Genomic DNA, 64,432 nt, shown 5'->3' with positions numbered 1-64,432 from the left:
CAGCAGTTTGAATGCAGTACTGCAGGCTAATTCTGCTAACTGTCAATTGACAGCAGTTTGGCAGTTTGATTCTTACTGGCTCAAGGTTGTCTCAGCCTTCCATCCTTCCAAGGTTGGTAAAATGATGACCCAGATTGTTGGGGGCAATATGCTGACTCTGTAAACCGCTTAGAGAGGGCTGTAAAGCACTGTGAAGTGGTATATAAGTCTAAGTGCTTATTGCTATTGCTAACAATCCCAATAAATCAATTTGTAGTCTTTACAAATATCCTGATCCTAAATATTACTGATTTGTAGAAAGAGTCATTTCTTCATAGCTCTTCTCCAGTTAATACTTGCTGGAGATACCTGGAACTGCATTATTGGTTTCAGAATCACCAGAAATAGGTGTATATTTAGAAATAAGTAAATATTTGATTATTAGGGGATGGAAAGCCCCTAGTGTCGGAATTTTGAAAAGTTAAAACTGAACAGTGTTTGCAAAGTTCAACTTTCTTATGGCTTAGAACAGTGGTGGCGAACCTATGGTACGGGTGCCAGAGGCGGCACTCAGAGCCCTCCCTGTGGGCACCCGCACCATGTCTCGGAGGTGGCAACTCTTCAACCAGCTGCCCCCCACGGGTGTCCCTCTCCATGAGTGATACTGAGGTGACCACACCCACCTTGGCCACACCCACCCAATCTTCCATGACTGCCAAAGCCACTCCCACCCAGTAGGCCATGCCCACCTGGCACCCAGCGATAAATAAGTTGGTTTTGGGTTGCAGCTTGGGCACTCAGTCTCTAAAAGGTTTGCCATCACTGGCTTAGAACCTTTTGGTCAAATAAAGTCAATAGTCTTCTGTGCCTACATGTAGAATGGCTGATTTTTTAAAAAAAAAACCCTCATGCTTTCATATTTAATGTATACAGTATACTGCAAATGCTTAGGACCATATTCCAATTCAGCAATATCACTGCTTTTGCTTCTATTCTTAGCACTGTATGATACTTTTCCAGGTCTTGAAGTTTTAGGTTTTGGTTTCTGCTTAAATAGACATCTTGGAGCCAACCCATGTGATTACAGGATTTCAATAGTAATCAACAGTGAGACAGGCTTTTTTCTGTCCTTGCTGCCACGTCTGTTCTCAGGTGGTCAAGCCCATTTAGCAATTGTCTCTCTTGTTTCTTTTCATATCCTTCTCTTCTTCTTTTAAAAGAATTTATATTGTTCTCTTCTTTTAAAAAAGGTAATTTTAGTTCAAGTGTTTAGATTTCCAACATATCAAATCAAATCTTGATGATCATAAACCAGCATAACATTAACATAATGATATCATTTCTACCCCACTGAAGTACCTCTTTCTTTTGAGAAAGGAGATGGTCAAAACAAGAAAGGATATTTGTAAGAGTGGGTGGAACCAAAGTGCAGCTATATTTGCCAGGCCTGGAGCAAACCTGAGAGAAAATAAATTGTGCCTAGTGGCAAGTCCTGTGTGTACATTTTATGAAGGAACTCTCATGTTATTGCTCCATTTTACATCGGTGCTGTTGTCTGATCATAACCACTCACTTCCACTGTTAGATACGTATTGTTCCAGTATCATCCACTGAGACAGAAGTATAGATTTTATCTCTCTCAGGGGCATGATAAGCCCCGCCAAATCTCCTATAAAGCTGTAATTTTATTTCATTTCAAATACTTACAGAACTCTTCCATACTGTTAGTTTCCACTCCTGAATTCCTCACAAGTTTGAAGCCAAGTCACCATAATCTTTGCTATCCCTGACCTCAAAGCAATCTTCTTTCCAGCTGACTAACAGAAGCCATAATTCAACTGATATGTTGTCCCTCCCCACTCTGTTTTGCAGTAGTTGATACTGGGGAATAATCTGAAATCAGTCAATCAATCAGAATACATGTAGCTACTACAAGGAGTTGCAAAATCCCTTGACGACCTTTTAAACATCTATGAAACAATAACGCCTTGGCATCGTGCTATGATGTCTGAACTGCTACTAGAAGAGGCTGGCTAAAGCTCAGGAACTGGGGAGAGGTGTAAAGAAGTGATTCTGCCAACAAGCACATAGTCAATTCACATGAAAAGATTCCCTTTAGTATGTTTTCCACAGCTGAGCCAGAAGTAAGTGGCAAAGAGACATGATGACAACACATGATATTAATCTAGTTGAGGGCTGATTTTTGAAGCAGCACAGTAACCATGTAGAAATACCCACAGATTTTCCAGGTTCTCAAGAGCAAGACATGAACAATAGTTGCAGCTATTTCCCATGCAGAATCTCTTTTTTTAAATAATTAAATTCAACAGTCTTAGTTGAATACACTAATACACAGTAATGGATGGACTGCCCATGTCTCTGTATTTTTGATCAGGAAAAACAACTTTGATAGTGGCTTAGTCTATTAAGCCAGGAAATGCAAAATCTTTGCTATCGTATATTTTAGGGCAAAAGAATACTACAACATTAAAAGTTTAGGCAAAGTTTGTTTTCATTCATCTTTATATAGTAGTTGTTCCAAGAAAAATGGGAAAACTTGCTGCCAAACATGTGATTTTTCACTGACTTTTGGGGTGTAATTATATTAAGTTTCTAAAAGACTTATGCTGCCTATTATGGTTTTGATTTTAAAAATATATTCCTTCATTCTTATCACATACTCTGCCATTATCTACTAACCTGTGGCTGCCTCCAAAAGAAAACAAAGAAAAAATATTACAGAATTTTGAAAACCCAAGTATATAATGAATGTCAACAGAGTCACTTCCATGTCTTGTGACACTCACAAAATATTCTATAATATTAAGATAGCGTTTTGTCTTTGTAAGAACTCATGCTGATGTTGCTTCAGTAAGGCTGAAGGAACCTTTACATGTTCAATTTCACTCACAAATGTTTTCTGGATAGAGGAGGGTCCTTGAACTATGGAGAAGTAAAGCACATTAATAATAATAATAATATAAAGTTGGAAGGGACCTTGGAGGTCATCTAGTCCAACCCCCTGCTCAGGCAGGAAACCCTATACCATTTCAGGCAAATGGCTGTCCAGTCCCTTCTTAAAAACCTCCAGTGTTGGAGCATTCACCACCTCTGGAGGCAGGTTGTTCCACTGGTTAATTGTTCTAACTGTCAGGAAGTTTCTCCTTAGTTCTAGGTTGCTTGTCTCCTTGACTAGTTTCCATCCGTTGCTTCTTGTCCTGCTTTCAGGTGCTTTGGAGAATAGCTTGACTCCCTCTTCTTTGTGGTAGCCCCTGAGATATTGGAACACTGCTATCATGTCACCCCTCACCCTTCTCTTCATTAAACTACACATACCCAATTCCAGCAACCGTTCCCTATATGTTTTAGCCTCCAGCCCCCTAATCATCTTGGTTGCTCTTCTCTGTACCCTTTCTAGAGTCTCGACATCTTTTTTACATCGTGGTGACCAAAACTGGATGCAGTATTCCAGGTGTGGCCTTACCAAAGCATTGTAAAGTGGTATTAGTACTTCACTTGATCTTGATTCTATCCCTCTGTTAATGCAGCCTAGCACTGTGTTGGCTTTTTTGGCAGCTGCAGCACACTGCTGGCTCATATTGAAGTGATTGTCTACTAAGACTCCGAGATCCCTCTCACAGTTACTACTATTGAGCAAGGTACCACCTATACTATACCTATGCATTTGATTTTTCCTGCCTAAATGTAGAACCTTACTTTTTTCACCATTGAATTTCATTTTGTTAGATAGTGCCCAGTGTTCGAGCCTGTCCAGATCCTTCTGTATCTTAAGCCTATCTTCTGGAGTATTGGCTATTCCTGCCAGCTTGGTGTCGTCTGCAAATTTGATGAGTTTCCCATCTATCCCCTCATCCAAATCATTAATGAAGATATTGAAGAGCACTGGGCCCAGAACAGAGCCCTGGGGCACCCCACTACACACTTCCTTCCATGTAGATGCGGTTCCATTGAGGACCACACGCTGAGTACGGCCTGTCAGCCAGCTACGAATCCATCTGGTGGTAATGCTATCTAACCCACATTTTTCTATCTTATCAAGTAGTAGGTTGTGATCTACTTTATCAAATGCCTTACTGAAGTCCAAGTAAATTATATCTACAGCGTTCCTCTGGTCCACTAATTTTGTCACTTGGTCAAAGAATGTAATAAGATTTGTCTGGCATGATCTGTTTTTGACAAACCCATGTTGACTTTTAGTGATGACTTTGTTTGCATCAAGGTGTTCGCTGATTTGTTGTTTGATTATCTTTTCCAGAATCTTCCCAGGTATTGAGGTCAGGCTGATAGGTCTGTAGTTTCCTGGATCTATTTTTTCCCCTTTTTTGAAGATGAGAACTACATCAGCTCTCTTCCAGTCCTCTGGTAGTTCCCCAGTGCTCCAGGATCTTTGAAAAATATAGTTCAGTGGTTCTGAGATCACGTCTGCCAGTTCCTTGAGAACCTTGGGGTGTAATCCATCTGGTCCTGGTGATTTGAACTCGTCTAGGCTGGACAGGTGCTCACTTACCATTTTCTTGCCTATCTTAACTTGCGTTTCTATTCTGTTTTTTATGGCACTGGTTTGGGTAGGTTGGACTGTTTTTTCCCTTTGTGTAAAGACAGATGCAAAAAACGAATTAAATAGTTCTGCTTTCTCCCTATTGCTTGTCACCTTCTTGCCACTTTTCCCCACTAATGGACCAATCATTTCCTTAACTTTTTTCTTGTTTTTTATATGTTGAAAGAAGCTTTTTTTGTTATTTTTGACTTTGGTCGCAAGCCTTAGTTCATTTTGAGCCTTAGCTTTCCTCACTTCATCTTTGCAGGCACGGGCTATTTGCTGATATTCTGACTTAGTTATGTGCCCCTCTTTCCAATTCTTATACTTGTCCTTTTTATCTTTCAATTTATCAGAGAGTTCTTTATGCAGCCATGCTGGTTTCTTCACATTGCTAGTGAAGGTTGAAGAAAGCAACACCATCAAAGCGGCTTTGTACAATAATGTAGCCCCCTTACTTCTGAGGCAGAAGGGGCAGCATTGGCTCATTGCACCTGCTCCAATGCCAACTCTGCAAAGAGTTATCTACAAAGGTACTGGGCTGTCCATGCTATGAGACCTCTTCAGCTCAGATATGGGAAGCTCAACTACAAACCCAACAACCCTTGATCGGAGAATACTGTGCAATCAAGAGGCTTTGGTGAAGAAAATTAAGAAGCCTGATCATCTCTCCCTAACCTCCTGGCTGGTATGCTATCTGTTGTTCCATGTGGACTAACACTGAATATTGCAAGACCAGATATTTAAACAAAAACAGGAAGAAGATGGACAGACGGACAGATGGACAGACCATCTAAATGTGCTTTCTCATTAAAGATTTCATTTAGCAACAATTCGCAGATACAATTGTAATGAAAAAGTAACTTTGCAACCCATCTTTGCATTTACAATTTTTTCATGTTTGTAAAGCCAAATTAAGATTCTAAGCTCAATTATGGTTTCACTTAGTGACTGCTGCACTTAGTAATCAAGTTGCCGGTTCCGATTGTGGTCACTAAATAAGGAGTAACAAACAGTAGTCTTTTTTCTTAAAAAAAAGTTGCTACTCACCATCATGTTTAAAATACAATGTTAGTAGGAAAAGTACACTTACGGTAGTTCTTATATTAGAATTGTCATTTTGTCAAGGTGGCAGTGAGATTTTAAAATTTCTCCCCCTAACAAACATAGAGAAGTGTTAGACAAATATCATCTGTCTCTTTGTCTCTGAATCAGAGTGGATGTATACAAGAAAACAGAAATGGAAGGCTAATCTCTCTCCCTTCATGCCCTAGGCCAGGGGTAGGCAACCTTGGCTCTTTTATGACTCATGGACTTCAACTCCCAGAATTCCTGAGTCAAAATTCTGGGAGTTGAAGTCCATGAGTCATAAAAGAGCCAAGGTTGCCTACCCCTGGCCTAGGCCTAGGCTCATTTCTGAGTCAGTACAATAACTATCAATACATTTATTTTCTATGAAAACTCAATGAAGTTTTACCCTTCCATGTGATATTCTTTTGCAGGTGATAATATCCTGCACTGCAGCCTTATTTTTCTCCCCAGTGATATTTCCTTTGAGAAGGCCAAATTCTGCTGAGTCAGAAAGAAAGCTGAGCACTCCTCCCTCACCCCGTAAACTATAAAAATTGTCATCAGCCTGGCCTTTGCAAAGCTGCAATATGAAGATAAGGTTGCAAGCTCCAGAGATCAACATTATTCTAAAATCCTTCAAGGGCACTCTTTTTCTATACAGAATCACAGTTTACAATGTATAATTTTGTTTTATCACTTATTTGTGAATCTGACATGAGCATGCGTACACATCTGAGAAATAAATACATCACAGTTAGCATACAGTTACCCTTTGAAATCAGTTACTATAGAAATGCATTTATGATACAAGGCAAACTGAACAGTTTAAATAAGGATTCTGGATTCAATCCACTTTATAAAGTGAAAAGACAATATTCACACCTTGAAAAAGTATATGGATTATCCTTCAGGCTAGGTCTTTTATCACATTTCTTCAACATGTACGTACAAATGTAAGTTTTATAATCTAAATATGAAATTTGTTGTTTTTTCATTTGCAGAAAAATGAAATAAAATGAATTGACATTCAGACCTTGATTGATCTATCTCAGAAAACACAACTGGGAATCATATGCATATAAATTTACATACTTAAGAAGTGCTTGAACTTGCAGTTGACATTTTAAAACTATTACATTTCAGACATGTTTGCTCAATGTCATCTTACACTAATTCTCAACAATTTCAAACTTCAACCAGCATCTAAGTCTTGGAGAGTTTTTGAGGAAACTGATATATTTCTATGTCTGGTCAAAGCATGCAATTGTGTAATACATTATGTCTGTATATATTATTAGAAAGTGTCACGTATCAGATAATAACATGTTGGTTAGAGAAGCTTTAATAGTAATTGCATTGTTTTGGAAGACTGGAAAACAGAAGTTGCTTCTTTTTTTAAAAAAAATGAATCCACAGTACAGATAGTCCTTGACTTACAACCACAATTAAGCCCACATTTTTGTTGCTAAGTCAAGACATTTGTTAAGTGAATTTTGCCCCATTTTATGACTTTTCTTGCCATGATCATGGGGATGCTGCAATTATTATTAAATATGAAAAATGGTCATAAGTGAGGTTTTTCAGCTGTTGTAATTTTGAACAGTCACTAAACAGTTTTAAGTCAAGGACTACCTGTATAAATTTATTTCCACCAAGGTACCCTAACGGTTGATCTTGTTGCGATCATACAATGCAGATGCCGGGGCCAGCAGTCTGTACAACGGCAGCCCATTCAGAAGAATATGGAGATTTAGAATTTTTAGAATACAGCTGGAAGGGATGTTAGAGGTCTTCTAGTCCACCCCGCCCCCAGGCAGGAGAACCTATACCATTTCAGACAAGTGACTCTTCTTTAAAATCTCCAGTGATGGAGCACCCACAATTTATGAAGGCAAGTTTTCCACTGGTTAATTGTCCTCACTGTTAGAAACTTTCTCCTTAATTCCAAGTTGCTTCTCTCTTTGTTCAGTTAACAACCACTGTTTCTTGACCTGCCCTCTAGTGCTTTGGAGAATAATTTGACCCCCTCCTTTGTGGCAGCCCCTCAACTACTGGAGTATTGCTATCATATCACCCCTATTTCTTCTTTAGACTAGCACAGGGGTAGGCAACCTCGGCTCTTTTATGACTCATGGACTTCAACTCCCAGAATTCCTGTAGCTGACTCAGGAATTCTGGGAGTTGAAGTCCATGAGTCATAAAAGACCCGAGGTTGCCTACCCCTGGACTAGCCTAACTCAAGTCCTGCAGCCATTCTTCATGTTTTAGTCTCCAGGCCTTTGATCATCTTAGTTGCTCTTCTCTGATTTTTTTCCAAGGTCTCAACATCTTTTTTGTAGCATGGTGACCAAAATTGGCTGAAGTATTCCAGGTGTGGTCTTACTAGGGTTTTATAAAGTGGTACTAATACTTCGCATGATCTTGATTCTCTGCCTCTGTTTATACAACCCAGGATTGTATTAGCTTTTTTGGTTGCTGTTGCACACTGCTGGCTCATAGTCAAGTGATCGTCCACTAGGACTCCAAGGTCCCTCTCACAGTTACTGTTTTTAAGCCAGGTCTCTCCCAATCTGTATTTGTACCTTTGACTTTTCCTGCCTAAATGTAAAACTTTGTGTTTTTTCCACATTAAAACTCATTTTGTTGGATAGTTCAAGTTTGTCAATATCTTTTTTGGATTCTGAGCTTGTCTTCTGGGGTGTTGGCTATTCCTGCCACTTTGGTGTCATCTGCCAATTTTTATGAGTTCCCCTTCTATTTCTTCATCTAAGTCATTAATGAAGATATTGAAAAGTATTGGGCATAAGACGGAGCCTTGTGGTACCTCACTGTTCAAACGTTATAACCCAGAATTCAACTATTTTTCAAGATTTGCTTTGACACTGATTTGATGGGCTGTTTATTATTCACGCTCGTGGTTTCAGTATGAGACTCATCTTCCTTTGGCGGCCACGAGCGAGTTCCACCAACCCTGATCACACTGGGGGGGAAAAGTCTGCCTTTTAGTCTCTTTTATATAATCCTGGTAAAGACCGCCGCTGCTTTCAACGGTTAAAGAACCATAAAAGCGAAACTCGGTTTTCTGCCACCTTCTCCCACAAAAAAAATATATATATCTGCACCGGGGGCCATTTGAATCAAGGTGCGCCAGAAAAGGCATCTGCGCCTGCGCAACGGGCGGCAGTCCGCATGTGATCCCGGCCGCGTGGCGCCTCTGAAAAAGTTGGTCTTCTACCGTAGTCTAGTCAACTCGCGCCACGCTAACGCCGTTGCTTACCTCGCGAGCCGCAGCTGCTTCCGAGCCCTTAAGCCGTCCAGCCAGGCGGGTGGGCGGAGTCACACGCTTCTATGTAACTCGGCCGTCGGCCGCCGCGCGGCATTTCCTGGGCGCTTTAAACGCGGGCCAGCCATGTGTTCTCCGCTGCTCAGCCCGGGCGGCTCCATTACCTTTCGCGTCTCCTTCGTCGAAGTCCGCCCTAAGGTGCCGCTGGTGAGGCTCTGGGGGTCGCCCGGCGAACGCAGAGAGGAATACGTGCGGCTGATGAAGGACATCCAGATCAAAGTGGGACCCCGCTTGGCCAGCGCTCCTGGGGATCCCGGGGGCCAGGGCGACGGCGACGGCCAAGCCCTGGCTCTGGGTGACCTGTGTCTGGTGGAGCTGGGCGGGCGCTGGCACCGCTGCCGTATCGTGAGCTGCCGGGCCAAGCCGGGGCAAAACTACCGCGTCTTTTTACTGGACGAAGGCCGCACGGTGAGCGCCACTTCCTACTATTTGGCGCGGGGCCGCAGCGAACTCTTCCACTTGCCGTCTGAAGCCGTGGGATGCGTCGTTGCAGACTTGCTCCCTCCGGGCGAGATGGGGGCATCCTTAGCCGCCACTGTTAGGGCCCCAAAGAGCTTCACCCCGCTAGGATCCCAGATGCTGAACTTACGATGGCCGGCCGAGGCAGTCGACTTTTTGGATTTCCTACATGGCAAAGAGGTGTCTGGCGTCATTCGAAAAGTGCTGAGCTCGCAATGCCTGGTGGTGCTAGAAGTGCCCTGGCTGCTGACACAGATGCGCCATCTTGGGCTTGCCAGTCTTACCTCTACGGCTTTTGGCACTCTACTGAGTGCCACCTTGGAAGTTCCTGAGATTGCTTCTGTCCCCTTGGAGCCAACTTCCCCTTTGTCCCAGGCTCCAGTCCTTACTTCTTCTGCCCCGTCCAAGCAGGGTCAAGTCACAATGGATTTCTTCTATCCTCAATTGGAGTTGAATGTGACTGCGTCTGTGGTGGTGACTCATATCTCTGATCCACATAGGATATATTGCCAGCTGCGTAGTCTTTCTAAAGAAATCCAACTACTTTCAGATGCTATGTACCAAGCTTTTGGGTTATCAAAGGGAAAATTTGTAGAAGAGGCTTTACCCACCCCAGGTTTTCCTTGTGCGGCCCAGGGCATAGATGGATCCTGGTATCGAGCTTTGTTATTAGAAATGTACCCGGCAGATGATCAAGAGGATCAACCAGAGGCAGTGGCTCAAGTGATTTGTGTGGATTATGGCAGGAAAGAGTTTGTGACAAAGAGACATCTGCGCAACTTACCTGCTGAATATTTACGCATGCCAGTAGTAACCTACCCTTGCTCACTGCAAGGTATTACCGATGGAGGTTGTGGCTGGACCCATTCACAAATTAATCAGCTTAAAACATTGCTCTTGGGCAAGGTAATTCAAGCCCACATCGAAGCTTACTGTCCCTTTGAGCATATCTATTACATTACCTTATATGGGGAAGATGGTCTCAACCTTAACTGCCTATATGGGGTGCAGGCACATTGCCTGGCTCAAAATCTCCTGCAGAGTAATCAAGAATCCACCTCTGGTTTAATTACTGAATCAGAAAGCTTGGGTGTCTTCGTCCAAAAGGAATTTGCTTCTTTGTCAGATTCATTGCCTGCTATTGCTGCTACCCCATTTTTTGTTGTGCGTCTGAAGGCAGGCGAGTACCATAATGTTCAGATGTCATTTCTTCAGGGCCCTTCAGAATTCTGGGTGCAGTTGCAGGAACTTAAACAGCCACTTTGTCACCTAAGGCGGAATTTAAGGGACTTTTATTCTCGGAGTAAGAAACTAGAGGGTATTCTACCTGAGCCCAAGGTAGGATCCCTCTGCTGTGTCATGTTGAAGGAAAACTCTTATCATCGTGCCCTTGTTACTAAAGTTCAAGGAAAAGGAATTGTGGTGTATTTGGTGGATTGGGGAAACACTGAAGTAGTTGACTTGTATAAGGTGAAGAAGTTGCTTCCCCAATTCAAAGAACTTCCTGCTGTGGCAGTCCGGTGTGCACTGGATAATCCTTTCCCAGGTCAGTCATGGAACCCAGAAGCTGTTGATTATTTTAGGAGATCTGTGCTAAACAAGGAATTGATGATCAAAGTTCTAGGCATGCAAGGAGATGTTTACATAGTTGAACTTTTTGATAATTCTCTAGTGGGAGAAAAAAATTTGGGTAAAATCATGTCCCAGAGAAAGTACACAAAGCATCATGAAGTACTAGAAACTCTCCAGAGAATATCAGACAAGGTATTGCCAGGGGACCCTGAAAGTAAACCAGTGAGGCTAAGACCTGTGAAAAAAATAACGACAGATGAAGTAGAACATCCACAACTTGATTCTTCAGTTTCTTCTACAGCCGAAATTTTGATAAATGAACACCCCTCCAGTGAGGGAGCTTTTTATTCTTCATCAGCTCTGAGTGGCAATGATAATTCATCGTGCGAGATGCAGAACTACTCAGAAATAAAGGCAGGTGGAAAACAGCTTGAATTTGGAAGTACAGTTGATGTGATTGTAACACACGTAGAAAATCCTAGTCATTTTTGGTGTCGATTATTTAAGAATTCCCATGAACTGAATATACTTATGGCTAAAATCCAGGATTATTGTATACATGCAGCAGAGCTTCATGAATGGCCAAATTCTGTATGTTTGGCTAAGTGTTCTGAGGATAACAAATGGTACAGAGCTGTTATCATTAATAAGGTTCGTTACACAGAAGAGGTTGAAGTCGCTTATGTTGATTATGGAAATAAAAAGCATGTTTCACTGAAAAATATTCGTGAAACTAAAGCAGAGTTTCTGAAGCTCAAAGCTCAAGCTTTTAGATGTAGCCTTTACAATTTAATTCAGCCAAAAAACACAAATCCTTTTGTTTGGGATAAAAAAGGCATTGAAACTTTTCTTGAATTTGTGAATTCAGGATCTAAAGTGGCATTGAAGTGTACTATATTTGCTTTAGCAGCATTAAATGGTACAGAACTTTTTAATATTGTTGACCTAATTACTCCTTTTGAAAGTGCTTGCAATTTTTTAATGAGAAAAGGTCTAGCCACATTTGTACAGAGAGGGAAACCCTTGGTATCATCTGTTCAACTTCTATCATACTATTACTCAACCCACAATATCAAAAGAGGAAATGAAGAGATTGTTTATGTCACACATGTTAATAGTCCATGTTTCTTTTTCTGCCAACTTGCTAGGAATGCAGATGCTCTTGAAAAGTTAACTAGTAATATTAGTAAAGTAAGCAAAACGTACAATTTGCAAACTTCACCCACCTCTAGAAATTTGTATCTTGCAAAGTATACTGATGACTGCTGGTATAGAGCAGTAGTAACTTCAGAAAATGATACCAAAGAAGTTTTTTTTGTAGATTTTGGGAATACACAACTGTTGAAAAATGAAGAGCTGATTGCAGTACCAAACAATGCTTACGAGTTAATGTTTTTGCCTATGCAGGCTATAAAATGTTCTCTATCTGATATTGTTGACCCACCAAAAGATGCTATTGAGTGGTTTGAAAAGGCAGTGTTAGATAAGCCCTTAAAAGCTTTGATTGTAGCAAAAGATCCTGATGGAACATTGATAATTGAACTGTATGATGGTAAAATACAGATCAATGCAAGATTGAAACAAAGCTTAGGTTTGCAGGCCAGCAAAGAGATTACCAAAAAGAAAGAGATTACTGAAAACACAGCAAACAGCACTTTGTCTTCCAAATACTTACTTAACAGGGAAGAAAACAGTGAAAGGGGGCTAACTTTGGTAGACTTTGTCAAACCTGTTCTTGAGGGCAATACTAAATCTAGTGCTGTTTTTGAAGAAACATGCCAATTGCAGCAGAAAACTAAAACAGAGGTAGCAAGAAAATCCCTAGGATTCACAGAAGGCTCTAGCAAAGGCAATTATATGGCAGATTGGAAGGACATGAAATGTGCAGCCCTTCATAAGGAAGGGGAGAGAGGTGATATTAAAAATAAATCCAAATCTGTAACATATTCTTCACTTGAAAATATACATGAACTACCTCAAAAAAACATAAATCCTGGTCTTAAATCTTTAGTGTATGTTTCTCACATAAATAATCTTTCTGATTTTTATGTACAGTTAGTAGAAGATGAGCCTATCCTTGATAGTATTTCAGAGAAAATAAACAACTCTAAAACAGTTTCAAGCTTAGTGGGGCAACAGCTTAATGTAGGAGATTTAATATGTGCAATTTATTCAGAAGACGGCTTATGGTATCGAGCTGTAATTATTAAAGAATCCACTAGTGAATTGGTAGAGGTACAATATATTGATTATGGCAATACTGCAGTAGTTAGCATTCATAAAACATGCAAACTTGCTGAAGACTGTTTATCTTTCCCTGTGATGAGCATCCATTGTAGCCTGGGTAGTATTAAGATGTCAGTGATTCCAGAATGGACACATAAAGCAGTGCTGTATTTCTCCCAAAAGACAAGTGAGGTTAAGATGAATAGTCAATTTGTTGAGAAAGTAAATGGGAAATGGGAAATAATACTCAGTGATGAAAAAGGTGATATAATGGTTGATATGATTAATAGTTGCCTTGAATATAAAAAACATGACCTAATAGAGACATCTGACCAAGAATTTGACAAGACTAGCAAAGTAAGCTTATGTGAAGATATTCTTTCTGATAAGCAGAGTAGAGTTTCAGTTAGCAAATCATTTCTCTGGAAGATACCTAAAATAGGTGAAACTATAAAAGCCTTTTCATTTATTCCAAAGAATCCAGGATATTTCTGGTGTCAGTTCACTGAAAATGATATTAGTTCAATTGAAATAAAACTTCAGGAAGCTGGAGAACTTGCAAAAATCCACGTTAATGAGCTTAAAAATGGCAGTCCTTGTCTAGCAAAGTCTAGTGAAAATAATATATTTCACCGAGCAGTTGTTACTCATATAGAAGGAAGTTCCTTGACAGTAATCAATGTTGATTATGGAACTGAGAAACTTGTCAGTATAGAAGTGATCAGACAAATTCCTGATGGACTGTTGTTAATTCCGCCACAAGCATTTTTGTGTTGTCTCTTTGGCTTTAATTCTGAAAAAGGTTCATGGGCTGAAGGAATAAGTGAAATTTTCCATGATATGATAGCTGATCTTCCATTAGAAATTACAGTTATGGACAAACTGAACCATGGTTCTTTTGAAATTCCCTTGTTTGTAGTTAAATTGGAATGTCAAAAGATAAGCATCAATGAACAAATGAAACACTTTTGGAAGCCTCGTGCTGAAAGCGGTGATTCCAGTATAGCAAATAATTACAACACTGAAGAGCAGATTAGAAATCCAGAAGAAGAGAACTCAAAATCTGTGCCATTTGAAACTGAAACTTCTGTTTGTACAACCCCCCCCACAAATAATAGTTTGAAAGATGTATTCTGTTGTCCAAATCTATTACAGTCAGTAAATAAGTGTTTTGATGTTGAAGATGGGATTTTATCAGAAACGTCTGCCCAGCCACTCAAAACTCAAATCAACTTTATCACACATGAAATATTTTATACAGGAAACCAACAGACCACATTTGATGTATTTAATAATGAAACAAACTATTCTGCATCTGGAAACAGAAAAAACATAATAGATTCTACAGGTCTTTCTGAAATACAGCTTTCTACTTGTAAAATTGAATATGATGCACTTGAATCTCAGGGAGGAGCAGAAGACAAAGAAATATTAATGCTAGATTCTCCTGAAATTCAGTTGCCTTTGGATGATACAAAGAGGCTGCCGGACTTTGTGCCTTTACAAGTCCTTCCCCAATTAAATAATGCAAAAAACATGCCAGAAATTGAGAAGTTGGAAGACGTGCTACAACCAGAGACAATAGAAATAAAAGCTTACTGCGATGAGCCACAAAAAAAGTCAGAATTACATTTACTTGAACCACAACATGTGGAAGGACAGTCAGCATGCAAAGTAGAAGAGAATACTTCACTAATGAATGAAAATGAAAATTTAATATTAGAAGTGTTGGCACCTGAAGTATTTCCTTTATTGACTGAGAAAGCCAGCAATAATACACTATATTTGCAATACCCTGCTTTGTCTGTTCCAGCAGATAATAAAATCAAGTCATTTTCAGAAATTAAAGTTAAGCCACAAGATTTCTGTTCTGTTGAAGGCCTTGTTGAAGAGTGTAAAGTGGAAAAAAGTGATAAAAATCCCAATTTTACTGAAGGGCAAACTGCATTAAGAAAGAACTATGGAGAAATGGAGATGAGCATTCATGGAATTAAAGACAATATTTGTGTTGAAAAGGATTATTTAACAAATATACAGCTAAGTGAAGTGGATGAAGCCTTAATACATGATGCAGGTAAGGCATTAATGTAGAACCTTAAGTGACAAAGTTGATTTGAGATTTGTGTCTTGTTCAGTTGGCAAATTCAGATAGGCAAAGTAAGTGGAAAAAAATATGGCAACTTAATTTCTTGCAGAGGGTTTTACAATTATTTTTCAAGATTTAGTATAGACCATATAATCTTCCCAATATAAAGCGTAGATCTCATTTGAGAATGTGTAGTTTCCAGATCCAGCTGGAAAATGATTAACTAGATCCATTTCATCTGGGAGATACGTGACTGAATTTACTTTGCCTTTGTGAATGAAATGGCTGGGAGTGTGGCCCTAATAATTCCCTTACATGTTTCAGTGACTTCAGTACCACCAGTCATGGTATCTTTGTAGGCTCCCTATTTTCCCGTCTCCTATCTGAGTCCAAAAAGGAGAAAGGCTTGTCACAATGAGTTCCATCATGTGGCATAGATTCTAGAAGAGATCCTGTATGTTTTCACAATTACGTCTAGGGTGAAAACTATACCCATTCCTAAACTAGTAAGACCTGGAAATGAGACCAATTGTTAAATCAGACAGTTGCACAGTTAAAGCAGACAATTGCAGCATATATTTTATATATATATATATATATATCGTATTGGGATTCTACATTTAAAAAACTGCAATGATTGCTGCTTGCTTTTTCAATAATTTAAAATTTTAAACAGAAATCCTAAATTTATGTTATGACATAGCCATTTCTATTTCGCTATAAGCCTATCCAGTCATTAAGATAGGCAAGAGAACTTTTAAAAATACATATTCAGAGGTCTGTCAATCATGAAGGAAGAACTTATATTGGTCCCAAGTTACAGACTGCTGTTGTTGTTAGGTTCCCAGACATTCATTTTAGGACTGAATGTATTTCATCCAAGAGGCATTGATGATAATATTTAGGATTTTTTTTTAAAAAAAACTATTGTTAAATTATATTGTATGTTCTATTTTTAACTCTGTTATGTGACTTGGGCAGAAAGATAGTGTACAGATTTTGAAAAAAAATACTGTAGCATAATAGTAACTAGATGGCTGTTGGAAAGCAGAGAGCTCTGCTTTTTAGATGTTATTATGGTCGAATCCCGAGTGCCGCGTAACAGAGTGAGCGCCTGTTACTCGTCCCAGCTTCTGCCAACCTAGCAGTTCGAAAGCACATAAAAATGCAAGTAGAAAAATAGGGACCACTACGGTGGGAAGGTAACAGCGTTCCGTGCGCCTTTGGCGTCTAGTCATGCCGGCCACATGACCACGGAGACGTCCTTGGACAAACGCTGGCTCTTTGGCTTTGAAACGGAGATGAGCACCGGCCCCTAGAGTTGGAAACGACTAGCATGCATGTGCGGGGGAACCTTTACCTTTACCTTTATGGTAAAGATGATCTATATATTTCTGCATATTACCACTTATAAAAGTGGAATTCATAACAAAATCACTCCATTTGAAGAACTGAATTTTAGCCATTGATACTAGCTCCCAATTTGTTTCGCAGCTCAAAATAGTGTAAATTTTCTTGAAATTTGAGTCTGGAACCAAAATGGCTAATACTACAATTGAATTTAAAAGATATTGTATTATCAGCTGTTTGATTTTTGTGGAATACTGTATTCTAACTGAAAATTATAGGTATTTTTCAAACATGTAATAAAATGGCTAAAAGCATGTGGCTTTTCTTAGTGTCATCACAAATAACATACCAGATTAAATAAAATCAATTGGGACCCAAATTTCTGTTGCTAAGCAAGGCAATTGTTAAGTGAGTTGCACCTGATTTTATAATCTTTTTTTGCCATTGTTGTTAAGCAAATCACTGCAGTTAAGTAAATCTCACAATTGTTAAGCAAATCTGGTTTCTCCCATTGACTTTGTTGGAAGGCAACTGGGAACTTGATGGGGATCACATGACTCTGGGATGCTGCAATTGTCATAACTATATGCCAGTTGCCACATGCCCGATTTTTCATCAAGTGACTGTGTGGATGCTACAACAGTTGTAACTCACTTTTTTCAGTGCCATTGTAACTTGGAACAGTTGCTAAATGAATGGTTGTAAGTCAAGGACTACTTGTATTAATTGAGATTGCGAATCTAAAGAGCTGCAAATTCTTTTACCCCATCTATAATGTATAGAATGAATAATAATATAAATAAACAATGTATTATTTCTTGCAGAAAAAAAAGAAAACATTTGCAATTTAATGGGATTTGATATTGGTTCCCAATGTGTGGTACAGTCAGGTACTCAGTGGTACAAGGCTGAGATTTTAGACATATCTGCTGAAGGTACAAAGGTAAGGAGTTCTAAAAATATTAATTGTGCTAGTTCATGTTACTTTAATTGTGCTTCTATTAAATGAATCGATGTCTTCTAATTTTCTGTAGGTATTAATACCTAACTCTTATGTTATTTATAAATTAAGGTTTTGAATCTTTCAAATGGAAATGAAGAGATAGTCAATCCTATACATGTTTGGAATGGGATTCCTGAATTGGATTCAGATTTTACTCAGGTATATTTTCCAAAATAGTAAAAAAGCAATTGTGTTATGGACATTTGCTGACTATTTTTCTCTGACTTGTTGTGAATAATTTTTCTTCCACTTAGTGAATTAGTGAGGAACAGGTTTCATACAGGATTTAAAGTTAGTAGGTAATTCAGTACCACTTAAATAAACAAAGTTAGTGGCAAGAAATATAAACAAAATTCACCAAAATTGGTATAAATTAATGAATGCCAACAATGTTTTTGCTAACCATTGTTAGGAAGCTTTGGAGCTGTTTGTGAATCTTTGGGGGCTGCCATTCAATTATAGTTTTCACTTTGGCTGAGTCCATTTCGATGCCCTTGTCAGAAATTCTATAGCCGAGATAATCTAATTGGATTTGGTGAAATTCACATTGCGACAATTTGACATAAAGTTTGGCATTCAATAGTTTCTTTAACACTTCTCTGACCAGTCTTATGTGATCAGTCATATTCGTACTATATATCAGAACGTCATCAAGATACACCAGAACCCCTTTGTATAAATGTTCATGTAGGACCTCATTAATCAACTGCATAAAGACGGCTGGGGCCCCCTGCAGTCCAAATGGCATGAATTGGTAGCTTCCCAAGGGGCAGTTGAAGGCCGTTTTCCACTCATCCCCCTCCTTTATTCTTACCCGGTAATATGTTTTTCTCAGGTCTAACTTGGTGAAGATGCTCCCCTTCACCAGGTGGGTGGGTTAGTCTTTCAGGAGGGGGAGAGGGTATTTATTTTCTACACTCACCGCGTTCAGACCTTTATAGTCAATGCAGAGATGAAGAGACCCATCTTTTTTCTCTTTGAACAACACGGGGGCTCCCAGAGTAGACTTGGGCCCATTCAATGAATCCCCTCGCTAGGTTTGTATCCACATACCGATGCATCTCCTCCATTTCAAGGGGGGACATAGCGTACATTCTTGGTCGGGGGAGTTTGGCCCCTGGTAACAGTTTGATGGAACAATCATTGGGACGGTGAGGAGGCAAGGTATCGCATTCTTTTTCACTGAACGCCTCTGCTAGATCCTGGTACTCGCTGGGGATGAGCGGCTTGCCAGGTGGTCGTAAGGCAGCCATGTGCCCTTGCTCATTGGATGGGCTAAAATCTCCTGTAACATCTGTTGAATCAATGGAGGGATCGGGCCCTATGGGTAATCTCACAGTTCTCATTCCTTTTTCCCACCAGATAAATGGCTTCCATTTGTCTAGCCAGGCTAGTCCTAGGATCACAGTCTCAGACATCTTTGGAGCTACCAGGAAGCAAACTCTCAGTGTTCGCCTATTTCCAGGTGTAAGGGCTCCGTTAATTGCGTGACTAAAGTCCCTCCCATTAGGGAGTCATTGTCTTGCTTGAACCTCACAGGTTTGGAGAGCGGCTTGGCCTGTATGCCCAGTCTCAAGGCACATGACAGGCTAATGATGCATCGGGAGTAGCCAGTATCGACTAGCTCAGGTCTACTTGTGCTCCTGACTTAGGGATTATGAGCTTAGCAGGCAATAAAAAGGGTCGTTCTCCCCTTTGTCGTTGCTGTCGAAAGAGGGTAGAACTGGGGTGGATCCAGTCTGAGTTCTGACGTCCTCCTGTGTGTGGGATGTGACCTGGACAACAGGTTCATGTGTCATCCAGTTGGATTTCTCTCCCTTTAGCCGCTGTGCAGGTTTCTTTCTCACTGCTGGTCCTGGTCTGTTCTTCTGTTGGGGGAAGGGGACTAGGCTTTTCACTACTCAATGTCCCTTCTGTCTGCATTGGAAACACTTAATTGCCGGGTCTACAGGTGACTTGGGTCTTTCAGCCCTCACAGTAGTTGGAGATCTTTGTGGGGGTGAGTGCCATTCAGGTTGTTCTGACCTTGGCTCGGGTTCAGGTAGGAGAGGCTTCTTATAGCGGGCGAGCTGAACATCTAATTTCACTGCTGCCTGGTACCATTCATGCAGTTGGTCAGGCACAGCTCGGTAGATACATGCCAGCAAAAGGTAGTCATCTAACCCTTCTCTAAAAAGATGAATTATGGATTGCTCAGGCCATCTGTCTATCCGACTGGCCAGCTTTCAAAACTCCACGTACTTCAGCGCAGGCCAGCCAGCTTGTTTTATCTTGTGAATTTGCTCTTCCACTTTAAGGGCGATGGATGGGTCCTCAAATCTTTCCCTCAGCCCTAGGAGGAAAAGGAGGGGGTCCTCCAACTCAGGGGCTTGCTCATTATATAAATTGTTCAACCATTCAGATGCTTCTCCCTCTAGGCTGGACGCAGTCACATCGACCATAGCACCTGGGCCTAGCTATTCAAATAAGAGCATACATGATTGAGGAAGAAAATCAGTTTCTCTGGGTCCCCATTGAAGGTTGCTCTGAAGGGTGGGTTCATCATTGGTTGCTGGGGTCCCCATTGCTGCTGGCCCCACCCTGGTTGTTGGTTAAATGGTTGCTGGGGCCCCCATTGCTGTTGTTGTGTCTCCAGTCACTGCTGGCCCCACTCTGGTTGCTGATTTAATGGCTGCCAGGGCCCCCACTGCTGCTGGCCCCAGTGGTCCTGCTGTACGTTCAGGGGTTGCATGTTTGGGTCCTGCTGCTGCCACCCTTGCTGTTGTCCTCCCACCAGCTCCTAATCTGCAGGCTTCTGCACCACCCCCAGCTGTTGCAAGGCTTCTATTAGCTGGGGCAAGCTCAGAGGTTGTTGGCCTTTCACTTGTGGGGGCTTCCCAACCTCCCATTGCTGCAGAGGCCCCAGGCTGGGGTCCTCTGTCTCTATGGGTCTGGAAGGCTTGGCAGGGGACTTCTGGGTCTGGCAGGCAGTCTGATCTGCAGACAGGATTTCCCACTTTCCCAGATTCTCAATGGCTGATGATTTGACATCTCCTCTCCATTCTGCTTCTGGAGCCTCTTGCTGCACAATCTGGCCTCTGTATTTTCTACTGGAGTGGTTCCAGCTTGACAACGAGTTAAGCTCAGTTATCTGCTGAAGTTTGAAGATCGGTCCAAATTCACCTTCCCACAGAAAACTATTTATTAATTTCTCTTCAGAAGTTTCACCAGCAACCAGGCTTTCATTTTCCATCTTGAGGATTCTTAACTGAATCTTTGCCAGCTTATCTCTCTTACTGGAGACAGCGGTGGGGGTTCAGGACCCCCCTTTGAAAGAAAAGAGATTCTGGCATGATGTCATGGTTCCGATGAATGAAACAAATCAAACAAATTGCAGGCATATTATTTATCTAAAATGTCTTAGTAACAAAATGAAACATCAGCACTCATGGAGGGATGCCAGAATCTGAAATCTCCTCCTCACAAACCCATCGTAACATACACACAATCCCCACCTTTATCTACATGTCATAAATCACATTATCCAATTAGTTTTACATATGAGGTTTCATTTCCCATTCTGTACACAGGTTTTTGCAATCTTATCACAACTTCCAGGTGATTCTTCCCTCCCAAATGAAGCAATTAAAATAACAGGCTGTCTATATTGTCAGTGCAAAATCATGTCAATGTTTGCAGCATTGACAAAATCTCAACAGTCAGCATAGCAAACTATTGTTGATATTTTGAAATCATAGAGGTCTCTCCCTGGAGATAAAACTGATTTCTATCCTATGGTCAGTGTGCAACTACTCCTAGTGTATTGGCTGAAAGATATACAAGTAACACTTAGCCCATTTGTTGCCCATTATTTAAGAATTGTGATATGTGTATGACTAAGCCAAAGAAATTCTTAGACATGTCTCAGTTGAGCCCTGAGCTAAAAATATCCTTTCCTGTTGTTAAATATGTATATGTGTAATACAGGTGATAAGATAATGATAAATAATGATAGATACAGTAGATAGGATAGACAGACAGACAGATAGATTCCTCTTATTGGCCATGAAAATTGTTTTTAAAACTTTCCATGCAAAGTGTTTTTAAGAATAAGCTTAATTAGCAGAACAAAAAATTACAATGGCTCCTATAAAGAAATTTTAAAAAAATGAGCGAATCCTATGCAGAAGTTACCTTAATTTATGTAAGAACACGTCCTTGTACTTATGCTTGCTCTGCTTCATCAATTCACCACCCTCATATTTTTTAAGTAATAAAGTCTGACACAGATTCTGATATTGGTAGCCAGGCTACCAAGTGTATTTTTAAAAGTAAAGCTTCCTTAATCAAACGTATTGTGTTTCTAACAAGAATTCTGGTAGGTCCTGATAGTTTCTTTCCACCAAAAAAGTGGTTTCATCAAGGCTTTTATTGTTATGTCTTTAAGCAGTGCATGCACAGACAAGTATATAGCTTAACATTGTGACCGTGTTATGCAGGGAAATAAAACCTACTGTAAATTTCTCTCAACTGCATTCCTGATGAAGCAAAGAATTAAACGGTTCCATTTTTTGTGGTGCATTCCAGTCCTGGTAAAGTAAATGTAAAGGTTTTGCTGTCTAGCCGTATCTGACTCTAATGGGCAGTGCTCATCTCCGCTTTTTACCAAGGGACCCAGCATTGTCCAAAAACACTTCCATGGTCATGTGGTCAGCATCACTATATGCCAACTATATGTCAAGGCACACGGAACATTGTATCTTCCCACCAAAGTGATACCTATTTATCTACTTGCATTTGCATGTTTTGACCAGTTAGGTTGGCAAGAGCTGGGGGCAGGAACGGGAGCTCACCCCGTCACATGGTACTTGAGTCTCAAATTGTGGGCTTTCAGTTGACAGCCCAGCATTTTAATCACTAGGCCACCACATCCTCCCAGTCCTGATACTCTTGAAATAAAATTAATGATTAAAAAAAATATTTATTTTGTAATTATTCCTCCCCATGCCATTTTCTATTAAGAAATGCTAAGAAATATTTCAGTTCTGGAGCAGAAGCCTAACAAGATAAAATTCTGAGTGTTTTGGACATATTACATACAGAGAAAGTAAAAGTAACACAGTTTAAAAGCAGTGAATCTTAGTGTGCTACCCAACAATAAACATAGGGTATTCATTGAGTATTGTTCTCTTTTGTAAGCTATACTTCTAGAAATTATTTTTCTTTTTCTTTTTAACCTCTTAGATAACGTCCAAGAATAAAACAGATATCTTGCATTCTGTGCCAGCAACTATCTTGGCAATGGAAGGTAGGTTAAAAATTTAGATGAATGTGAATTTGTGCTATACATTTTAAATATGTACTACTCTGCCTTTTTCCATGTGTACTACTTCATTCAATCTATAGCTCATTATTCTTTTTCAAGTGTATTTTTCTTACTCAACCACAAGTAAATCATTTCTAATTTTCCAGAATTTATGAGAGCAGAAATAAGATGTGTTTATACTCTACATCATTTTTAAGTTGTAGCAGTTCTGAGCTGAGTAGAAATATTACCAATTTCCTAAAGAAGAATGTTCAGCCCCACATCTCTCTCTATAATATTGCAAATAGATCTGGTTTTCCTCCAAAAAAACTACCACAGCTATTCTGTATATTTGAAATTGCCTCCCCAAAGCGGCATACAATTTATTATTAAAATTCTTCCTTTTCAAAATATTTCTCCTTTTTCCTAGCAGTTGGCAGCCAGTGATGCATGCTGACAGGACACATGCTGTTCTAAAGCATTCCTTTTGCTATCCTAGAATAGTTGGACCCCAAAATTTCCAGAGAATTGATGGTGATTTAAGGGCTATAGCCGGTACCAACCCTTAGTGTTTATGTCCTTTCAACCTAAATTAGACTGTTTCCCATTTAGGGGAGATTAATATATCTTCTCTTGAAAAGAAAGAAATCCAATCTGTGGTTACAAGAAAATGCCTTTCCTACTCTAGCATGATCCCTAGGGCAATGTTTGCAGGATGGCCTTTCTAGCTATGAAACAGCTACTGCACAATCTTACAAAAGCTTCTTGGCAATCTCAAGAGGTTTTGTGCTGATTGCAAAATGACAAGCAGAAATCAGCTGTTTTCCTATAACTATGAGAAATTGGAAGCACAAATTGTGAAAATTGTCACAATGAGGAGAGGGAGAAACATAAAATCAACTATGACAACTCAAAATTTGCATTTGAACCTTGTACTCAAATTTCAGTGCTTTTTCTGTTTTGTGATTGCCTGTTCCCCAGCCATTTTGTGGTACTTCCAAGGGTATTTTTCTAGTATCAAAGTTGAGAGTACCTGAAATTATTTAATAGGTAATTGAACTTATGCGTGTGTAATTTAAAAGTTGTGCATTGCTTGCATTAGTTTCCATTTCCTCTCCTGCTTCCCCATGTTTGAATTTTCAATCCTCAGGACAGGGATCTGTATTATATAAAGGGCTGTATGCATATTGATGGAATGTAATTATGATTAAATTTGTAAAGATGCCAATTTATGCTGTTGCAATGTACATTAAAATGGTTATGATGCAGCAGTGATCAAGAAATTGAATGGCTATAGATTTCAAGAGACTGTTAATTAAGGATTTTTGACAGATATTTAGATGTCAGTTCTCTCCATCCCAGCCAAAGGACTGTGGAGATTACAGTTTTAAAACATCTGGGGGATAATGATTGTTTACTCTGACAAAGGAGACGCTATTATTCATGGTAGTTATATGAATTCTCTAGGCTCACTGATAGTATCCTTAGTATCAGTTTGTGTAATAAAAGTGGAGGCGGTCCAGGTCTGGATGGGGAGGAACAGGCTTCGACTCAACCCTGACAAGACTGAGTGGCTGTTCGTGCCGGCATCCCGGGAAATTCCGATTATTCCATCATTGGCCATGGGGGGTGAGCTATTACCCCCCGTAGATAGGGCCCGCAACTTGGGGGTCCTTCTAGACTCACAGCTCTCTTTGGAAGAGCATATTGGAGCTGTGACTAGGGGGGCCTTTGCCCAGGTTCGGCTGGTGCGCCAGTTGTGGCCCTATCTAGACCGGGATGCCTTGCGCACAGTCACTCATGCGCTCGTGACCTCTCGTCTAGACTACTGTAATGCTCTCTACATGGGGCTGCCCTTGAGGTCCACCCAGAGACTCCAGCTGGTGCAGAATGCAGCCGCGTGAGTCGTCTTGGGAGTTTCCCGATACTCCCATGTTACACCTTTGCTCCGCGAGCTGCATTGGCTACCGGTTGCTCTCCGGGTGAGGTTCAAGGTGTTAGTTATGACTTACAAAGCCCTTCATGGCATGGGTCCGGATTACCTACGGCAACACCTGTGGCCGGCGTCAACTTCCCTCCGTCCAGTGCGCTCCCACAGAGAGGGCCTCCTCAGGGTGCCTCCGATCAAAGAATGCCAATTGGTGGCCCCCAGGGGGAGAGCGTTCTCTGTGGGCGCGCCAGACCTCTGGAACCGCTTACCGGTTGAGCTCCGGACGGCCCCCGACCTTCGCTCCTTCCGGCGCGATCTCAAAACATTCTTTTTCGAACAAGCTGGCCTGGTCTGACAGGATGGGGTTGGGTTTTTAAAACTAGTTTTAACTTTAATATGTATTGATTTTATGGGCATGATGTTTAATGGTTTTTTAATTTTTGTATTCGATTTTTATTGTGTATTGCCCTGTTCACCGCCCTGAGTCCTTCGGGAGAAGGGCGGTATAGAAATCAAATTATTAAATTAAATTATTAAAAAGTAGCCTGCTCTTTTACCAGCAACTGAATCTCAAAGAAGCAAGGGTAAGAAAAGGCTGAGAACTAAAAGGGAACTCTGTTTATTACCAGTCCTGCTATTCCTGGTATCCTATATTAATTGAATATCCTCGAAATTATTTTTGATGACTTCTCTGGTTCCTTAAAAGCTTATTGGATTTCCTTCTAGGTGAATAAGTTTTCCAACCAGTAATGGTAAATGGGTTTGCCAAAAATACCGGTGTGACTGATCTCGTATTTTGAAATGTAGTTGCAAAGAAGTATATGGGTAGTCCTCAATTTGCAACCAGTTGCTTAGCAACCATTTGAAGTTACAACAGACCCCCCCCCCAAACACACACAAAGTTACTTATGACTCGTTTCTGAAGTTCTGATGGGTGCCTCTCCCCCCCCGGCCCCATGGTCATGTAACCACATTTTTGGCATCAGCCTGCTTTTATGTCTCTTTGCAGTTCCCCTGTGGTGTTTAATAACCACTACGAAAAAGGTCATTTGGGGGTTGGTCACATGATGACCAACTTTACATCGTTTATGACCATAATTGCTAGACTCAAATACAGTTGTAAATTGTGGAGTATTAAAGTTTGCAGTCTTTGTTGACTGGTTCTCTAGATGTTACCATTCAACTCAGTTTCCTGAGTGGATTCCAGATACAACCTCTTGCTATTTGAAGAACTAAACCATTCAGTATAGGTAATCCTTGACAGGCCTGGTTGTTTAATGATTTGGGTGCTTAGCAACTGGTTCACATTTATGACTGCTTGCAATGTTGTGGAATCGGTTTCTGGCAAAAAAAAAGGCCATTCAGGAGAATAGATTCAGACTTACTATTGTGTGATTTGCTTAATGACTGCTGTAAAACAATAGTAACATATGGTCTAGTCACATGGATGTCTTGATTTACAGCCATGAAATTCTGGCCCCAATTGTAATTGTAAGTCAAAGACTATCCTGTATCTATTTTGGGTGAAATAATATCAATAAATGAATGGAACTTATGACCAATCCTCAAAGCTCTGGCTGTTGCAGTATGCCTGCAGTCATGTGATCAAAATTTGATTGCTTGGCACTCTGCCCACATTTATAAATAATGCAGCATATTCTCCTGCCCTAGATGAATTGCCAGTGCTTAAGCTCCCCTCCAACTGTCTCGCCCATCTCTCCCTTTTGACTATGCTACACACCATTGCCTATTCCCCTGTACTACCATCGCCCTCCCAGCTATCCTTTGGTGTCTTCTTCCTCCCACTGCTGGCCCAGGATCCTGGTGCTAGCGAGGGTAGAGCCCTTGAATACACACGGCAGGGTGGCAGAGCCTTCTCTGTGGAGTGTTGAACAGGCCTGGCCAGGGAAGAGGCAGCAGGACGGAGGTAGCAGAAGAAGCAAGGTGGCATGGTTGATGGAGCCCTGTCTTTCACTGCCATCTCACTAACTGAAGGACGCAGCAGGACCAACTGACAAGATGTGGCACCCTCATCTTGTTAGCCAACAGAGTGGTGAGAGCATCCTGGAGGAGTAGGACATGCTCGGCAGCTCATGTTGGAATCTGCACACCCCTTCCAAGGCTTTGTAGAAGGAAGGTTGGGCCAAGCAAGGAGAGGGCCTGTAGGTAGGCTCTGTCAGTGTTGGACTTGCCTCCACCCATTGCTGAAAACCACAGGTCGGTTCTCCAGGAGTGCTTTCAACATGAGCTGCAGTGTGTGCCTGCTTTGCTCAACAACCACAACCCCAGCTCTCCCAGTTGAGGTCATTAATAGACCATAAAGGAGAGGGCCTAACACCCTCTCCTCACTCCACCAAGGGGAAAGATCACAAAACCGCTGGTGTTTGCCCTACATTTGAGGTCTGTTTCTCTAACTTGCCGAAGGATTTTCTGTCACTGAACAGTGGGGAGGGGAGATCCCTCGGTGTGCTTGGGAAACAAACCTCAAATCCAACATTTCCTACACCTGCAACCTGGGAAGCCAGCTAAAAACATTGCCAATGGCAATTAACATGATTTGCTGGGCACTTGGCAGCTGGTTGTAAATGTTAACAGGTTGCCAAGTGCTTGAAATGCATTCATGTGATTCAGGGAGGCCTTGGCACAAGAGTTTACCATGGCCGGAAGTGCTTTATGAGCTGTAAAGAACCCACTCCAGGGTCATCATGATTGAATTAAATCCTTTTAGAATTTTGAGCAAGAAGTGAGGAAAGAATATGGCTTCTGTATGTTTCATTAGCATGACCCCAAAGTGAGGAAATTTAGTTAGAATTTTAATTTAACCCATAGGCAAACAGTTGTGGTTGTTTTAAATAAACTTATTTTAGTTTAAAATAAACTATTTTATTTCTTATAGTGGAAGAAATGACTCAAGATTCAGATGACAGTACACACGATTGAGTCGTGACAGCACTGAGAATGCAGCTGAGCAATGCTAAATCATTTTACATTCAAATTTTCTCTAACTGAAGCCAACAGTTTTATCAAGCGTGTCCTGTCCAAACTAGTAGAGCTCCTAGGAGGGTTTGTTTTTCTCATATCCTTCAAGAATGTTTGCCATTGTTTTGTATGATGCTCCTTGTTAAGGGTCAGGAACAAGCTTTTAGACTTGTACTACTGTTCATTATCTAAGAATATTTAAAATTTGGGGCTAGTTTGTGGTGGTGGGGAAACATATATTCTTTCATATGTTGAGTGGCACTATGGAAAGGTTGTGCATGTTGACTTCCTTTTTGTTAATGAAAGAAATAAAACACACCTGAGCTATTCATTCTCTTGTTTCATACTCTTGCATTTGGAAAATTTGTGATCATAGTGATGTAGCTGACCATATGCAGATTCTTTTTCATCATTGTCCTATGTTTTTAGATATAATTTTATCTATGCTTTATACAATTTTAAATATAGTAGTAGAGAGCTATCGTTTCAGGGAACCTATGTTAAGAATTAAAGAAATACAACTTAAAAGTTCCCTTTTAGCTCCCCAGCATAAGATAGCATAGAAAGTTTATTCCAAATGGTTAATCAACACAGTAGGAGTGTTCTTGGGGTAGAACTGAGAAATAGATGTCTTTCAGTCACGGTAAAACTCTCAGAATCTCAAACCCAGATATGATGTATCACCAAAGCGGTGTTAACAAGAGCTCAGAAAGATAGCTGATTGGGAGTACAGGTTGTGTTAAAGTAAAAGCATATCTGGTTGCCAGCTTTAAACATATTTTTTTCAATTGCACTTGTAGCCTACCTTTCTGTTACTGTTCAAGACATGGTCATAATAAAAATACATTAAGAAATCAGTAAAATCATTCAAAGCCTTTCACTTGAATGGCACTCCAAAGGATAACTCTCGTCTTCAAAACTCTATTTTTATTGAAGTTGTTTTTTCACATTTCTGAACCACCCATCTCCCTGAGAGATCAACTGATTTTCAAAACTAGCTTTTACTTAAATTCTAGCCTTTCAAAAAGGGGAAAACCAAATGTAGCAATTGCACTCACATGACATGCTGGGTATGCTAACTGTTAACCACGATGGGGAATTAACTGTCAGCTTTTAAAAATCCATGTAATGGTAGGAATATCATGTCTGAAGCACCTCTACCCATAAAAGAAATTTTAATAACTGATGTTCACTTGGTTCCTTTCTTTGTTCTTTCTTTAACATTAGAAACCAACTCAGTACAGGCAGTCCTTGCTTAGTGACATTAATTGGGACTGGAATTTACACCATAATCAATGTTGTCATAAAGTGCAACATTGTGTGATCATGCTGCTTAGCAATGTCATCCCGGCTGTCCCCAATTACTGTCATTAAGCGAGGATTTCACATATTTGGAACTTCTGACTTCTGGTTTCTCTCTTGGCTTTGTTTGTGGTAAGCCAGCAGGACAGGGCACAAATTATGATCACACAGCTGTGGGATGCTGTGATGGATTGAAATCTGTGCCGGTTGTCAAGTGCCCAGGTCACAATCGTGACTGTGGTGGTGCTGTGATACCTGAAACTTCAAGGATCAGTTGTAACTCCTGTTCAGCAGCATTTGAATGGTCACTGAATGAGTGTTGTTAAATGAGAACCACCTTTAACATCTTCAAATGTTCTAAAACATAGTCTTTCCAATGGAGCTATCGTAAAAGAAGCAACATTTAGTCAGAAATGTTTAAGGACAATCTTTATTTTCACTGAGATGCTCCTGGAGTTAAGTCAACATTGGTATCTGGAATGACATTAGGTCCTTCACCATTTAAAAGAGGGTCCCATTGGTTAAAATATTTAGAGAGATCTAGAGAAGATAAATTCAAATCAGATGGCACATACATGAAAATATTAAATTGTATTAACAAATTATATTTCTAAGTCACAATATATTAAAATTAAGCTTGCTTTGATGTTCTAAAACTGACATGCTGGAAACAGAAAAGTCATAGTGATTGGATAGCTGACTTCATCTAAACAGCATAGTCTAAGTCTCTAATTTATAAGGTCTGGAAAGATTCCCTTTTAAACTGAGTTGTAGGGTCATTATACTTTAAAATGTTTGCTTGAAAAGTATATTCCACTTTTCAATAAAACTTCCAAAGGATGTAGAAACATGTACAATATAAAAATACATATTAAAAAAATAGGAGAATCAGCTAAATAAATGCCTGGCACTAAAAAGTTAATCACTGGCAATGTTCATGTCTTCAAGGAAGAAATTCTACAGGTAAGGTTCTGTTGACAAGGTCATCTGTAATAAAGGGATTTCTTGGAGGAAAGCCTCCAAATAATTTCAGTACATAACATATTGATATAAATACATGTTCATTCAGGTATCAGGGTCCCAAGCCAACTGGTAGACCATCTACTTGCTTTTTCATATGTCTCAATAGCTTATATTAAGTTTATTCTCTAGTCAGTAATACTGATATGTAACCTAAGTCTTTTTATATATTAAAAATGCTCATGATAAACAAGTGTATTATATGACTGGTTCTTTAGTTCAGCTTTAAAAGAAACACTGTTTTTATTGTGTAGTATTTAAAAGTCTCAGATGCTTGGGAGATGAATCTGAATGGTATAGACCAGTAATGGCGAACCTATGACACACATGTCAAAAAGGTGACATGCCACAACATTTGGATGACACACCACCATTCACGGACACCCAACAGTATTCTCGAAATCACATCCCATTATCATGTGATTTTCAAAGGTAGTTGAGACTATGCAAGAATTGGGGTGTGCGCAACCTTCAGTCTCTCTGAAAATGGCATGTGAGAGGCTCTTGCATGGCCTCTGGAGTCTCTGAAAATCACATGAGAACAGGTCGTGCTTTTGCAGGCTGCAGAAGAGCATTCTCTAAGGCAGACATGTCAAACACAAGGCCCGGGGGCCAGATCCAGCCCACGAAGTGGTTTCATGTGGCCCGTGAAGCCATCCTGGAAACAGTAAGGGAACGGCCCCCACTGCCTTGGCCCTGGCCCAGAGACCCTCCTTCTGCCAGAGACCCTCAGATCTGTCCCACTCCTGCCCAGGCCCCCATAGGCACCCTTGATGCCAACGATGTAGAGCTGGCCACGCCCACCCTGGCCATACCCAACCAGCCCCCTGAGGGCAACCGCAATGCTGATGCGGCCCTCAATGAAATTGAGTTTGACACCCTTGCTCTAAGGCCACTTAAAGGCCTTGTGTGAGCCAAGCTGCCTTGGGTAGGCTGCAGGGGCCTATCAACAGAGAACAGAGCCTAAAGATAAGTGGCACAAAGCAAGGTCCTAGGGATCACACGAACCATCGGACTACATTCTTTAAAATGAATAAATAGGTAAAGAATTGTTTCTCTTTTGTTCGTGTGTGTGTGTGTGGGGGGGGCACATCCATAGTCAAGTTAGGCATTTTCTGGGGGTTTTTTTACATGCCAAGCCCAAAAGATTTGCCATCCCTATATAAACAGTTTACCTTCCCTTATACTCTCAGAGCAGAGATACAGATGCTGTGTTACATGACTTCCACGCCCCATACTCCTCTTCTTGAAGTATGGCATTTTCACTTACACTGACCACCAGGAGGCCCATGTAACCAGTTGGAACTCATGCAAAACCACATACTTGGGAGTTTGACAATTTAGCATCTGCAGTTCTCTGCTCTGAGAGCTTAAGGGAAGATGGACAGTATTTACTATTCTTACAATCTCTAAATATCATTTGTTGCAACCACTGAGTATCAGGATCTGCATAGCTCCTAAAGTTAGTGCACTGTATATAGTAGTCATCTAAAGTGCAAGGGTCTATAAGCTCAATTTCCAGGAGAGGGTTCCAACCCCATAGAATAACATCTGGCTACCTGTGTCTCGGGAGTTCCAATAAGGATGAAACTAGTCATCCAATGTTTTCAGGTGGTCAATGTAATTAGAGGATACATCACACTTTTGGGGTCCTTTGAGTCAGGTTTTGATTCCTGGTGACTGGGCAAGTAAGTCCCTGCAGCTTTCTTGCCAAGATTTCAGAAATAGTTTGCCATTGCCCATTTCCCAGGACTGAGAGGTGACTGTCTCAAGATCACCCAGCTGGCTTTGTGCTTAAAAAGTAGGACTCCTGGTTTTTAGCTTTAACCACTATCTCAAACTGTCTGTCTGTTTCTCTCTCTCTTTCTCTCCGACATGTGACATGTTCAATTTGATATGCACATATGCATTATATTTTCAGGTAGCTTTAGTGATCAAACACTAAAGTTGAATCAAATATTGTGAAAGATACTGTCTGTAACACATCACCTTATCAACATGTAGTAATACTGGGTGTTAAAAATTAAATATAAAAGCAATGCAGCAACTTACTCAAATGTTTCTGTAAGAAGGCCAGTGAAGCTTTGTTGCTAATATCAATAGCTGTTTGGGGATCTATATGTCCTTTCAGTTTAAAAATCTTCCCAATTATGTTTCCGGTAAGGAACGTAAAGTCGGAAAAACTCTGATGTACTGATCCTCTGAAAACAGCAAAAGTGCAAAGGATAAGCCTAATAAGTAATCAAAGAAGTCTGACTAGAAGAGTGAATCTTTACAAACACTGCTGAAACATGTGGAACCTAATTAAATGTTTTTGGTTCTGAAGATTCTTGTTTACATTTTATCTCTACATGTTTGTCCCAAGGGTTTTGATGGTTGTGGTAATGTTCTGTGTCCTTTATTCATTTTCCCCCCCAGAATAAGTTAGAATTGTTTATTATCATTATAATAAAAGTACATGCAATAACCTTTCATTTGGAGATCAAAGGAACAACTACAATTACTACTTTGAGGTAAAATTCAGTCCTTGTTCAACAATTAGTATTCATGTTTGATTTTTTTCAATTAGATCACAGAGATTATTTTAATCATGTATATACGTAGCAAGCTTACGATATTTAAGAGCTATCCTACGCAATACAGGTGAAACTCGAAAAATTAGAATATTGTGCAAAAGTTCGTTTATTTCAGTAATGCAACTTAAAAGGGGAAACTAATATATGAGATAGACTCGTTACATGCAAAGCAAGATAGTTCAAGCCGTGATTTGTCATAATTGTGATGATTATGGCATACAGCTCATGAAAACCCCAAATCCACAATCTCAGTAAATTAGAATATTGTGAAAAGGTGCAATATTCTAGGCTCAAAGTGTCCCACTCTAATCAGCTAATTAAGCCATAACACCTGCAAAGGGTTCCTGAGCCTTTAAATGGTCTCTCAGTCTGGTTCAGTAGGAATCACAATCATGGGGAAGACTGCTGACCTGACAGTTGTGCAGAAAACCATCATTGACACCCTCCATAAGGAGGGAAAGCCTCAAAAGGTAATTGCAAAAGAAGTTGGATGTTCCCAAAGTGCTGTATCAAAGCACATTAATAGAAAGTTATGTGGAAGGGAAAAGTGGAAGAAAAAGGTGCACAAGCAGCAGGGATGACCGCAGCCTGGAGAGGATTGTCAGGAAAAGGCCATTCAAAAGTGTTGGGGACTTTCACAAGGAGTGGACTGAGGCTGGAGTCAGTGCATCAAGAGCCACCACACACAGACGGATCCTGGACATGGGCTTCAAATGTCATATTCCTCTTGTCAAGCCGCTCCTGAACAACAAATGTCAGAAGCATCTTACCTGGGCTAAAGAAAAACAGACCTGGTCTGTTGCTCAGTGATCCAAAGTCCTCTTTTCTGATGAGAGCAACTTTTGCATCTCATTTGGAAACCAAGGACCCAGACTCTGGAGGAAGAATGGAGGCACACACTGCAAGATGCTTGAAGACCAGTGTGAAGTTTCCACAGTCTGTGTTGATTTGGGGAGCCATGTCATCTGCTGGTGTTGGTCCACTGTGCTTCATTAAGTCCAGGGTCAACGCAGCCATCTACCAGGAGATTTTGGAGCACTTCATGCTTCCTTCTGCAGACGAGCTTTATGGGGATGCTGACTTCATTTTCCAGCAGGACTTGGCACCTGCCCACACTGCCAAAAGCACCAAAACCTGGTTCAATGACCGTGGGATTACTGTGCTTGATTGGCCAGCAAACCCACCTGACCTGAACCCCATAGAGAATCTATGGGGCATTGCCAAGAGAAAGATGAGATACATGAGACCGAACAATGCAGAAGAGCTGAAGGCCGCTATTGAAGCATCCTGATCTTCCATAACACCTCAGCAGTAACACAGGCTGATAGCTTCCATGCCACGCCGCATTGAGGCAGTAATTGCTGCAAAAGGGGCCCAAACCAAGTACTGAGTACATATGCATGCTTATACTTTTCAGAGGTCCGATATTGTTCTATGTACACTCCTTGTTTTATTGATTGCATGTAATATTCTAATTTTCTGAGATTGTGGATTTGGGGTTTTCATGAGCTGTACGCCATAATCATCACAATTATGACAAATCACGGCTTGAACAATCTTGCTTTGCATGTAATCAGTCTATCTCATACATTAGTTTCCCCTTTTAAGTTGCATTACTGAAATAAATGAACTTTTGCACGATATTCTAATTTTTAGAGTTTCACCTGTATATGTATTCTGCTAACTACCTGCTGATCACTATCAGTAATATCATAAATGAACCCAGGGAGAGGGAGGGAGGGAGGGAGATGTCTACTTTTAAAGCAGTGCACAAGGAAAATTTGATCTCATTCAGAAAGGATCCTTTGTATAGGAGCTGATTATGAGGATCTCAGTAGCATGTAGAAATATACTGATTTACAATTTGACCTAATTTAAGATCCCTTAAGGAGAAGACATCAACTGACCTGTGTTAAAACATCAAGAAGAAAAAGAGAAACATCACTGAACTTCAATATTTCCTGTTGGTGGACCAGGGGATTAGGACTGCCAACTTGTTGGCTTAAGCTTGAGAGAAATGACAAACTGTTTTGATTTATGTTTACTTAATAGTCTTATTGCAACTTATTGTGCTCAGGAGCATACCTTTTGAAGTAAAAGATATTAAATGGTAAGTGAGCACCTGTCCATGGTAAGTGAGCACCTGTCCAGCCTAGACGAGTTCAAATCACCAGGACCAGATGGACTACACCCCAAGGTTCTCAAGGAACTGGCAGACGTGATCTCAGAACCACTGAACTATATTTTTCAAAGATCCTGGAGCACTGGGGAACTACCAGAGGACTGGAAGAGAGCTGAAGTTGTTCCCATCTTCAAAAAAGGGGAAAAAATAGATCCAGGAAACTACAGACCTATCAGCCTGACCTCAATACCTGGGAAGATTCTAGAAAAGATAATCAAACAACAAATCAGCGAACACCTTGATGCAAACAAAGTCATCACTAAAAGTCAACATGGGTTTGTCAAAAACAGATCATGCCAGACAAATCTTATTGCATTCTTTGACCAAGTGACAAATTAGTGGACCAGAGGAATGCTGTAGATATAATTTACTTGGACTTCAGTAAGGCATTTGATAAAGTAGATCACAATCTACTACTTGATAAGATAGAAAAATGTGGGTTAGATAGCATCACCACCAGATGGATTCGTAGCTGGCTGACAGGCCGTACTCAGCGTGTGGTCCTCAATGGAACTGCATCTACATGGAAGGAAGTGTGTAGTGGGGTGCCCCAGGGCTCTGTTCTGGGCCCAGTGCTCTTCAACATCTTCATCAAGGATTTGGATGAGGGGATAGATGGGGAACTCATCAAATTTGCAGACGACACCAAGCTGGCAGGAATAGCCAATACTCCAGAAGATAGGCTTAAAATACAGGAGGATCTGGACAGACTCGAACATTGGGCGCTATCTAACAAAATGAAATTCAATTGTGAAAAAGTAAGGTTCTACATTTAGGCAGGAAAAATAAAATGCACAGGTATAGTATAGGTGGTACCTTGCTCAATAGTAGTAACTGTGAGGGGGGTCTCAGAGTCCTAGTAGACAATCACTTCAATATGAGCCAGCAGTGTGCTGCAGCTGCCAAAAAAGCCAACACAGTGCTAGGCTGCATTAACACAGGAATAGAATCAAGATCACGTGAAGTACTAATACCACTTTACAATGCCTTGGTAAGGCCACACCTGGAATACTGCATCCAGTTTTGGTCACCACGATGTAAAAAAGATGTTGAGACTCTAGAAAGGGTACAGAGAAGAGCAACAAAGATGATTAGAGGACTGGAGGCTAAAACATATAGGGAACAGTTGCTGGAATTGGGTATGTGTAGTTTAACGAACAGAAGTGTGAGGGGTGACATGATAGCAGTGTTCCAATATCTCAGGGGCTGCCACAAAGAAGAGGGAGTCAAGCTATTCTCCAAAGCACCTGAAAGCAGGACAAGAAGCAACGGATGGAAACTAGTCAAGGAGAGAAGCAACCTAGAACTAAGGAGAAACTTCCTGACAGTTAGAACAATTAACCAGTGGAACAACCTGCCTCCAGAAGTGGTGAATGCTCCAACACTGGAAGTTTTTAAGAAGAGACTGGACAGCCATTTGTCTGAAATGGTATAGGGTTTCCTTCCTGAGCATGGGGTTGGACTAGATGACCTCCAAGGTCCCTTCCAACACCCAGCCAATTGGCCACGCCCAGCCAATTGGCCACACCCACCTGGCACCCGACATACATAAGTGGGTTTTGCGTTGCAGTTTAGGCACTCGATCTCTAAAAGGTTCGCCATCCCTGACCTATATCATGTTCCTAATCAATAAGAACACAGAAAGAATATTGAGACCTTGAAAGAGGAGCACTATAACAATATTTTCAGGATGGACAATCATGGAAAATTAATCCCAGGAAAAGAATCCCACCCAGTCTGAGGAGAATCAATGAATTACCTTTATTGTTCAAACTTAGATGACAGGTTATGTAATCTAGGCTCCCTGTGGGATAACTGAAATTCAGAGGGACCAATAACAATATTGTAGGATTATCAAATGTTGCTTTTGTCAATATCATCCCTGGGGTTTTATCATATTTTAGCCTTATGAGATTTTTACCATTTAAGGTTTAAAAATAATAATTTGGACACCACCTGCAGGGGATATGGGTGCTTTTCTCAGTTGTTTCTGTTTAATTTTAAACTATATAAAATGTAACTATAATACCATCGCTCCAAACTCCATTCTAAACAAATTAATTAATTAATTACTGACATTTGACACTCACTCAATAGTTATCATTTTTCTTTCCCTGCCTTTGTAATTAAGTTTCTTCATCTCTAGGATATTCGAAGCCCACTGGTATTTTTCTGAATTAATAAACAGCAATGGCTGGTGAACTTTGGGATATACTTCATCAGAGAGGGGAAGCATCCAAGCATCAAGAGCAACACCACATCTGTTCAGAAAAAAAAATTCTGTGACATGTTAGTGCCAGTTTGCACATCTTAATCTTGCACATAGATGCTATATAAATCACACATCTGTATCCATAGAGACATTCTAAGTTAATTTTATTAGGTTCCATTAGGAGAAACTTTCTGTAAGTGTAAATGTTCAGTGTTAAGAGGCAGTGGGCTCTCCTATGATAAGTTGCTTAATACATATTGAAAAGCAAAAGGAATTTGTCATGGAATACCTTAGGGCTATCCTGAATTACAGATTTTTCCATGAACACTGGGCTGTGGATTTCAATATGAATCCATGGAAAGGAGAGTACTATATCAGGTTGACATCACTTTACTGGAAGTGCTTGGAGCTGGCCAATATGATGCTGTGTAATAATTTTCTTTACTGTGATTTTATGTTTATGTTTATTGTTCTCTAAGGCAAGCTACCTTGAATCTATAGAATAAGTAGCATGCACATCTATTTACCAATCAATCAATTCTACATCTGCATTTCTTCTATTATGCATTTATATGTATCAGGGCTTTTCAACCAGTGGTACGGGTACCACCTGTGGTACATTGGCACCTGGCAGGTGGTACGCGACCATCCTAGAAAAGTGGTAGCGGGGGAGGGGAATGAGCTGAACCGGTGGCAGCACCGCACAAGCCTGAGCAAGAGACGGCTGGAGCTGCAGGGCTGTCAGGGCTCAGCAGAAGCGCCAGGATCAGCACCAGGATCCAGCTGGAGCTCAGCACTGATCCTGGTGCTTCTGAGCCCAGAAGAAGCACCGATCAGCTGGAATGTTGCAGCATCTCCAGGATCTTGTGATTTACGTTCAGATGCTTGGCAACTGATTCATATTTATGACGGTCACAGTGTCCCAGGGTCATGTGATGTGACCAAAACCTGCTGCAACCACCCAGCAGACGGGGGGGGGAATAAAACCCAACCACCACCCCACCCCACCCCCGCTGCCAATCCTCAACAGAAATGCTCACAACAATGAAAATCTCGGACAGGAGGAAGAGCGCCACCGGGCGGGAAGGCAGGTGTCTTGCTCGTCTGTGGCTTGGGGGGCACTTTTTCCAGTGCCATTGTAACTTCGAACAGTCACTAAGCGAACTGTTGTAAGTTGAGGACTCCCTATACTTCATCACTTTTTTCCTTTTTTTTTGGTCCTCAAGTTTTTGACACCTTGCTAGGCGACTGGTGGTACTCGGATGTCGCCATATCCTAAAAGTGGTACAATGGGTGAAAAGGTTGAAAAGCCCTGGTCTTTATTATAGTAACATTCACACATAGATAGAATGTTCCACTCTTCAGTACAAATAGTTGCAAAACAATTTATGCCCATTACAGTGGAGGATTTCCTACTTTTAATTCAGATTAAAGAGGGACTATCTCTCTTTAGTCTCAGATTAGTTTACTATATTTCCATGGTGGCAAACCTATGGGATGGGTGCCACAGGTGGCACGCAGAGTCCTCTCTGTGGGCACACGCACCATCACCACAGTTCTAGGCCTTCAGCTGGGTTTTTAAAACCTTTTTGCTTTAGGCCTCTGCCACCATGGGCAAAAAAAAGGTTCAATAAATTTCAACTTCTCGCAAGAAAAAAAAATCTCGCAAAGTTGGAATTGATTGAACTTTTTAGTCCCACCCAGTCTGCCGTTACCACTGCAGCCATGCCCACCCAATGGACTACACCGACCCAATAGGCCACAACCACCCAATGGGCCACACCAACATAATGGACCATGCCCACCCGACACCCAACGATACATAAGTAGGTTTTGGGTTGCAGTTTGGGCACTCGGTCTCTAAAAGGTTCGCCATCACTGCTCTGTTTAATGTCAGATCATATGTAGAATATTACTTCCTACCAATAGTCAATCCAACAGTAGATCAGTAAAACCAACAAATTGTAATTAGAAAAGTGAATCTATAAACAAATAAAAAGAATCATACAATTAGAGGATGGCCTGTCATTTGGAACAACGTCTTAAGAGAAATGTAACAAAAAACAAAGCCACAGTATCACAAAAAGTGCTCAGAACTGAGGAATGGGGACAGTAATAATTATTGAATAATATTATTCAATACATACTCATACACTTCACTTTAAAATTTGGCAGAAATCATTGTGCAATGTTCACCTATTCCATGAATTCATGTAAGAATTACAGAGGGATGGGGAGGGAGAGAAAGGGAGAGGGAGAGAGAGATTGAGAATGTCTTCTAATCAGGGTTGACCTCTGCAGTTTTCTTGTCAAGATTTCAAAGGTGGTTTAACATTGCCTGCTTTCTAGAATTGAGAGAGACTGGCCTGCTCAGCAATGGCAATCTGAACAGTCCCAGGTGCCATTATAACTCCAGATGTACAGGTCACTAAGTGAAGGGGAGTCCAAGATAAGGAGCATGGGGGGTGGTGACACAGGGGGATAGTGGAGGTCCTGGGAGCCTGGTGCAGGTAGAGTTGGGGGGTGCTGGAGTGTGAAGATGCCTGTAGATGAGCAAGGGGAATTGAAGCACCCCAACAATTGTAAGTGTGGGTGAGCCGCAAGTGCCCAACTCTTGATCACATGGCTACTGGGGGAGGGTCTGAAATGACCATACCTTTGAGGATGGATTATTTAAGTGCCGATGTTCAGGGCTGCCATAACTTCAAACAGTCTGAACCAATGGCCATAACTCAAGGACTATCTGTAAAACAAATATTACTGCAAAGAAAAGCCACTGGGCCAACCTGATAGAGTTTTACTTTTTACTAGTTCTTACTTGAATCGTGCATCTTTGCTAAGCGTTTCTATGACTGTGGCAGCACCAAAAGAATGTCCCATTGCTGCTATCTTCTGTAAGTCAATAGAATCCTGAAAAGAAAATGATATTGAATGATATTGCCTTTTGTTTTCAATCAGATGGGTCTATTTTAATTCATCCTATACTAAGGATTCTGATTTCTGTAAATCAAGAATTGGCTTAGTGCCCTCCAGCTGTTTTAGATATCAGTCCCTTTTGCCAAAATTAAACAGCTACAGGTGGTTAACATGAATTGATGTCTATCACAATCTCTTAACCATATTCACCACATTCTTTAACATTAAGCCTACAATGTGACACCATTTCTGGATAACGAACACAGGAATAAAAAGATACCAAAATACCACAACAGAATAGAGCTGAAAGGGACCTTGGAGGTCTTCCAGCCCCCTGCTCGAGCAGGAGAACCTACACCATCTCAGACAAGTGACTGTCTAGTCTCTTCTTAAAAACCTCTAGTGATGGAGAGCCCACGATTCCTGAAAGCAAGCTGTTCCACAAACAATCTTTGTTTTAAATAGTTGTTAGCACTCACTGGAAATGGTGAATACTCTGAACTGCCTTATTAAAGAGCTTCAGATGATAGGGTAAAACACATACAGATTAATACCAAGGATTTAGTAGATCTGCTGCAAAGAATTAGATGAGCAGCTGTAAGATCCTGGATTTAGATCGATGTTCAGGTCTACATTCAGGTGACTCTACTTCAGGGCTGCACTTGAACACAGAATTCATTGGGTCTCAGGAGACTCTTGGATAAATTAATGTGTTTTAACATGTAAGAAATCAGATGGCACAGGAAGACTGTTGCCATATTAGAAACCCCAGCTGTAACAGCTATCTTAGAGAAAGGAGAAACATTAAAAAAAACAGGATAGTGAAGTGTTGAAGCAAATGCTTTTCATCTAATCAGTCTCTCTCTTAAGGAAACTCTTGAATGATACACTGTGCCCAGAAAGGTAAGCAGCACTGAGTGTTTTTTAGAAGCAATCATGGAAATGGATTTATATTGCTTAACCACCAATTAACAAGTCTAAGCATATTCAGTTACCTCAAAAGGGGTACATGTTAAAGAAGCAATTATCATATTAATGGTCATCTATTTGATTTTCTGGTACCATCTGAACCTTTAGAGAAACACAAGATCAGATTCATCCAATGTCATCATAATAACGATAAAGTTTTAACTGTTTTACCACAGCACTTCAACATAGTGCCAGTCTGAAATACATAGTACAACATATAAAATTATGAATTTCCAATTAGCAAGGGGAATTTTCTGCCTCTTTTACCTTTAAAAGACTCCAGTTGATATTTAAAGGCAGAAGGTTCTTAATGGGATTTCCAGAATTAATTTCAAGCAAAAGGTTAAGAGCTCTAATGCATTCTTCTGCCCTTTGCTGTACCTACATGAAGAAGAGACAAAAAACACTTTCAGCGTATGGCTTAGCAACTGCCTGTGTATCTATGGCCTCTATCTAATGTGTGATTAGGATTTTTCTAAACTAAGGATTTATCTTTAAAGGGGGCACTATAATTAGGCCATAGGTTAACTTTTTAAAAAGAAAGCTAAACTGAACCTGGAGGAAGTAAAGTATGATTACTAAAAAAAAAAATAATTCTGAGCAAAATGCTTGAGTTAAGATAAGTAGTGAACTTCAGATATTTCAGGTCTTATTTTGGAATGAAAAATTCCTTGGTCACCTTATGCCGTGTGCTGAGAGAATATGGGAAATGTGCCCATGTTCCTTCCCTTAGTTCTTTCAATGCGCTTTTAATGCCATCAACCTCTGGAGTCCAGATCTGATCTGATCTGTTAGTATGGGTGGTGCTAAAACATCTACCACCCCAATGCGGAATTTCTCTGTAGCTGTAGAAGAGATTATGAGTAGCTGTCAGCATCATTTCTGTTACATAGCTTGACTCATTCATATTATGCTGTTGGCAGTGCTAACAAAATGCCACCAAAGACATGTGAATGACTTGGTCCTGCCAAACCATGGTTATCTTCTACATTTGCAGAAGTGTTATGGTCCAGGTTAAGACTCTGAAGCACAAGACTTTCACAATGAGTCTAACAATGATTGTGACATTCCAGCTAAATATGCCTTTTATAGAACTGCTAATGATGTCAGTCTAAAAATGGTTATCAAGGCTGAGAATACTTCTGTCATGACAAATCTCAGAGAAAATCAAGACTGATAGCAACCTGTTATGGTCAAGAGAGGTTCAAATTCAAAACTGACTTTTAATGACATGGAATACGGTCTCATATTTTCCCTCTGAAATAAAGTTGATGTTATCCATTAACCAGTACATATTCTCTTTGCAATATCGTTGGACAGGTGTGTGTGTGTGGGGGGGGGGAAGGATTAGATAAAACTATAAGTAGAGCAGATATCAAAGTCAGCATTTGCAAGGGAAGACCAATGTCTTTTTGGTACCAAGAACACAATTGGTAGTGATGCGGCTCCTTATGTGTCTCATACCAGATTGACATTCAGCCTTTGAAATACGTTCCAAGGGTGGAATTCTTTAACCTACCTGCCTTTCTGAGATTTATTTTTCGACACTGAGTAAATCTTTAGGGGTTGGTGATAGGGCCATAGTTGTTGCTTGCACGGTGTGGGAAGCAATAGATAGAATGGTCACAGGGGGATTCTAAAAGTGGTAAATCAGATGACACTATCATATCTACTTCAACTACAGAGTGTATGACTAGGCATATTGATTTAAAATATAGGGGCTCCCGAAAGTGAATCAATGATGCTTCTGTAATACACTAAATTTAGAAGATTTGCATGAATACCTGTTGCCTCCTCAATGAAAGTTCATTTTCATCTGGTTTTAATTTCCTGTAGAAAATCCACTCCTTGTGCAATGCTGGAGGTTTTCCTTTGGCTCCTATGGTAGGGTTTTCTTTATAGTAATATGTAGCTGAAGAGGACTGGTCTCTAATGGAAAAAAAACCCACTATATCTGTGCTTTGAGAAAGCAACACTTTCCCCCCTCAAAGCTCATACAATGCTTTATAAATGTGCTAATATGTATATTAGAACTCATTCCTAATTTAGCACCAGAATATAACATTGAAGAAAACTCTGTTGTACTATGTAAAAGGTAAAGGTTACTAAGATTAATATGTACAGATGGCAAAAGAATGAGTTTACATCTAAAAAAACCCTCCCTTTGTACAGTCCTGTAATTCCTCAATTTGGAGTAGAGTGGGGAGAACTGGATGGAGCTAAGTGTTTACTAGCCAGATGCCCTTCCTGATGCCAGTCTGAATTCACAGCAGAACTTTTTTCTTTGCATTCTAGAGAGAAACATCTGCTGCTACCTAGGATTCAACCTTCTGAGTGGGAGGCAAGCATCTTCACCGTTTAAATTAATTTAGACTGGCTTATTGATTGATAAAAGGAGATCAGAATTTCTGAATGTGTGGAAGACTATGTTTTCATAGTGTTAAGAGTGAATTTTGGGGAAAAAATTATAATCAATACTTTATTTTAGGATTATGATTTGTTTCTGTAAATAAATGCAATACTTCTAACTTTGGAGAGCATTCAATTCTTTATCTAATGATGATATTTACTGTATCTCCACAGGAAAATCAACTGTGATTATAAATATTAAAATTTGCCCATCCCTAAGCATTGTAAAAGCCTACTGTCTACTAGTTAAGGCACCAGGCTAGAAAGGAAGAGGCCTTGAGTTCTACTTCTACCACCCAGTTCAGTGACTTTGGGCCACTCAGACTCTCTCAGTCCAAACCACCTCACAGGGTTGTTGTGGGGAAAATAGGGGAAGAAGGAGTATTAGATGTGCTTGCTACCTTGAGTTATTTATAAAAATAATAAAGGCAAAATATAAACAAAAACAAATACATAAATAAAATTAGTTAAGTGGCTCAGCATCAGCCCATAGGCAACCTGAGGCTTGAATCACTATAGGTATTATTCCATAGTGGATCTCAGTGATTGGTTAAGTGAAATTCTTTGGTATTTTCAGTTTATAATAAGTACAAAGTCCTTTATTAGATTCTACATACATATTTCTACTTCAGTCAATTAAAGAACCTATGCATACCTATGCTCCACGGAAGCAACAACAAATCCCTGAGATGCCATTTCAATGCAAATTGCAGAATACAGCGTCCTAGTGAAATAAATATAATTTTGCAACTTAAGTCAGTCTTTTAAATCATTTGCATGCTACATCTCCTTTTTACGATTGGTATAAGGCATTATACACAAATGGTCTCAATTCCTAGATTTTTAAAAAGGTTAAACATATCCTCATCCACACATTTATAAGGTAAAATGTACAAAGATGAAAAAAATTAAAGAGAATGGATCGGGGAAATGTACACGTCCTATGTTGAAAAACATTCTGCTAGTCTTCAGTTCCCTTTCTGCATTGTGGGAAATATTTCTTTGTCATGCCCATAGTCACAAAACTCAAAAGAGGCCAAGGTAGCTTTAAGGCTGTTTCCCCTCCCCAGATTCTATTCACATCAGAAACAATTAGGGGCATGGAAAATGTACTGGTGTGAAACATTTTAGCCCTCCTCCCCCCTCCCCCCAAATTATTTTCATGCCAGAGGTTGTGCCTGGTTTTTACTCATTCTGGGCAAAGATGATATTGGGAAAAAGAAAGGAGGAGCTTTTGGACAACTGCTTACAGCTCATGACAGAGAAAATGCCCAGTTATGAGAACCTAGAGAAACAGCTGGGTCAGCAAATAACTAGAAATATGCAGGGCAGATGGAATGAACAAAGACAATAAAACGGAGAGTGTGTTGGACGATAAAATGTGATAAAGATTGGGGAGGAGTTGGATGGCAAAAAGAAAATGCTGCCCAGACTCACCCTGTAGAGGAGATGGGTGACATAAAAGTTTATAAATAAAATAAAAAACATAAAGCTGTTATGAAGAGAATGCAGGATGGGAGAATTCCATTTTAAAAATCAGAATAACAATGGCTAAAGCTTATGAATTGCCCCCAATTACAGGTGCGTGAATAAACACGGGACAACTCCCACATGGCCAAAAACTAGAAGCTCCAGTTTCATCTTGGTTCCTCCAGGCATGTCTGACCCACAGCTCTAATAATCAGTAGTCAGCATGGCCAAAGACTGCTCTTGGTATGGAACTATGTTAGTTTTGGTTATAACCATCTTCATCGTCTTAATTATCACCTTCCAAACCTCAAATATTAATACTGCAGCTATGAAATTGTTAACATGTAAGAAAAAGTGGAACTTATTTCAGGAGATATTTTTATTTTTTATCTATTATGAAAGTCATATACTGCCCATTTTGCCATATTTCTGACTGATATATAGCGTGAAGCCATGCCAGAAAAAAAATGAGGATATTATATTGGATTGTCTTGAATGAATGCAAACATACATTGGTGAACCAGGCTTGTTTTTTTTCAGAGATATCAGATATGTAAAAAGGCAGTATTACCTAAATCCTCCAAGTCCATGGGAAAAAATAATTAGAGGATATTTTTCTCCAGTCTTGAATTCAGCATTCCATGTTGCAGGAGATGTAACTGAGCCTAGACAAAGGAAAACAAATCTTGTTAACTTTTCTGATTTTCTTTAACGGCTTCACTAGACTGAAATTAAACTCATTTTAAAAACTGCACTACGTTCTTAATCTAGCTTTTAGAGAATAACTTAAGAATACTTAATGTTAAAAAAATTAATCCCGAATGGCACTGCTCCCCTATAAATATATTTTAGAAAGTTTTTTTCAGAATTCTGGTAGTACAAATTGTTCTTATGCTGTGTGCTAAATAATCATGTAATGGCCATTTTAGCATTAGCAATGTTTGGAGTTGTTGAAATTGAACACAATACACCAATTTAAGCTCAACTTCCTCTGTGGGACATAATTGGAACTGAATAAAAAATATTGCCACTATGGACCCAAAGATTTCATAAATAAGCTTCAACAATTTGTCTAGATTGTTGTGTGTCATTAAAAAAAGTACAGTAATAGGCTTTTCCTTAAACTACTGTACCTTGGAATAGTTTTTGGAATTTTTTTCTATCTTTTATTGTGTTTTTCTATCCAAATCAACTTTGGATGGGCCTAGCATAGAAGTGAATTTTTATATAGCCTTCGTATTGTTGTAACATTCTTTTACAAATAGAGGTAGTCCTTGATTTATAACTGCAATTGAGCCCAAAATGTCTGTTGCTGAGACAGTTGTCAAATGATTTTTGCCCCATTTTACAACCTTTCTTGCTACAGCTGTTAAGTGAATCGCTGTAGTTGTAAGGTTAGTAACATGGTTGTTAAGTAAATCTGGCTTCCCCATTGACTTTAGTTGACAGAAGGTCATAAAAGGTGATCACATATGTTAGGTCCCCAAAGAAATGTATTTTAACCCTATGCCTATTTTCTATCTTTCTGTAGCCTTTCTTTGTGGCCTGCCATTCTGTCGGGAGGGAGAAGCTTTTGGGATTGCTTTGCACTGTCTGCTATGATGCTGGCTCAGGAATTCTGGGAGCTGAAGTCCACGAGTCATAAAAGAGCCAAGGTTGCCTACCCCTGCCCCAGGGGATGGAATGTCTCTCCCTTATCTGAGACAAGGTTTGCACTTGGAGCCAAAAGAATTCGAAAGTGAAAGAGGCCTTGAGGAGCCCACCAAAAAGACAGCTACCAAAACACTGCCATCTGTGGACTGGCTGGGAGTCAAATGAACACTGAGACTGGGGGTGGGGGGAGTATTGAATGTTGCTTTTAATATAATCCTTCGCAGCTTTTTTCCTCAGACCTCGCCTTGATTCCCTGCTGTCACTAACTCCTAATAAAAGTTCCTTTTGAGACAATGCCTGTTTCAAGAGTTCTGCTTTCTTGGGTGGCTTAGCTGAGGTAGGTCCTTACATAAGGCAAGATCTGAAAGAAAAACCCGCAAAGCAGGTTTTTGGGACAATGTTACTATCATAAATATGAGTCAGTGGACAAGTGTCTGAATTTTGATCATGTGGCCATGGGGATGCTGCAATGGTCATAAGTGTGAAAAATGGTCATAAGTCACTTTTTTCAGTGCTGTTTTAACTTTGAACGATCACTAAATGAACTGTTGTAAGTCAAGGACTATCTGTAATAAGTAACAAGCAGCTAAAGTCCAATTATCTCAATGTATAAGAATCTATTTCTCTAACAGCACTAATCAGAATATTGCTGGCATCTACATAATTACTTTTCTAAGAATCAGATTTAGAAAATGCATACACTTGAAATATATCTGCACAAGAATATGGGTTGCTGTTATAATTCATAACCTCTCTGAAACTTACCAAAATAACGTGCTAGAATGAACTCCCCTATTATCCAATACATATTAAGAAAATGAGAGAGTCCAGAATAATATTTTTTATTGGGAATCCATTTTGTATCTTCATAATTCATATCATTTTGGGAAGGATAATACAGACGCAAAAAAGTCCCCTGTTATAAAATAATAAAATTAATTATTGAAAACTGTTTCTAAATGTTTAATTGAAAAAAGCATTAATTAATAATAAGTGTTCTACCCTTAATCCAACTCATTTTAAACACTGCCAAAAACATGCTTAAAAATACAGTTTTTCAAATTGAACTAGGTTTTCTAAAGTATTCATGTTGGCCATAACCAAAGTAGATTTTGGACGGCACCATTACTGCATCTGCTGATTTATAGCATCAGCATAGTCACATGGTGAAACTTTGCACTTCATTGCAGTCTGAAATTCTACATCTACGCTATGTACAGAAAATTTGTTTATCTCAAAACCACTTAAAATCCTTTTTTATATCCTATTATTAAAGTGTCCCCACATTGTATCAAAAAAACTAGTTAAAATTGCCTTAAAATTGGCTTGGATAGAATTTTGTATTTATTTTGTAATGCGTGGAAAAAACACGAATGAACACCTTTTTCCTTATTTCTAGCAAAATGAATGAGAGATATGAATGAATCCAAAACACGGATTTGTTATGGAGGTTTCCCATAAAAGCTTTTTAAATAAAAACCAGGTTGTTTTCATCATTATAAAAAGAAAAGAGAATAATAACAGTAAGCCACCTAGAGTCGCCTCAGCAAGATGGCGACATAGAAATTTAATAAATAAATAAAACTAAGCATTTGTGTCACGGGCTAGACTTCTGAATGGGACAATAGTGGGCTTGTATCATGAGGGGTTCCAAATATTTAATGCACAACTGACAGGGAAGGAATGGAAAAACTGATTGGCAGAGGTACCTTGGTGACACCTACTTTGTTTGGAGATGACTGCAGTAACTAATCAAACTTCTACCCTGAAAACAATAGTGCCAGATGGATAATAGGCTAAACTATTTTATATTTTCGGTTTGGGTTTGTTTTCATGCAAGCTATTTGGCATTGTTAGTAATGTAAAATTGGGGTTTATTAATAATTCAGGTAGTTATAAGTACCTGAATACCATAACTAGTCATGAGGTCTGTACATCCCACAGAATAAGGGCCTTTCCCTTCAGGAATTCTCATGCCCATTTTCTTTAACCTTAGCAGACAAATCTGAAAATCAAGGAAACAGATAAAAGTATGGGAATTATACTAGGTTAAACAATGCAATAACAAAGATAAATATTACAATGGATTTGTGCAGATGAGAAATTCATTGAACTTTCAGAAAAATCCAACAGAGGAAATAGAGACTTAAAGTTAAACTTAGATTAATTATTAATTATGCCAACAGTTTCTTATCTCTTCCTTTAGTATATATTATTACTGATGCAGAAAACCTTTGTAAGGAACTACTATAATATGCATATATTCATTACTTTGTTCCCTTCCTTTGTTACTGTAGAAATTAGCTGGGGAAAGATTATGGTAGCAATATTAAATAGCATCCATTTATGAATTATCTGCTTCCAAAAGAAACAGAACTCAAAAAGGGACTGTCCTGTGCAAATAACATTTTAGATTGTTTTACATAAATGTTTTTCATAACACACACACAATATAAATGTATATTATTTACACAGTGGTATTTCAAAGACTAGTAGAAGCCTGAGAACAGTACAAGCTTCAAATCATCCAAGCCAACAATAAGTTATAGCGATGATGAGGTCTAAGAGTTTTACAATGATGTGGCCTGGCTTCAAGGCAAAGAAAAATGCCAATACAAAATACTAATGAGTGAATTCAATGCAAGAATAGGAAAAACAATAACTGGAGAAAAAGTGACTGGCCCATATGGAAGTGGTGAACGAGATAAGAGAAGCAACAGACTAGTAGATTTGCTGAAGGACAGGAGCTTTATATCATAAACTCATTTTACAAGAAAAAGACTAGCAGAAAATGGACATGGAAGAGACCATCTGGGTACAAAAGCAAAATTGACTACATCATGTCAAGTGATAAAACCATATTTTACAATTGTACCGATCGCTTCAATGTTGGAAGTGACAATAGAATGGTATGAAGATAGACTATCAAAAGGAGCATATGAAAATGATAAAAATGTCATGAAAAATGAAAATTAAGTGATAAACTGCTAGAATACAGCAGCAATTTTGAGATTAATTTATCAAACTGCTTTGCTCTATTACAAGATTTGGAAAAGATGAATATTATGGACCAAAATGAACAAATAGTCAAAAACATTCTTGAATCTGCTATATCGATAGCACCATCAGAAAAACACTTTGTACAATCAAAGATCTCTAACAAAACTATTGATTTAATGAAAAAATGACAATGATACTGTAAGTTTTACTAATAAACTTGCAAGGCAACAAGAAAATATATCCAAGAAGAAACATATCTGTTTAACGTGAAGCTTGTAAAAAAGGCAATTGAAGAAAACAAAGGGATTAATAAAGCAAGATGCAAGCTTATAAATACAAGAAAGAAGGTTTTTACATTAAAATGTGAAAATGGCTCTGTGTGTAGAACAAGATAGGAAATGTTAGAAATAATTGGAAAATTCTATTCAAAGCTATACAAAGATCAAGATCCCTCAGAAGTAACAACACCAACGAAAGAGGAAATGTCAAGACATCCTAGAGGAAGTATCAAGTGCCATAAAAATTAATGAGAAATGGCAAAGCTTCAGGAAATGACTGTTACAGTTGAAATGCTAAAAGTAGGTTGTCACAGTCTACACAAGATAACAGCAAAACTATACTCAAGATGCCTCAGAGAAGAAAAAATACCCGATGCATGGAAAAATGCTGAAGTGATTCTTATATACAAGAAAGGGCCCAGAAGAATTAAAGAACTATTGCCCAATAAGCCTTCTTTCAGTCATCTACAAGGTTTTCACCAAGATAATAGCAAAAAGAATATTGAGAACATTAAATGATGCACAGCCAAAGGAGCAGGCAGGGCTCAGAAGTACCGTATATACTTGAGTATAAGCCGACTCGAGTATAAGCCGAGACCCCCAATTTCACCCCCAAAAACTGGGAAAAGTTGTTGACTCGAGTATAAGCCGATCCGCCGTTCTGCAAGCCTCCGCCGCCGGCGGAGGCTGGATCCGCGCTCTGCAAGCCTCCGCCACCGGCGGAGGCTGGATCCGCGCTCTGCAAGCCTCTGCCGCCAGCAGAGGCTCGATCCGCCATTTTGCAAGCCTGAATACACAGGAATACCCTGTGTGGCCGCGGCTCTCGGGGAAGCCCTGGCTGTCCGCTTCCTCGCTCCACGCTGCCATTCGGGGCCCGCGCGTACCCCGGGCAAATCGCGGCGCCCAGCAGGCGAGGAAACACGCCCGCTCCAGTCGCCCCCCCTTCCCTCAGGAGACGCGAAGCAAGTGACCGCCCGGAGCTTACCGAGGACTTGCGCGCGGCCGAGGCTTCGGTGCTTCCAGGATCGCGCGCACCTCTCCCAAGCCGCCGCCGTCCGGAGACCTGCCGAAGTTTGGGGAGGTTTGGGGAGGTGCGCGCGCACCTCCCCAAACCTCCCCAAACGTCGGCAGGTCTCCGTTCCTCCGCGCAGACCTGCCGACGTTTGGGGAGGTTTGGGCACCTCCCCAAACCTCCCCAAACGTCGGCAGGTCTCCGTTCCTCCTGCCGACGTTTGGGGAGGTTTGGGCACCTCCCCAAACCTCCCCAGGTCTCCGTTCCTCCGCGCAGACCTGCCGACGTTTGGGGAGGTTTGGGCGCCTCCCCAAACCTCCCCAGGTCTCCGTTCCTCCTGCCGACGTTTGGGGAGGTTTGGGCGCCTCCCCAAACCTCCCCAGGTCTCCGTTCCTCCGCACAGACCTGCCGACGTTTGGGGAGGTTTGGGCGCCTCCCCAAACCTCCCCAAACGTCGGCAGGTCTCCGTTCCTCCTGCCGACGTTTGGGGAGGTTTGGGCACCTCCCCAAACCTCCCCAGGTCTCCGTTCCTCCGCGCAGACCTGCCGACGTTTGGGGAGGTTTGGGCGCCTCCCCAAACCTCCCCAGGTCTCCGTTCCTCCTGCCGACGTTTGGGGAGGTTTGGGCACCTCCCCAAAGCTCCCCAGGTCTCCGTTCCTCCGCGCAGACCTGCCGACGTTTGGGGAGGTTTGGGCGCCTCCCCAAACCTCCCCAGGTCTCCGTTCCTCCGCGCAGACCTGCCGACGTTTGGGGAGGTTTGGGCGCCTCCCCAAACGTCGGCAGGTCTGCGCGACGTTTGGGGAGGTTTGGGGAGGCGCCCAAACCTCCCCAAACGTCGGCAGGTCTGCGCGGAGGAACGGAGACCTGGGGAGGTTTGGGGAGGCGCCCAAACCTCCCCAAACGTCGGCAGGAGGAACGGAGACCTGCCGACGTTTGGGGAGGTTTGGGGAGGCGCCCAAACCTCCCCAAACGTCGGCAGGTCTGTGCGGAGGAACGGAGACCTGGGGAGGTTTGGGGAGGCGCCCAAACCTCCCCAAACGTCGGCAGGAGGAACGGAGACCTGCCAACGTTTGGGGAGGTTTGGGGAGGCGCCCAAACCTCCCCAAACGTCGGCAGGTCTGCGCGGAGGAACGGAGACCTGGGGAGGTTTGGGGAGGCGCCCAAACCTCCCCAAACGTCGGCAGGTCTGCGCGGAGGAACGGAGACCTGGGGAGGTTTGGGGAGGCGCCCAAACCTCCCCAAACGTCGTCAGGAGGAACGGAGACCTGCCGACGTTTGGGGAGATTTGGGGAGGCGCCCAAACCTCCCCAAACGTCGGCAGGTCTGCGCGGAGGAACGGAGACCTGGGGAGGTTTGGGGAGGCGCCCAAACCTCCCCAAACGTCGGCAGGAGGAACGGAGACCTGCCGACGTTTGGGGAGGTTTGGGGAGGCACCCAAACCTCCCCAAACGTCGGCAGGAGGAACGGAGACCTGCCGACGTTTGGGGAGGTTTGGGGAGGCGCCCAAACCTCCCCAAACGTCGGCAGGAGGAACGGAGACCTGCCGAAGTTTGGGGAGGTTTGGGGAGGTGCGCGCGCACCTCCCCAAACCTCCCCAAACGTCGGCAAGTCTCCGTTCCTCCGCGCCCTGCCTGCCTGCTTCTTTCCGCTGCGGAAAGAAGCAGGCAGGCAGGGCGTGGAGGAACGGAGACCTGCCGACGTTTGGGGAGGTTTGGGGAGGTGCGCGCGCACCTCCCCAAACCTCCCCAAACTTCGGCAGGTCTCGGACGGCGGTGGCTTGGGAGAGGTGCGCGCGATCCCGGAAGCACCAAAGCCTCGGCCGCGCACAAGTCCTCGGTAAGTTTTTTTGTTGACTGGAGTATAAGCCGAAGTGGAATTTTTCAGCCCAAAAAGTGGGCTGAAAAATTCGGCTTATACTCAAGTATATACGGTAGTTATAGCACAATGGATCACAACCAGGTTATTCAGCAAATCACTGAAAGGCACAATGTGTACACCAGTCCCTCAGTGCATGGCTTTCATTGACTACAAAAGGGCGCTTGACTCAGTATTCCAGCAAGCAATAATCAATGCATTGCTCAGCCAAAGCGTAAATGCTGCTACATAAACTTACTACAATCAATATATGAAAAAGGAATGGTGACAATTTTCCTTAATGATCTCAAAGTAGAAATCAACATAAAACATAGTGTCTGACAAGGTGATACAATATCACCTATCCTTTTCTCAACCTGTCTTGAAGAAGTATTTTGCAAACTAGACTGGCAAAAGATGGAATAAAATTTAATGGCATCTATTTAAATCACTTAAGATTTAACATTGTTCTCTTCTCAGAACAGGGTGGATAATAATCGATGATTTTTTTAAAATGGATTTTTTAAAATTTAAATCGGATTTTTTTATTTTTATCAAATTTATTTTAATAAAATGTATTTGGAGTAAAAATCTAAATATAGTTTTCTATTTAAGATACATTAATAATTTAGTTTATTCAGCATGAAATGGAGTTTAATTATGTAGTATGAGGCTGCATATTCTGCAATATTTACATTTTTGATAAACTCATTCAATGAATCCAAGCTTTGCAAGCTGAGATAAGATGCACTGCATTGATGCATTCACACAATTTCACAGTAATTATGAGATAAATCATAAAACAAAATTCAGGAATATTCTTTTATCCCATTGTTTTTCAAATCTATGTACATTACAAATTGTATGATTGTTTGAAGAAAAATGCATCTGTATCAGGCTCTTAAGTGTTTTAATTTAATAAAAGAATTTGAGTAGTTCCCCATCTATCGTGTTTCCCCGAAAGTAAGACCCGGTCTTATATTATTTTTACCTCCAAAAGAAGCATTAGGTCTTATTTTGAGGGATGTCCTATATTTTTTGTGACACCTGCCTCGCCTTGCGGTGGCGGCACCAACAGCCCCATCTAGCTGGTGCCCGCATGGCTGCCAGCCCACTTCTGCTGCAGCCACTCACGGCAGGAGGCCACACAGCACATCACACCATTGCTGCCACAACAAGGCAAGGCAGGTGGGGGAGGGGTGGAGCTGCCCCCCACCCCCACTTATTTCAGGGCCCCACCAGCCAGACCATTCCTTGCTCGGTGACCTTCCCTTTCACTCCCCTCAGATCCATCAGGATTGCACCTGTTAGTGGGCATCCACTCACCTGCTGCCCGCCATGTCCCTCACCTTGTTGTGTCACTGCTGCATCACTAGCCGTCCCATTAAAGTGAATGGGACTGTGGGTGAGTCAACAGCAGGTCAGAGGAAGAGCTGCTGCGGGATAGAGATGACAGTTGCTCTTTAAAAATTATGATTTAAACTGAGTTTATTTAAATCAAGCCTTTTTACTAGTGATTTAAATCATGATTTAAATTGTGATTTAAATCGACTTGATTTAAATCAAATCTACTCTGTCTCAGAAGACCCAGAAGAGTTACAAAGACACATACACAAAGCAGAAGAACCATTTGGCTTTAAAAATAAAGCTGAAAAAGAGCCAGGTCATGTTTAATAAATTCACCAAAGAATGAAAAAAAATATATCTAGAGAAGAACTAGATGTAGTAGACCGCTATATATATCTTGGTCAACAGATCTCAATGGAAGGTGGTATAATAAAGGAAATTGAATGGCATATTAAATGTGGTTGGCAGGCAGTCCGCAAGGTAAGCATAATTTTCAGGAACAACCTCCCCCTATGCCAGAAAAGTTTTCAATCATTGTGTGCTACCTGTTCTAATGTATGCCGGTTAAACATAGACACTAACCTCATAGTCAATACAAAAGCTACAAGTGGCGCAAAGAACCATGGAAAGATAAATGTTTGGCATTACAAGAGAAGATAGAAAGACCTGCACATGGATATGAGAGCAAAACAAAAGTATACAATGTCATCAAGAGAGTAAAAGAATTGAAATGGAAATGGGCTGATCGCATGGCAAGAACTGATGGCAGGTAGACCAAGGCAGTCAAGTAATGGATTCCACTTGATAAAAAGCATCCACAAAAGAGACCTAAAACAAGTTGGATTGACAACATCTGCGAGTATTGTAGGACCAGCTGGCAAAGGGAAGCTAAGAGTGTATTGGTTGGAAACATGAGGAAGAGGCCTTCATCCTGCAGTGGATAAACAAAGGCTAGAAGGAAAAGGGGAGAAAAGTTAGACAAGCAAATTTAACACAACTAAAAAAAGCAAAAGAGGAAAAAAGAAATAATAGTAAAAGAACTGCTCCTGACAGCACAAATGGTGATATTTATTTATGATAAAATTCTGATGACTAACAGCAAAATCCTTGATAGACTGTTTACATTTAAACTTTCAGATGGATTCCCTGACAACAAATCACTAAATATTAACCACAATGGACAGAGGATCTCATAATCCATTATAGGGGGGCAGTGTAATCATACGAACATGGTCTTCTTACAACTCCCCCCACGAAATTCAAAGGTGGCAATGGGCAAGTTCTTCTACCAGATAGGAAAATACTTAATTGTAAAATATAACCCCCAATCATGATAGCATCCTAGGTGGATTATTACCTAGTCACTCACACGGTTGATGTATTGTCTTGTTTCTCACAGTGATCCTATCAGGACCAAATTGCTACCTAGATTACTTAGCCATAGCAGGTACACAAGAGTGTTTCTTACTTTCAGATACACAAGAGTTCCACTAATAATGCTGAAAGTGAAGAATTATTTAAGGAGGTTTCATATTATACCCTTCCAAGTCTTTCATGATAACAGCTGCCCTGCTGACAGCTTAGAGAAGCAAATGTCCTCAAGAAGTTTTTTGAAGGTGAAAGTGGACAGACCAGTCATGTTGCTAGGCAATAGCCAAGACCAAATAATTCTCAGTCTTACCCAAAGCCAATCTCCAGCATCCAAGAGTATCCTGATCAAGTTAGAGCTGTGATGCATTTCTCCTGATGAGGATGTACTCATAGCTGACTGGGAAGAACATTAGTTCCATCCCAGCAACGTCTGGGCAACTATCTGCATTCATTCATTCATAGCTCCTATTTCCTGGATTTGGAGTCAAATCACATACAAATGACTTAAGTGTTCTATTCCCAAAACCATTTTATGCAATACCAAATAGTTTCAATGTCATTGACTGTAGTTGACAACCAAACTCAAGAATACATTCACAGTCCCTTTAGAATCCATTCTCCTTCCTATGAAAATTGCACTTGACTAAAGCACCTCTAATTCATTGGCTCCTTTAGTATCTGAAGGGGAACCATTTCTCTGACATGTTGGCTCCAGGAACTTGCTGACATTTCTCTCCTGAAACATTGGCAGGTGGTGTGCCAGAGGCAGAGACTCAAGCTTTATGACCTTCATTATTAAATATGAAATTCTTTTATCTCAAGAATGTTGGAAGCCCAATGATCACCACATAAATGATTACAACCCCTTTTTTCCTTTATGTCACACATTTCCAAACTAGCCATGGTATGACAACTAACATTGGAAATGAACTCATCAATTGTTTTAGAAAACATAGAGAAGACCTCCTCAAAAGGAAAAGGCAATGCAAGAAGGTGATACAACAAAAGAAGAAACACCTACTGAAAGCCAGCTAGTAGCAACTCATAGGCATGGTACAGATTAAGAATACAAGTATATTTTGACATTACTCCCATCATTCTAACAGACTCAACTTTCTTGTTTTAATACTAGCTGCTGAATGGGAAGACCATTTCTAGACTGTACATGGAACAGATTAATAATAATAATAATAATAATAATAATAATAATAACAACAACAACAACAACAACAACAACAATAAGAAGTAGTAGTAGTTGGAAGGGACCTTGGAGGTCATCTAGTCCAACCCCCTGCTCAGGCAGGAAACCCTATACCAGGGGTAGGCAACCTCGGCTCTTTTATGACTCATGGACTTCAACTCCCAGAATTCCTGAGTCAGCATAGCTGACTCAAGAATTCTGGGAGTTGAAGTCCATGAGTCACAAAAGAGCCGAGGTTGCCTACTCCTGCCCTATACCATTTCAGGCAAATGGCTGTCCAGTCTCTTCTTAAAAATTTCCAGTGTTGGAGCATTCACCACTTCTGGAGGCAGGTTGTTCCACTGGTTAATTGTTCTGTCAGGAAGTTTCTCTTTAGTCCATGATAAACACAGATCCCAATGGAACTGACTGTTCAGACACTCAGTGCCTTCCCCCTCTCCCTGTTTAATTAAATCTGATGTCACAAATTTAATTAAACAGCTCAGCCTAGGCAGGTCTAAATTTAATCACAGTTGATGTTCTCACAGCTAAGTACTGCCCTATCAGTCTGTCTAGGACAGATATCTAACCATAAAATTTCAGGGCAGGCTAGATCTGGAGACTATACAGTATTAGCCAAAGAACAAACTGGATTCATAAGTGGCTGTTCTATTTTCACTCTTATCGTACTCTTGTCAGGCTCTTCTTTTGCAATTTTTGACAGAGAAATATGCCTCAAAACCACATGAAAAGTAGAGGCTCCCTTCATTGATTTCAAAGCAATCTTTAATTTCCTGGTCTAATCACTGACAGAAGGTCCCATTTATTCATTTATTAACTCTATGATACCTCTACTTTAAAGTTCAGATGCAGCCCTTAGCTAACATCCATTATTTTAAGGAAATCCCAATCAACAGTGAAGTCCAGTAAGGTTGCATTCTGTCACCATCACCGTTGAACTATTACTACAATTCTATAGTCACCAGGATGAATAACCTCTCACATCATCTCACAAAGCTGTCAGACAAGCATATAACAATTCTATATGCAGACAATGGAGAACTCCTCTCTCAGATTTACAGTGGCTTAAAAAGACCATTGCAAACCTTAGTTGAGTAACTAATGCCCGAAGGGGCATTGTACAGTTTGCTGCACTTTGAGTATATTCGGTCCAGGTCTGGTCACAATTATTCTTTGGTGTACATAAAGGTTTTTCGCCCCGTTGGAAAGGGTTCACACTATGTTTCTCAGATCCTTATTCAAATCCCGTTGTGTTTCAAATGTGATCTTCTATCACGAGGCTGGCATTATTTATTTATTTATTTATTTATTTTATTTTTGGGACTTATATGCCGCCCTATCTCCCGAAGGACTCAGGGCGACTAACAACAATAAAAATACAGCAATGTAAAAGTTAAAAAGAATTAAACTAACAGCAATAAATTAATTAAAATTAATAAATTAAAATTTAAAAACAGTCCAGGTCAGTCTGATGGAAAAGGAATGTTTTAACAAGACTCAATGTAAACCTTGGATACATATTTTCACATACTGGAACTAAACTGCTGTTTTCCCAAGGCCTAACCCTCTAAAGTTCTCTCTCTGCGAATCCTTTTCCTCCTGTGGCATGGCAATATACAGTATAACTAAAACTTCTTTAAGCCCAGTGTGAGTGCTGGGGCAAGAACATATAGTAGAGGCAATAAAGCAGAATCAACTACTCTCTAAAAGAATGCAAATGACCAGCTGTCTACAAGGAGTATAAATCCTTCCATTCCCCACTATCCAGTCAGAGCTGAAAAAGCTTTTTGAATGAGAGGCAAAACATCTTCATAGAAAAACAAGAAAGCCCAGTTACCTCTTGAAAAAGCACCTTTGGGTTGCCTTATTACTGTGTATTTTATGCCAACATTTGCTATCATTTATTAATTCCAGACCTAAATAATGTATCATGGTCACTGATCAGTTCTAGTCCAGGGGGTTGGATTAGAAGACCTCCAAGGTCCCTTCCAGGTCTATTCCATTCCATTCCATTCATTGAAAACTCAAAAACTCAATCTCAGATAATTCTAAGTATGGCCAAATTCTGTAACACAATATGCAAAATGGGCAGCAACCTGACCGATGGAACGGTTACACAAAATACCAGTGTTTTATGCACTGATCATTGACTGCAATGAAGATTGTCCTCTTCATTTAAAAGTAACTTTTAAGAGCTTACAAATTCTAATAATACAGAGATTGGAACTTCCCAAGTAAAGCCCAGAAATACTTAGGATTTGGGAATGTCCATGCTTACCTTGGTCAGAAAGGTATTTATTGTGAAATTGCCCTGTCATTTTACCGGCAGTTCTCTTTTTGTATATCCTTAACAAACGATAAGATTCTCGGGAGAAGGATAATGCTCTTTTTGTACACATTGTTAACCTGGCTTCCACGCAGTCTCGAATCTTACAGCAACGTGTATTTTAAGATTTTATTTTTAATTGCTTCGCACTTCAACTAGACAGGCCCTGAAACTGAACCTAGGCCAGGGGTCGGCAACCTCGGCTCTTTTATGACTCGTGGACTTCAACTCCCAGAATTCTTGAGCCAGCATAGCTGGCTCAGGAATTCTGGGAGTTGAAGTCCACGAGTCATAAAAGAGCCGAGGTTGCCGACCCCTGACCTAGGCGAAAGCACACACAAACGTTGCAAGAGACTAAACAGATGGAAGTAAAGACGTCCCTCAAACGCATTTTGGAAGTAAATCGCCATAGAGAAAACGGCTTGAATTGCGAGAAGACGAAAAGCGCGAGAATATAAGTCAACCGATGCATCCCGGCTAGACAACCGGAGAGAGGTTAATTCCCCAAGAAGGCACGAACCTCTCCCTTACGCTGCGGAAGACAGCAGCAAACGCCGCTTAAAGAGGACGCCCTTCCCAACTCCGCCGCCGCCTCTTCCCTCGGAGCCTCGGCGACGGACTTGCGCGCAGCCGAAGGGATGCTAACGGGGGAGCGGGAGGCGGGAGCAACGAGCCCTTTTAAAAACTACGGTCTGGCTCAGACCGCAGTGGGGCGGCCGCCGCGGTCCTGTCTCTCCCGTGAGAGGCAGGGACCGGCCTTGGCTTTCCTCCAGCCTTCCTCGTCCCCCGCCCCTGCTGCTGCCGCCGCCATGCCGTCTCGTAGCAAGCCTGGAAAGCCGGGAGAGGAGGAGGCTGAGCGTCTGAGTCGCCACTGGAGGAGGGCGGCTTCTCCAGCTAGGGCACGCATCGAGCACGCTGTCCGGCCATCCACAGTTGAGGAAAGTCGCCTCTTCTCGCCGGAGACAGGTTGGAGACGGTAACCCGGATCTCACATCGAAGAGGGCCACCGCGCAATTAGGGAGCATCTGTTGTCATCGCACAATTCCTTAATCCAGGGGTCGGCAACCTTGGCTCTTTTATGACTCGCGGACTTCAACTCCCAGAATTCCTGAGCCAGCTATGCTGGCTCAGGAATTCTGGGAGTTGAAGTCCGCGAGTCATAAAAGAGCCAAGGTTGCCTACCCCTGCCTTAATCCAAGGACTCTGCTTGGGGATTTTTTCCCTATTGCGTTCTCCCAAGCCACATTTAAGGATTGCACCAGTTTAAAACAATAGTTCTCCCAGTTATAGAAGTGAATCTATAAAAATGTTTGAAGTTACCAAAACGATTCTAATTTGGATTAGTATAATTAACAGTGAGAAGAAAGAAATGGGGGGGGAGGGAGGAAGGAACTGGTCCCTGCCCTGATAGTAAGGCTGGCTTGATCAGCTACAGCTGACTAACTAGCTTTGACCAGTCAAGGGTGAGCTTGTCTCTTACTGCAGGGAGCTGGGCAATCAGGTAAAACGGAGTGTAGAGAAACAGGCCAGTCATGAAATCCCAGTTCAAGGTTTCTTGTTATTTTCAGAAGGCTGCAATGAGGAAGAGCATGCTGGCTGAGTTGCTCAGAATTACCATGTTTTCTCAAAAGTAAGGCCTACCCCGAAAATAAGCCCTAGCTTGATTTTTGGGAGTGGGCCTAATATAAACCCTACCCCCAAAATAAGCCCCACCTAAATATCAAGCTAGGGTGGGGGGGGCAGAGCTGCCCACACGCCCTGCACCCACTTGCAGCCAGGCCTCTCCTTGCCGGCCCACTTCTTCTGCAGCCAGGCCTCTATTTCTGAGTCAGGCCTTTCCGGAAGCTAAGAACCAAGCTATGGATTCGATCCATAACTCAGTTTTGCGAGACCTCTGAAGCTGAGAACCAAGCTTTGGATTAAATCCATAGCTCAGTATTCAGCTGCAGTGGCCTTCTGGAAAGGCCTGATTGCAAAATGCAGGCCAGAATGAAGCTGCTCCTCCAGCCGCAGAAGATGTGGACTGACTGGCTGGCTGGGGCTGTAGATGCCGGAGGTAAATATAAAAGACATCCCCCGAAAATAAGACCAGGTGCCTCTTTTGGAGGCAACCCCCCCCTGCCGAATAGGAACTGGTCTTATTTTTGGGGAATCACGGTACATAGAATTGCACAAATATGCTTAGCTTCGTCTTGAGCAAAATACGAGTTTAAGGTTTATCTATGTGGAATTCTGGAGACAAATTAATTTGAAAAACCAGAATGAAGAAGAGATGGACATGAGGAAAAAATAGGAAGAATAATATTAATTAAGAAGCAAAACAGGGTGGATGCTAACATTGCCCATCCTCTCTGGTCCTGCCTGACTTCTCCTTTATAATAATGACTCATCAGTTTTAAATACCTTAAAGGTATTTAAATACCTTAAATACCAGCATTGTAAAGAGGGAACTTTGGGCTTTTTAAGCTTTGTGGAGTTATTCTAAACGAGTCAGAAGGGGGCCAAAGATGTACTAGAGAAAATGGAATGGATGTCTCCACCAACCACAATGGTGGGCAAAGGAGAATCAGGAGCTGGTACCTTCCACGATATCTTTTAGTATTTTAAATATTTCCAGCAGAAAAACTGGAACTTGAGAGAAAACTGAAAAATCTGTGGACAATATAAAATGCTTCTGTCAATTTATTTTTTATTACCAAGGCTGTGTGTCTGAAATAAAAGTGTGGCTAGTTATAAAGCATATGCTAACATATTTTTAGAATTCTATTTATCTGGAAGGAGACAGCCAACCATGACTTTGCTTCTACTTTTTGACAAGTCTACCCTATTGAGGAAACTTCTGTAAAATGAGCTTGCTGTAAGCAAATCTCTGCAAACATTTATTCTTTTTATCTCAAATTGCTACTATCAGACCAATTTGATCCTACTTTGAAGATTGCTGCCAAATACTGTTTCACAGGGCCTTTTTTATAATAAAAAAAGGTGCCAGAACTCTCATCTTGTTAATCTTTTATTTATATAATTTTATTTACATATTTATTTATATAATTAAACAATTATATATTCAATTCTTAACATACATTTAATTTACTGTATTTAAGGCAGATGTTCATAGAAAATTCCAAACTTTTGTCCAATTCTCGTCTGGCAAATCTTCTTGACTCCTTTCCTTGCTCTTAGTATCTATGGCCGAATGTCGTCCTCTGAGTAACCACAGATCAACGTACTTTGAAGGATCGAAAATTCTCAGAGGTGGTCCGACAAGTTTGATGAACAAAAGTGCTGAAATTGTCTTAGTGTTTAACGAAGCTCTTCTTGGGGTGGCAATTAGATTCATCTGTGAAAACCCACGTTCACATTCACTTGAAGAAATAGGAATGGTATTCAGAGTCCATATCAAATGCAACAGTTTTTCTGGATATGTCTTTTCGAGAATGTATTCACGGAATCCACGAATCATTTCTCTTTCATTTAGTTGCAGTCTGATTGATAAGTTTCTAATTTCCACTACTCCAGTTGAGTATTAACATCTTCAGGCCAATGTTTTTAATCAAGTACGCGAGACCAATATGCCAACTCATCGTCTTTGCTATCAAGTAATCTTTTTTTAATTGACTCTTTCAATTTTGTATAAAATATACTTGGGTCAATGGGAGGATCCTTTTTTGAATCTCTTTTGTGAAGTAAAATTCCATGAAAGCGAAGATCACTTACAGCAGCAACAGCACATTTATAATAGGGCCCAAAGTTCTGTCTTCTTTCTTCAAAAACTTGTACCAGTATTTTTATTTTCTTATTTGCCTTATACAAGTCGATGTTGCGGTCCTGTAGATCCAAACTTAAATCTGACAATTCTTGAAGAGCATCACACATCAATCCTAGGTCCAATAAAAATTCTGTAGATGTTTTTTTTAAGCCATCTTAAGTGCATTTATCATTTTTATCTCTTGTAGGATCATGCGTTGCTTGTTCAAAATGATACACAAGGGATTCAAAATTATTCCATACAGCCAAAACTGTACGCAACTTAGATGACACCCATCGGGTACTTAAAATTCTTCCAATTTTCAGCAGCTCAGTCCCCAGTAATTCTGCACATGAATGCAACTCTCTGCTATTCTTTGGTGAAGCATGGTATGACATACAGTTTACCAATAAATGATTGGAATCTATTTATTCCTGAAGTTTCCTTGGCAGCATCACCTACTAATAATTCTAGTCTGTGATTAGCACAGTGCCAAACTATAATAGAAGGAAAACATTCTGACAGCAATTTTTTCACTCCACTTTTACATCCCATCATCACAGCGGCGCCATCACATGCCAGAGAAATCAAATATTTTTTCAAATAATCTGTCATCCCATAAGAGTAAAGACATTAGAGTAAGGAATCAAATATTCCTTCTGCTGTTACTTTTTCAAGTTCTACCAAAAACAAATTTACTGGTGAATTCATTCCCATACCTTCGATACAGCATCGAACAAATACTATGAGGGTAGTTTTTTTGCTTATTGTGGTTGATTCATCAATTATCAATGAAATTTTATTATTGGATCAAACAATTTCTTTAACCACAGTTTTCCTCATTTGTTCACTTATATGATTAACAATATATAATATTAAAGGGCTTGCCATTGTGATAGAAGATTGCTACCACTGCTCCAGGGTTTGGCTAACTTAAATATGCACAGCATAATTAGATTTATTATTGCTGCTAAAGCTATGGATTACGGATTCACATTTCCCATGGATTGTCTTCTGTCCATGGGAGGGACACTTGGTAGATTCTAAATTTCATAATTTTAATTATTCCTTTGTGGCAGGGTATATATGAGAACAAGCTGCAAAGGTCTTTAAAAACATGTTTCACATATTTATATTTTTGAATCATAAATATTAAATCTTTTTTCTTTCCAATGATCCAAACTAATGCTTTAGAATTATAATTTCCAGTTTTAGCTACAGTAAACAAGCAAATTACACTAAAGCTAAATTTAACGTTACTTGTTAAAGATATTTACTATATTTCAGAATTAGTATTCTTTCAGTCACAATCTTATTCCTATTCAATTTGGCTGATTTTAAAATGCGATGTAAAATCATAAGCACATAAAAAGAAAACAGAAGAAACAGCTGCAAATTAACTCAACAGTTCTATGCTTAGCAACATTTCCATTCGATCAAAGTCCTTGCTCTTTCCAAATCTATTTCAAGGTTTACTTTATATACAAACAATGGGAAATGAGTTTGTGGGCTGGTTCAAATTTTTTACACATTCCAAAAATTTCAGGTAATGTATCTGTTCCATATAAATATAAAAGCATGATAAGCTCTGTATTTGTACAATGGCCAATTATCTCAGTGTGCAGAAACGTGGATAATTACAAACAGAAGTTGCAAGCCCTCTCCTTGACTTCAGAGTCATCCTGGTAAGATAGTCAGCATATAAATTTAATATATTTTTTTTCAAATGCCCCTATCAGGAATTGAATT

General features: G+C 40.6%; 2 protein-coding genes across 2 annotated transcripts; one reads left to right on the top strand and one right to left on the bottom strand.

The window, feature by feature from the left end:
• Nucleotides 1-9,017: 9,017 nt before the first annotated feature.
• On the top strand, nt 9,018-28,096 carry TDRD6 (tudor domain containing 6; the record flags this gene model as incomplete). Its single annotated transcript, XM_081334532.1, has 5 exons — nt 9,018-15,282; nt 17,469-17,587; nt 17,717-17,806; nt 22,871-22,934; nt 27,758-28,096. 5 exons carry the CDS (start codon nt 9,018-9,020, stop codon nt 27,799-27,801), a joined length of 6,582 nt encoding a protein of 2,193 aa, XP_081190658.1. The 3' UTR covers nt 27,802-28,096.
• Nucleotides 28,097-29,578: 1,482 nt separating this feature from the next.
• Nucleotides 29,579-48,530, bottom strand: PLA2G7 (phospholipase A2 group VII; the record flags this gene model as incomplete). The annotated part of the gene is made up of 10 exons (XM_081314904.1): nt 29,579-29,682; nt 32,215-32,363; nt 37,011-37,181; nt 39,951-40,042; nt 41,285-41,398; nt 42,802-42,946; nt 44,082-44,150; nt 45,468-45,561; nt 47,315-47,465; nt 48,453-48,530. 10 exons carry the CDS (start codon nt 48,528-48,530, stop codon nt 29,579-29,581), a joined length of 1,167 nt encoding a protein of 388 aa, XP_081171030.1.
• Nucleotides 48,531-64,432: the final 15,902 nt, after the last annotated feature.

The sequence above is a fragment of the Vipera berus genome, assembly GCF_964194415.1.
Source record: "Vipera berus genome assembly, chromosome: 1".
NCBI classification, from domain to species: Eukaryota; Metazoa; Chordata; class Lepidosauria; order Squamata; family Viperidae; genus Vipera; species Vipera berus.
This window is presented reverse-complemented; position numbering and strand designations above follow the sequence as displayed.